The sequence below is a fragment of the Malus domestica genome, chromosome 15, assembly GCF_042453785.1.
Source record: "Malus domestica chromosome 15, GDT2T_hap1".
Lineage (NCBI taxonomy): Eukaryota > Viridiplantae > Streptophyta > Magnoliopsida > Rosales > Rosaceae > Malus > Malus domestica.
This window is the reverse complement of record NC_091675.1, coordinates 19493567-19562757: the sequence shown is the minus strand read 5'-3', so window position 1 is coordinate 19562757 and position 69191 is coordinate 19493567. Positions and strand designations below refer to the sequence as shown.

The 69191-nt window shown below is 38.5% G+C and overlaps 8 protein-coding genes and 2 long non-coding RNA genes across 17 annotated transcripts; 4 read left to right on the top strand and 6 right to left on the bottom strand.

Moving 5' to 3' along the window:
• The first annotated feature begins 280 nt into the window (after positions 1 to 280).
• On the top strand, positions 281 to 2799 carry LOC139192451 (uncharacterized). Its single transcript, XR_011576617.1, has 4 exons — positions 281 to 529; positions 707 to 844; positions 1464 to 1521; positions 2428 to 2799. It is a non-coding gene; the product is annotated as an uncharacterized lncRNA (long non-coding RNA).
• A 15845-nt stretch (positions 2800 to 18644) lies between these two features.
• On the bottom strand, positions 18645 to 19663 carry LOC103401050 (uncharacterized). Its single transcript, XR_011576793.1, has 3 exons — positions 19205 to 19663; positions 19053 to 19110; positions 18645 to 18892 (listed from the first exon to the last, which is right to left on the bottom strand). It is a non-coding gene; the product is annotated as an uncharacterized lncRNA (long non-coding RNA).
• Positions 19664 to 19909: 246 nt separating this feature from the next.
• Positions 19910 to 21779, top strand: LOC103401052 (uncharacterized). Of its 2 annotated transcripts, XM_008339758.4 has the most exons (6): positions 19910 to 20275; positions 20343 to 20429; positions 20893 to 20943; positions 21033 to 21126; positions 21251 to 21335; positions 21467 to 21779. In XM_008339758.4, exons 1-6 carry the CDS (start codon positions 20075 to 20077, stop codon positions 21636 to 21638), a joined length of 690 nt encoding a protein of 229 aa, XP_008337980.1. In that variant the 5' UTR covers positions 19910 to 20074; the 3' UTR covers positions 21639 to 21779. The 2 variants fall into 2 exon arrangements, with proteins under 2 accessions (XP_008337980.1, XP_070670937.1); XM_070814836.1 differs by lacking the exon at positions 20893 to 20943 and having other exon boundaries at positions 19963 to 20275.
• Positions 21780 to 21815: 36 nt separating this feature from the next.
• Positions 21816 to 23703, bottom strand: LOC103401051 (peroxidase 64-like). The gene is made up of 4 exons (XM_008339757.4): positions 23390 to 23703; positions 23105 to 23293; positions 22516 to 22678; positions 21816 to 22443 (listed from the first exon to the last, which is right to left on the bottom strand). The coding sequence occupies exons 1-4, from the start codon at positions 23597 to 23599 to the stop codon at positions 22049 to 22051; spliced, it is 957 nt and encodes a 318-aa protein (XP_008337979.1). The 5' UTR covers positions 23600 to 23703; the 3' UTR covers positions 21816 to 22048.
• An 8872-nt stretch (positions 23704 to 32575) lies between these two features.
• On the top strand, positions 32576 to 36992 carry LOC103401049 (pre-rRNA-processing protein esf1-like). Of its 4 annotated transcripts, none has more exons than XM_070814833.1 (8): positions 32576 to 33273; positions 33379 to 33453; positions 33749 to 33984; positions 34078 to 34240; positions 34444 to 34569; positions 34852 to 35513; positions 35629 to 36050; positions 36535 to 36992. In XM_070814833.1, exons 1-5 carry the CDS (start codon positions 32773 to 32775, stop codon positions 34480 to 34482), a joined length of 1014 nt encoding a protein of 337 aa, XP_070670934.1. In that variant the 5' UTR covers positions 32576 to 32772; the 3' UTR covers positions 34483 to 34569; positions 34852 to 35513; positions 35629 to 36050; positions 36535 to 36992. The 4 variants fall into 4 exon arrangements, with proteins under 4 accessions (XP_070670934.1, XP_070670933.1, XP_070670936.1 ...); XM_070814832.1 differs by having other exon boundaries at positions 34795 to 35513; XM_070814835.1 differs by having other exon boundaries at positions 34413 to 34569.
• LOC139187595 (uncharacterized) lies at positions 34675 to 35902 on the top strand. The gene is made up of 3 exons (XM_070812759.1): positions 34675 to 34680; positions 34795 to 35513; positions 35629 to 35902. The coding sequence occupies exons 1-3, from the start codon at positions 34675 to 34677 to the stop codon at positions 35900 to 35902; spliced, it is 999 nt and encodes a 332-aa protein (XP_070668860.1).
• On the bottom strand, positions 36416 to 40417 carry LOC103401048 (aspartyl protease family protein 1-like). The gene is made up of 10 exons (XM_008339752.4): positions 39822 to 40417; positions 39109 to 39244; positions 38343 to 38581; positions 37996 to 38223; positions 37737 to 37872; positions 37577 to 37650; positions 37412 to 37496; positions 37268 to 37331; positions 36991 to 37062; positions 36416 to 36897 (listed from the first exon to the last, which is right to left on the bottom strand). The coding sequence occupies exons 1-10, from the start codon at positions 40142 to 40144 to the stop codon at positions 36677 to 36679; spliced, it is 1578 nt and encodes a 525-aa protein (XP_008337974.3). The 5' UTR covers positions 40145 to 40417; the 3' UTR covers positions 36416 to 36676.
• A 3919-nt stretch (positions 40418 to 44336) lies between these two features.
• LOC103401044 (aspartyl protease family protein 1) lies at positions 44337 to 47627 on the bottom strand. 4 transcript variants are annotated; one of them, XR_011576111.1, is made up of 10 exons: positions 47022 to 47580; positions 46805 to 46916; positions 46357 to 46592; positions 46040 to 46264; positions 45807 to 45942; positions 45632 to 45705; positions 45428 to 45527; positions 45264 to 45341; positions 44959 to 45030; positions 44337 to 44880 (listed from the first exon to the last, which is right to left on the bottom strand). XR_011576111.1 is itself a non-coding variant. In XM_008339749.4 (10 exons), exons 1-10 carry the CDS (start codon positions 47342 to 47344, stop codon positions 44675 to 44677), a joined length of 1542 nt encoding a protein of 513 aa, XP_008337971.3. In that variant the 5' UTR covers positions 47345 to 47627; the 3' UTR covers positions 44337 to 44674. The 4 variants fall into 4 exon arrangements, 2 of the variants coding, with proteins under 2 accessions (XP_008337971.3, XP_070669819.1); XR_011576110.1 differs by having other exon boundaries at positions 44959 to 45162; positions 45284 to 45341; XM_008339749.4 differs by having other exon boundaries at positions 45284 to 45341; positions 47022 to 47627.
• Positions 47628 to 53678: 6051 nt separating this feature from the next.
• LOC103401045 (uncharacterized) lies at positions 53679 to 55196 on the bottom strand. Its single transcript, XM_008339750.4, has 3 exons — positions 54766 to 55196; positions 54465 to 54516; positions 53679 to 54074 (listed from the first exon to the last, which is right to left on the bottom strand). Exons 1-3 carry the CDS (start codon positions 54927 to 54929, stop codon positions 53877 to 53879), a joined length of 414 nt encoding a protein of 137 aa, XP_008337972.1. The 5' UTR covers positions 54930 to 55196; the 3' UTR covers positions 53679 to 53876.
• A 542-nt stretch (positions 55197 to 55738) lies between these two features.
• Positions 55739 to 58524, bottom strand: LOC103401046 (CSC1-like protein At4g35870). The gene has a single exon (XM_008339751.4). The coding sequence runs from the start codon at positions 58232 to 58234 to the stop codon at positions 55823 to 55825; it is 2412 nt and encodes an 803-aa protein (XP_008337973.4). The 5' UTR covers positions 58235 to 58524; the 3' UTR covers positions 55739 to 55822.
• Between the last annotated feature and the right edge of the window lie 10667 nt (positions 58525 to 69191).

The following is a 69191-nucleotide window of genomic DNA, read 5'->3' as shown; positions in this document are numbered from 1 at the left end:
GAGGTTAATCGTTGTGTCGTGCCATCTAAGATTTGTTTTCTTGACATATCCTCGTAGTACTCGTCGTTACGGACGCGTGGGCGCAGACGGTTCGTGATTTGGAGTTATATCGAAGAAGTTATTAACGTTTGAAATTTGGAATTTTAAGGAATTATAATTTTAGTAAAATATAGAAATTCTTTTATTAAAATTTGGATGGCCCAGATTAAAGGATTTTGAAATGGATGGCTGGGATGAGAAAAATGAAAGTTTTGTGTGGGTGTGTGCGTGGGAAGAACCAGAAAACAGAAAAGAGGAAGAGAGATTGGGCAAAAACTGCCCAATCGGAGAAGAAGGAGAGAGAGCGAATCAGAGGCAGAGAGGGGAAGAAACTGACCAATCGGAACAGGGAAAGGAGGAAGGGAGAGAGGGTGAGAAGCGGAGGAAAAGAGGAAATGGGTTGGGGAGAACCCGTGGGTCGTTTCGACCCGGCGGTGCCCACGCCCAAATTCGATGGATTTCGTCCAAATTTCCGACGAATTGAGTCAAGGTACCACTCCTAATCATCATCTAGGCCTTCCCTCTTTACGTTTCACCCCAAGAATCATTGAATTTCGTTGTGATTTCGCGAAGAACACCCCTACGGGTGCCGCGACCCTTTTTGTTTAAATTCTCCAAATTTTGAAATGTTTTCTTTCAATTACTAACACCTTTAGCATTCCTTTAGGACCTAGAACAAAGCCCAAGAGGTAATTGAGGCGTTGGAACACGTTTGAAGGTCGAATTGGAAACACCCAAATTCTAGGGTTCTTCACGGTTTTGGTGAAATTGAAGCACTTCCAGGCCAAATTGGCCTTGGTCTCAGGTATGAAAGTTGTTCTACTCATTGAGATCTTCAAATCTGCAAATTTTGGTAATTTTTGGAAATAGTTGAATTTTCCGGCGAGCCTGGGGCGGCCAACCGCCACCCGCGGCGGCCCGCGCGGCGGCGCGTGGCCAATGGCCCGCCAATGTCATTATTAGCTTGTGATTAAGGTTCTAGGTTCTGTTTTGATAATTGATGGACGTAAATTGAATAATTGAACCTAAGTTGGTTACGATTCGTGGTTAGATGAAAATGTGAATTGACGATCCGACCGTTGGATCGTCATCAAACTTTGATACGTTGTAATACGTAATATTTGAGGATTATAGGAACTTACGGATTGGGAATCCGATTTACGGATCTTCTGGAATTGAAGTTGTAAGTTCATAAAATAGAATGTTAACCGTCACTTAGTTTTGGAAATTGACGAAGATCCGACCGTTGGATGGTAATGAAATTTTAGGATGTTGTCCTAGAGGTATATTGTGGACCTCTGGAAGTTACGGATTTGAAATCTGAATTGCAGATCATCCGGATCGAACTACGTAGTGACGTGTCTTATATAAGTTATGTATTCTATCGGCAGAATTTCTGAGGTTGGATTTGATTGTTGTTCTAGGCGCTAATCGTCATGACGCCTTGATGTACGGTGCTAGGGAGTTGTGGGCGAACTCCAGGTGAGTGGGCAGTTTTGTTTTCGTATTACCTATATACTATTGTTTTTCCCAGAAAAAATGCTTTTATGCGAAATTATGTTTTGAAAATGCCATGCATAGAATTATTTGGAAAATGTGAATTTCATATGAGTTATATGATTGATATATGATGCATACATGTTGCATGGTGCTGTGGAGGCACAGGTAAGTCAGGTGAGTTCGTTTATTCATTGAATTGTTGTTGTTGAGATGTTTGAGCTCATAATCTGCACCCTAGGTGTTAGTGCTTATATTATTCACCACACCGCACGCTCGCCTTGGATCCAAGTAGGTGGATGTCGTACAGACCATGTGAGGGTTCCGACATGCCAGTCGTACAGACCATTAGAGGGGTTCCGACTGGTGGGTGACCTTAGATATGCGCGCTGATGATATGATGAGAGAAGCACTAGAGCGTATTTTACACCTTTCATCGTATAGACTACCTTACGTAGTTCCGAGTGATGTGCAGAGTAGGGCCGTATAGGTCACTGTGGTGACTCCGGCTTAGTGAGATATTGAGCTATTGAATTAATCGTATAGGACCAACTGCAGGGTCTCCGATTGATTCCTTATTTCACCTGATTTATATTTTGATTTATGGCATGGCATGTTTTTCTTGAAAAATGTTAAAGATTTGGGATTCAAGCTTTGAGATTTCATATGGTTATATATCTATATATATATATATATATATATATATATATATTTCTGAAAAGTGTTAAAGGTTTGAGATTTGAGCTTTTTGCTTATATATATGTTATATATATGCTATTTTCTGGGAAAGTATACAGGTTTTACGGTGAGGGGTTATAAATGTTTTAAATGAAAAGTCTTCGAAAAACTTTGTTTTACTGACCCACTCAATTTTGTTTTGCGCCCCTCCAGGTTCAAGTTAGCAGAGCTTTGGTGGCCACGAGGAATCCAACGGTGTTCTGACAGAATTCACAAAAGTAGGACTCACCCTCGGGTGTGTTATCTTAGTAATTGGAATTTTTTTTAAAGCTTCCGAACTGTGTAAATGGTTACGTCACTCTCACGTGACGGCCAGCACGCCCTCCTTCGGGACGGGGTGTGTCACTATCAAATTATCAGTTTAACCCATCTAATTAAAACAAAACATGAATAAGAAATATGGGGCAGAAATGTAATTTCACACAACCAAATTTTGTTTTCTTTGTTTTCAAAGCCTCACCTACATGTAATCCTAACATATCTCCAATAAAAAAATAAAAAATAAATAAAAACTTCCCATTCTCATATTCTCCATCACTCTCTTCTTCTCTCATTCTATTTCAAAAACAAAAATAAAAAAATTTCTCACACACTTTGTGTGTGGCTATATGCTAGTGTTTATTTAATGGAATGAAAGTAACTTAGTTTGACCAAAAAAGAAAGGGTAAATTACATAGTAGCCCCTCAGGTTTGAGGTCTATTACAACCCCATACAACAACTTTAAAACATTTCACTTTCATACATCTAGTACAATTTTATTTCAAAATAACACATCCGTTAGATTTTCCATCCATTAGTCTATTAAATGCTGATGTGACTACTACATTTGTGCTGATGTGGCTGCCACGTGGAAAAAAAATTATTTTTATTTAAAAAAAAACCTAAATCTTCTAAATATTAAAATTTAAAAAAAAAAAAACTAGAAAATCCCAAAACCCAAATCCCTTCCTTCCCCTACCCTTTATGCAACTACCAAAATCCTCTTTTCTCCCCGCAACCCCCAAACCCATATCCCCCATCTTCATCTTCTTCCCTGCAACCCAGAAATGATAACCCCCCCCCACCCCACCCGCGTCCCCCACCTCAAAACTAGAAACCCAGAACACCCCCCCACCCGCGACCCTCCCTCCATCCGCACCCACCTTCTTTCCTTCTCTACACACCCCCACTCTCCTCTACACACCCCTCATTCCACGAACCCGGTGATGGCGAGACGAGATCTGGGTTTTTTTTTATTTATTTTTATTGGGTTACGGGTATGGGGTTGGGGGAAGAAGATGAAGATGGGGGAGAAGAGACGGGAATAGAGGGGAAGATGGGGGGAAAAGACGAACCGAATGGGGTTTTTTTTTTCTTCTTTCTTTTCTTTCTGGGTTGCAAGGAAGAAGATGAAGATGAGGGATATGGGTTTGGGGGTTGCGGGGAGAAGAGAGGAGGATGAGGGAAGGTTTCAGTTTTTTTTTTAATTTTTTAATTTTAATATTTAGAAGATTAAGGTTTAAAAAAAATATTTTTTTGCCACGTGGCAACCACATCAGCACAAATGTGGCAGCCACGTCAACATTTAACAGACTAATGGATGAAAAATCTAACGGAGGTGTTATTTTGAAATAAAATGATATTGAATGTATGAAAGTGAAATGTTTTAAAGTTGTTGTATGAGGTTGTAATAGACCTCAAACCTGAGGGGCTACTATGCAATTTACCCAAAAAGAAATGTGGGCTTCAATTCCTTATGACCCAAGTGACTTATAAATTGGTGGAGTTTCGAACTCAAGACGCATGGGTAGTAGACCACATGCAAAAGGGTTGTTGAAATATCTCCACGTGTTATGCTGTCAATTCATTAATAATATGATGTGTGCTTACTCTTACTCATTAATACTGTGTTTTATATTTTTCTTATAATACATAAATGAAAAAAAGTTTACGCAAAATAACTTTCAACAAACTCTCAATGAAAATGTCACATGGTTTCAGGTTTCGTGGTATATAATACCATACTTTTTTTTGTCAACAATGTACTATACACGTTATGCCATGTATTTTAATCCACCTCAACCTTTGCTTTTAATCCTTTTAAAATCTCCATAGTTTTTCCAAGGAAATAGAAAGTTAGAAACTAGAGAGCAAGAGAGGAGAAGAAAAAAATGTCCAAGGACTAGGTGGAACCTCTACTCGTTCCTCTCTTGGACATGGAAGAGCTCAAAAGCTGGCCGTTCTACAGAGCTATGATAGTTGCCACGCTTCTCTTCCTCTCTGTCGCATTTGCCACGGTCATCGGTCACTAGAAGCATGCCGCCCAGTGCGATGTTGTCGGCCTTCTTGGCATTTCTTGGGCCTTCAGCGGCATGATCTTCGTCCTCGTTTACTGCACAGCCGGAATCTCTGGTAGAATAAAAATAGGGTTGTGATATTCACACACCCCATTTTACTTCTCACACACCTTTTTAATTTTCGGCCGTCAGATCGGATGAATTGAAGAAGATCAACGGACATGAATTATCAAGGGGTGTGTGAGAAGTAAAATGGGGTGTGTGGATAGCACACCCCTAAAAATATCACAGTCCATAATTATACATATTAACTTTGGAAATGTTCTCGTGATTGTTAGTTAGTACTTAGTAGGTAAGAACTTTCATAACATAACATTTGAAGTACTAAATAACCGTTAATCTAGTCTGGAATTTAATTAGAAATGTTAAAGTTTTAGCTCATGAACAATATATATATATATATTTTAATGTACAAGTGAAATTAGTGGTAGAGGAATTGAACCTCAAACGCAATTACAAATACTCTTAACTAATTGAATTATAAGCCGTTTGCAAAAACATTACCTCTTTATTCGACTTGTTATGGTGCCAAGTTGGCAGTATAATGATACATAAAACGATATAAATCAATGGCGATGAGTTTATAGTTTAATTGGTAAAGAGCATTCGCCTTTGCACTCAAGGTCCCAAGTTCAATTCTCCATTCTCTCAATTTCAGTTGTTTAAAATAAAATGAAAAATGTAAATTCACATCTTAGGGCTTTTGGGTAACTTGTCCCAAATCCCTCATAATATATAATAAAAAATGTTAATTCAAGTCCATAATGAGTGAGCAAACATTAGGAGTTATTTTTTTTATTGAGACGGCCACACCACTATGCGACGCTACTACTTCACATGTTATAATACGAGTGGTAACACACATGACAGTCATAGAGAAAAACTACTCTAAATTAATGTTTAAACACTTTAATATATCTTTAAAGCCACTTAGTACTACGGTCTAGTGGTATTTCTCTTTACCGGTAAGTGAGAGGTCTTATGTTCGATTTTGGTCAAACACGAATTTGAACCACATTATTGCTATCTCATTATGAGGCTAAACCCACCCCTCCCCTTAATGTAGAATATACATATATATATATATATATATTATTTTATTTTAACAATCAATATATATATATATATATATATATATATATACATACATAGAGCTTAAGGGGAGGGATCCCCATTTTTTGAAAAAAATGGGGATTAGGTGTGAGGCCCACTTCACATCAAATTTCAACGATCCGAACCGTCTATCTTGTTAGTCTCGATTCATAGATCATCCTTGCAAAAATTCAATTCAATCCGAAACCATTTGCCTATTTAATTATCAAATTTCATATTTTCTTATATAACAAAGTATTCGTTCATTTCCTTGAACCCAATTAGATGTCTTAAACATTTCCAATTTAGCTAATATTTTGCAAGGATGATCTATGAATCGAAACTAACAAAATAGACGGTTCGGATCGTTGAAATTAGATGTGAAGTGGGCCCCACACCTAATCCCCATTTCAAAAAATGGGAAACCCTCCCCTTAAGCTCTCTGTATATATATATATATTTATTTATTTATTTATATAACAGGCGGGCACATCAACCTAGCCGTGACTTTTGGGCTGCTAGTAGCAAGGAAAGTGTCGTTGGCTCGGGCGGCGGCGTACACGATTGCGCAATGCTTGGGAGGCATTTACAGCATCAGGTTAGTGAATGCTTTCATGGAACATTACTATTACACGCATGGCGGTGGCCCCAACTCAGTGGTACCTGATGACTCCTAAGGCACTCAGTGGCGAAGCCAAAATTTTGGGTTAGGAGGGGCCTCTCACAAATATTTAAAAAAAATTAAATCGATAGTAGTTACAAAACTGTTAACCAAAACATCATAGTATATATATGAAACTAACCAAAATTCAAAATAACATAGCATTGATAATATTACATATTCCTAATAATTAAAATAATTGTCCTTGATGAGTTTTCATATTTTGAAACCGTTGAATAATATATATATATATATATATATATATATATATATATGCTAATTTTACAAACTAAAAAAAATTAGGCAATAGTTAAGAGAAATTGCAAGACATCAATTTAATTATAATTTATAAACAAAAAAATTGTAAGAGGAATTGGGAGTAAAATACATACTTTGGGTTGTTGACCAATTAACAAAACTCCAATGTCTTTTATTTGATGGAATGATGGAATAATGAAATTCTTTAATCTGCAAAAAAAAATATTATTTGTTAAATTAATTTACAATTGTAGGTGACAACATATATGAATTAGCAAATTGCAAAAAAATTGAAAATGACAACTTTGAAGATTCGAAGTTCATACATTTGAGGATCATGGAACTTGAAGACTGATTGAAAAGCAATACACAAATATCAACCCTAACCCAGACTGGCAGACTGTAGTTGGCTAGAAACTTGGAGAATAATAAAATACTAATTTTTATTATTGGGAAAAGAAATATAAGTGTTGGAAGTTGGAATAGGTAGGCTTTAGGGTTAGACTAGATTACATAAATATCTTTAAAATATTTAAAAAGGACCGGATCTTTTGTCTAGGAAATTAGAATGGTTGAAAAAATCATGGAAAAGTGATAAAAAAATAAAAAAATAAGTAGTACTAATTTGTTTTTATAAACAAAAGTAGGATGGGCCTAGGACTACTGTGGTCCTATGGTCCCTCCGCCCCTGAAGGCACTGCTTTGGGAGTTGAGATCGTTAGTACTTTTCAGCTGGCTTACACTGTCTTCTCAGCCACCGACCCCAATAGTTGCACACGCCACTCCCACGTGCCTGTGAGGAATGACTTCAGTTTGCTTCACCATAAAGTTTAATGCTATTGGGATTATGAGTAATCCTCACATATGTTATGTTTATTTTTATGATCAATTACTTGTGTGTCTTAAAGTATTTTTCGATCATAGATACATGTAACTGCCATAATAGAGTCTTGCAAGCATTAATAGTCAAAAAATCAGCGGGCGTGAGTGATCCTAGTATTTTCCAAACAGGAATGCACCTTATCGATGGGGTTGTGGGGTATTTTCCAAATAAAACTTTTTAAACTTTTCTAACACTCGGACGAAGTGTTGAAAGCTAAAAGATACATGTTAAAATTAGTGATATAAAACAGTTTTTTACTTCACTATTAGTCAAGTGGCTGTTCTTGTCTAGAAAAACCTACCCATCACATGTTGTGTACACCTTTTTGTCATCGCATATCACTAATTATGTGATGAGAGAGACATTGAGAGGTGTATACTGTTGGAAATTATATATTATAGTATAAAATATTGTAATATATAATTTTAATAATTGAATGAAAAATAGTGTTAACCATATTTCTTAGAAATGTTATGTTATTTAGGTGCATTCCCTTATTAAATGATGTATACTTATAGATGAAAAGTTACATCACTTTAACAAGAAGTACTTGGGTTTTATATAAACTCATGAAACCATCATCATTAAGACAGAAAATTAGAGTTAATTTTTACTCTTGAGAAATAGGGTTTCCCCACTTTGTTTCTCAAATGTTTCGTGTGTCAAATTCTGAGTCGTGTCTTGAGAGTGCAGAATATATAAAATTCGTCGGATTCCGAAGATTGAAGTGCTTTGACTTTAGATTATGGATTATTGAATCTTGGGAGATGGACGCCTACCGAACTACAAGCACAAGAGTATGGGCGAAATTCTATCTTTGGGACATTGCATTTATGCAAGCCTCAATCTCTAAGTTTGTCAGTTATTCTAACTTCCTCTCTAGTTGTTTATATTAATCTCATATATAATTGATGTTGTGAATTTCTTTATGATTATTATTATTGAAATTCTTGTGTTATTTTTCATATTTTCTAATATTGCTCCAACATATACAACGTGTACCTATGAGAGTTCCTATCGTTTTTCTTAGGGGCATTTCAAGTAGACTACACAAATTCCAGTCAAATCCTCAAATAACAAAGACAAATTTGAGTGAAGCCAAGTCAAAAGCACTCTGCTTGGCTTATTTTGTTACGTTTTTAGGACTCCAAAATCACTTGTTCACAAGTCACAACAATGACAGATCTTGTAATGTCAAGCTCTTAAATCTAGTTCAAACAAACTTTGATCCATGGCCAATGGATAAGCATTCACGATAAACGCGACAAATAACAATGATCCCTGATACCTATATGCAAAAATTTCAATTCTCTATTGATTTCGCTATGAAGACAAAAGTAAAAGGCCAAAGAATCCAACTACAAGAAACTGGGATTGTAAAAGAGAAGGGAGCTTGAGTTCGAGGTGATTACTTCACAGTTGAAATGGGAAAATTATAATGGAAAAAGTATGACGGGGCAAGGAATGAACCCAGCAAGCAGGTTTGCATCAATATGCTTGGAGTGAATAGCTTCCATGCTTATGACAACTAAATCCAAATTCAGGTCATCAGCAACCTCGCCAATGATGGCTGTTGACTTGTTCCCTTCCACAAGTCGCTCTAACAGCTTGTATTCTTGGAACCCACATATCAGTAAATATAATGGTAAAAAATAACATTAGTGCCAAATTTGTTGTTATATGCATCCAGAAATTAGTAAGTGTTTGGGTTAAAACTTGAACTTTGGGCTTGGAAGGTAGTTAGCCTAAAAGGAGGTCCAGAAGAAAGGAAGCCCGAGGCTCAGCCAAAGCCCAGAAGGCGGAAGAGGCATTTTCCCCCACTAAGTGCAGATCACTCAAGCCACCTGCTCACCTATCTAGGGGTCAAGTGGTGTAGACTAGCTAGCTAATCAACCAAAAAGTACTTTACAATGGCAGGATAAGTAAAAAGCTAATGAGTCACTACCCTTCAGAGGCATTCGGGTAAGATCAATACTGCAGACAGCCAAGCCAAATCGTTTATAAAAGGAGAAAGAAAAATCAGAGATGAGGACACTTAATCAAACAAACAAATACATAAACTCAGCTCAAGCCAGATTTGCATACGAAACTGTAGTCAGCACCAAGCCTTCATCCTTTTCGGGATCAACCTTCACCAAAAAAACCTTTGTAAAAGCTCTGCTACCCTGTTTAAATCTTGCTGTAGTATCGATTCTCTCCTATAAACTCATCTCCCAATCTCCCATTCTAGCCTTCAAACCCTTTGTAAATCACAAAGAGAGGAAGTTGCAAGACGATCAACCTTACCCGACAAGGTGAAACCTTGCCCGACCTCCTTTGTTTTAGTCTTTTCATTCATAAATCTAGTAATATGATGTATATTTCCATCTGCATCCAAGTTATTTCTAGCCAGTTTATGATTAAAAGACTTCTAAGTTCTAACCATTCAGGCAGACAAGATTGATAAATTAAAAGTCATTGGTCTCAAGGCATAAAAAAGAACTTTATGTGGATTTAACCTATTCACGACAATCCTTGATAACAAGAAGTCTGAAGTTACTTGGGGCGCAAGTAATTAGCTTATTTTCTTAGTTTTGCTTCTGTTATATCATGATTACCACATAACGTTTGAGTATAGAATTAATTCTGATGGGAAGCCTCAATGCCTATACCTAAGGCCCAACAAAGGCACCTATCTGAATTCGTTCTGCTCTGCGGGCTCGGGCGATTAAAGTATAACGGTTGTGATACTTTCGCAACAATGAAACAACCAATATATGTTCGAGTACTTGGTTAGTTTTGGTTATCAGCCTCAAGGCCTACACCTAAGGCCCCACAAAGGCACCTGTCAGAATTAACTTGTTCTATCGGGCATATATAATCAAACAACTGAACATCGATTTTACATCTGTCATGCTAAAGATGGCAGTGACACGCCTGAATACTTAAAGTTAATTTTGATTGCGAGCCTCAAGGCCTACACCTAAGGCCTTACAAAGACACCTTTCAGAATTCACTTTGTCCTTCTCTTACAGCTCGCCAATAAGTAGAAGCCCGACAGACGATATCAACCGGCGCCAACCTCTCGGGGAGCTGTGTGCTTGTTGGCTAGGAAACGTCCCCACTGGATATTCCTCAAGACGAACAGTAAGTACATAATCAACAAAATTGTCTAACAAGTATAATGATGTAACTATAATTTCACACCCTATTTGACACGCCCGACCCTGATATTCACCAAACACCAGGGTAGGCACATGCTAGCCAACACCCGAAGGTGACGAAGCCATGTTAGGATGTATGAGAACCAAAGAATATAAATAAGAGTTATGAATTTGAATTTAAATTTAAATGTAACTAGAACACTAAAATATAAAAAAAAAAAATACAAAATTTAATGAACAAAGGAATGGGTCCTACATCGAGAGGACTTCGAGATGCCGATGCGGAAGTGCCTTGACACCGGGATGGTACGCCTCAATTTTAAGTCCTAAGGGGGCGCAAAACAAACATGAGTGGACCAAGTTATATATAAATAATACTGAAACAGTTTTTCAACGTATTAACCCCCAAAGTTTTATGAAAACTCAAAAGCATAATATGTAATAGGTTTTTCTGAAAACCCTATCATGCCATAAAACCTTTTATAAAACATATCTTGTATATAATGTGCTAACTAGTGGTATCAGCATCGCCCATATGCATAGAACAGTGCCCTACACACACCCGCCCGAAGGCAATATAAGTATCATCTCCCATACGCACAAAACAGTGCCCTACACATGCCTGTCCGAAGGTAATATAAGTATCATTACCCATAGGCAGAACAGTGACCACTAGCTAAGCACAAAACGTTGGATATAATCTTTCCAACATAAATACATATATCTCAAAAGCATCTTCATAGTATATAGTCATCCATCATATATACTACAAAGAACATAAGTTCAATAAAGTATAGTATTCCAAAATATTCTCAGTAAAGCATGATAATCATAAAGTGTAAATCTAATTTACTCATAAAACATAACCATTAAACCATATTTTTCATGTGTGCATTTCTACTATTAAAATATGCATTTTAGAAGAGGTCTACTCACAGATAATTCACTGCCAAAGAGCCACGCAAACAAGTGAAGCACAAATAATTGCCTCTAAGCACATAAGTGATCCAATTAATAGAACTCTAATCAAACAATTGAATTTGGGAAAACGGATTCAGGATGTCAAAAGTAGCCTATGAGAGGTCTCATCTGAAACCTGAAAAAGTCAACTTTGACCGTTGACCAATCAACGGTCAGACCGGGTCAACGACTGGGTCAGGTTTAATCCAGTTCAAGTCTTGGGCTTAACGGGCCAGGTTCTAAGGCCCAAAGGCCTTGGTTCCAAAGAACCATACCGCAAGGTTCACTGGGCCGAACACCTGTTTCACACGGCCCGAAGGCCTAGTTTGGGTTTGGGGTTCTAATGGATCCGGGCTTAGGGTTTTGGGTTAGTAAATTGGGCTGGTGCCAATGCTTGGTTGGGGTTGGGTTTTCAGGCCTAGCTCGTTTCTTATCGGGGAAGAAAGTCGAAGCTCACCTAGCTTTAGTCGACGGCAAACCAACTCCTTAGGGCACGATCTACGTATCAAAATGAAGAGTGAGACGAGGGGAATAGTTTTCTTACCTTCGATACACCGTGGAGTGATCGATGAGTTTGAATTGAAGTCTAGCTTATTGCAACACATTCCCAAGTACCATGGGCTGTCCATGGAAGATCCAAACAAGCATCTTAAGGAGTTTGAAGTGGCATGTTCGAGCATGACACCCATCAATGTCGATGGGAATATTATGAAGATGAAGGCCTATCCATTCTCTCTTTTGGAAAAGACTAAAGATTGGCACCCGGAATCGTCACTTCTTGGGAAAACATGAAGCGAGCATTCTTAGAAAAGTTTTTCCCAACTTCGAGAGTCATTCTCTTGAGGAAGAGAATTAGTGGCATTCAACAAAGCCAAGGAGAATCCTTTCCAGTGTATTATGAGCGTTTTAAGACTCTAGTTGCATTGTGCCCTCAATATCAAATGAAGGAGGAACTTTTGCTTCAATATTTCTACGAGGGACTCCTACCAATTAAGAGACGAATGTTAGATGCTTCAACGGGAGGTGCTTTGGTTGACAAGATTCCAGTTGCTGCAAAGATCTTAATTGCAAATCGAGCATTGAATGCACAACAATATGAAGGAGTTGGAGGAAGAGACACCCCACGACATCAACAACAAGTGAATGAGGTAAGTGCAATTTCTGAAATTCAATCTCAATTAGCTAACCTCACTATGCTTGTATCTCAGGTTGCCGAAGGATGCAAAGTGCAAGGAATTACACCAAGTGTATGTGAAGTGTGCTCTATGCAAGGACATCTCAATGATCAATGTTCTCAAGTGATAGAGAATGGAGGATGAGAAAGTGCCAATGCCATAGGTTATCAAGGCCAAAATCAGCAAAGGAATGATCCATACTCAAATACATACAATCCGGGATGGAGAGATCACCCAAATTTCAAGTGGAGGGAGCCTCAACAAGGAGGATTTCGATAGCCACCCCCTGGGATATATCAAAGGGCATTTGCACAATCTCAACCAAACTCAGGTTCATTATTTGATAATGATTAAGTTATTCAATTACTAACTTCTGTATCGTAGAGATTACAAAATCAAAATAATCGAATAGCAAATCAAAACAAGGAGATGAGTGACACGAAGAAGCAAATATGGCAGATTTCAGAGTTCCTTGGGCAGTTTAGAGAACAAGGCAAACTTCATAGTTCAATCGTTATGAATCCAAAGGGAGACTTTGAAACCGCCAAGGCCATCACGTTGAGAAGTGGCAAGCAGGTTGGAACCGACCCACAACAATCTAAATCAATTCAAAAGGAGGACGAGAAGCTGTTGCTTGAAGAGGAGGAAGAAGTCAAGCCCACGACAAGGGTAGAAAAACCCTTGCCGCAGCCCCCTAAAGCTTCTAAGCCATCACTACAGGTAAGGTTGTTCCAAATTTGACTCATTCTAACCATATTCCACCTTTCCCTTGCAAATTTATGCAACTTATGACCGAAAAGGATGAAAAATACATCTTAGAGACTTTCATGAAGGTGCAAGTCAATATTCCATTCCTTGATGCAATAAAGCAAAATTCAAAGTATGCTAAGTTTTTTAAGAAGCTTTGTACAACAAGGAAACGGATTTCGGAGAAAGAGGTGGTACATGTAAGTGACAACGTCTCTGCAATGTTGCAAAGAAAGCTGCCACCTAAATGCAAAGATCCAGGTAGTTTCATTATCCCTTGTGTAATTGGTAATACAAGGTTTGAACATGCTATGCTAGATTCAGGTGCATCAATTAATGTCATGCCATATTCTGTTTATGCATCTATGAATCTAGGAGAGCTTAAAAATGATGGTGTTATTATTCAATTAGCCAATCGATTTAATGCATACCCGAAATGAGTGTTGGAAGTTATTTTGGTGCAGGTAGATCACTTGATTTTTCCTGCAGATTTCTACGTGCTTGACATGGAGGACTCAGGCCACTCTCCACCATCGCCACTCTTACTTGGACGACCTTTCATGAAAACTGCCCACACCAAGATTGACGTGGCCAATAGAGCTTTAACTATGGAGTTTGGTGGTGATATGATCAACTTTAAAGTTTCTGAATTTATTAAGAATCCTAATGATGTTCATCCTTGTTTTATAATGTGGAGTGTTGGCAAAACAAGGATGAACATCATTAGGATTCTTAATAGATTCAGAAACTTTAAAGTTGATCATATCATCACCAAACTCCATAGTTAAGGCTCTCTTGGCCACGTCAATCTTGGTGTGGGCAGTTTTCATGAAAGGTTGTCCAAGTAAGAGTGGCGATGGTGTAGAGTGGCCTGAGTCCTCCATGTCAAGCACGTAGAAATTTGCATTAAAAATCAAGTGGTCTACCTGCACCAAAACATCTTTCAACACCCATTTCGGGTATGCATTAGATCGATCGGCTAATTAAATAATAACACCATCATTTTTAAGCTCTCTTAGATTCATAGATGCATAAACAGAATATGGCAAGACATTAATTGATGCACCTAAATCTAGCATAGCATGTTCAAACCTTGTATTACCAATTACACAATGGATAGTGAAACTACCTGGATGTTTGCATTTAGGTGGCAGCTTTCTTTGCAACATTGCAGAGACATTCTTACTTACATGTACCACCTCCATTTCCGAAATCCGTTTCCTTGTTGTACAAAGCTTCTTAAAAAACTTAGCATACTTTGAATTTTGCTTTATTGCATCAAGGAATGTGATATTGACTTGCACCTTCCTGAAAGTCTCTAAGATGTCTTTTTCATCATTTTCGATCCTAACTTGCATAAATTTGCGAGGGAAATGTGCATTGGGTGGAATAGGGTTAGAATGAGTCAAATTTGGAACAACCTTACTTGTGGTGGATGGCTTAGAAGTTTTAGGGGGCTGCGGCAAGGGTTTTTCTACCTTTGCCGTGGGCTTGACTTCTTCCTCCTCTTCGAGCAACAGCTTCTCGTCCTCATTTTGAATTGATTTGGATGGTTGTGGGTCGGTTCCAACCTACTTGCCACTTCTTAACGTGATGGCCTTGGCGGTTTCAAAGTCTCCATTTGGATTCACAACGATTGAACTATGAAGTTTGCCTTGTTCTCTAAACTGCCCAAGGAACTCTGAAATCTGCCCTATTTGCTTCTTCGTGTCACTCATCTCCCTGTCTTGATTTGCTATTTGATTATTTTGATTTTGTAATCCCTGCGATACAGAAGTTAGTAATTGAATAGCTTGATCATTATCAAATAGCGAACCTGAGTTTGGTTGAGCTGTTTGTGATTAAGGTTGAGATTGTGCAAATGGCCTTTGATATATCCCAGGGGGTGGCTGTCGAAATCCTCCTTGTTAAGGTTGTTGAGGCTCTCTCCACTTGAAATTTTGGTGATCTCTCCATCCCGGATTGTATGTATTTGAGTATGGATCATTCCTTTGCTGATTTTGGCCTTGATAACCTATGGCAATGGCACTTTCTCATCCTCCATTCTCTATCAATTGAGGACATTAATCATTGAGATGTCCTTGCATAGAGCACACTCCACATACACTTGGTGTAATTCTTTGCACTTTGCATCTTTCGGCAACCTGAGATACAAGCATAATGAGGTTAGCTAATTGAAATTGAATTTCAGAAATTGCACTTACCTCATTCACATGTTGTTGATGCCGTGGGGTGTCTCTTCCTCCAACTCATTCATATTGTTATGCATTCAAGGCTCGATTTGCAATTAAGATCTTTGTAGCAACTGGAGTCTTGTCAACCAAAGCACTTCCCACTGAAGCATCTAACATTTGTCTCTCAATTGGTAGGAGTCCCTCGTAGAAATATTGAAGCAAAAGTTCTTCCTTCATTTGATGTTGAGGGCACGATACAACTAGAGTCTTAAAACGCTATAATACGCTGGAAATGATTCTTCTTGGCTTTGTTGAATGCCACTAATTCTCTTCCTCAAGAGAATGACTCTCGAAGTTGGGAAAAACTTTTCTAAGAATGCTCGCTTCATGCTTTCCCAAGAAGTGACGGTTTCGGATGCCAATTCGTATAGCCAATCTTTAGCCTTTTCCAAAAGAGAAAATGGAAAGGCCTTCATCTTCAGAATGTTCCCATCGACATTGATGGGTGTCATGCTCGAACATGCCACTTCAAACTCCTTAAGATGCTTGTTTGGATGTTCCATGGATAACCCATGGTACTTAGGAATGTGTTGCAACAAGTTAGACTTAAATTCAAACTCATCAGTTTTTCCTTGGGCAGCCACGAAATATTGAATGCAAAGGGGCATGACATTGTCCAACCCCGAGGCTGAAAGTTCTTTGATTGTACGATTGTCCGCTGCCATGACTTGTTCTTGTTCTTCTTCTTCTTCTTCAAATTCAGATTCGGCCTCTGAACTTGAACTACGTGGATAGGTTCTGGTTACTTCCTCTTTCTTCTCAAAGTTCGTTCAAAATCATCATCGAACTCCAAGATGTTTGCACTAATAGGTTGAGAACTACGAGTCATAAACTAGTACCTAAAACAAGGAAGAAAAACAACTCAGCAACCAAGTAGGAGGCACAACAAAGATAGACACAAACACACACAAACACACGAACACACTTTGACACTAAAAGAAAACACAAAGACACACGACACAAACAAAGGAGATTAGCAAGTTTGCTAATCCTCGACAACGGCGCCAAAATTCGATGTGAAATTTAACTAACACACAAATTAAACCCTATTAAACATGTAGTTGTAGTATGAAGCAAGTAGGGATCGTTCTAGACTGTAGATTAACTAGGGATGCTAATCAACACAAATAAGACTCAAAAACACTAAATTAGACTCTATAGACTTAAAGCTGACTTAAATGACTCAAAACCAGTGTTCTAAAAATCGGCCTAGACGGCGCCTAGGCGTTGGGCGATGGCCAACCGCTGGGATTAACGCAAAATCAGAAGAAAAATCAGGACAAGGATTAGGCGGGTGCCGAGGCAGCCTGAACGACCCTTGGGTGGCCTAGGCGAGCGACTGGGTGGCCTAGGCGGTCTGGGAATTTCAATTTTTTCTGTGTTTGAACTTGAGAAAGGATGAATGCTTCTAGTTTTTCTGGGCTTTTGGTGGTCTGTGTTCGCGAAAGAGGAAGAAGATGAGGGAATTAGTTTCTCTCTCTTCTTTCCACACCCACCCACGTGATCTTGTAAACTTTTTTTTTAATTTTTTTAATTTTTTGTCCATTCAAATGTGGACAGCTAGCCTTGACTTTTCTTAAAGAAAAAAGGCTGTCAGACTATTTATTTTTGTGGCATCAAGTGCTATGGATTTTTTTGTAGATAGCGATGGAGCACTCATCTCTTCCTGGACAAAGGGCAGACTAGCTGCCATCTACAAAAAATTAATAGCCTGACAAAAAATTAATTTTTTTTCTCATTAAAAAAACATTGATTGTCAGGTTATCAGTTCATAGCATCAAGTGCTATGGATTTTTTGGACTTGTTAGATATACATTTTATTATTCTTTTACTATCTTATTCAGAGATTTCATATAAGTATAATTTTTTGTAAGTATCAGTATACATTTATTTACAAGATATATAAGAAATTTACCTAAATCCGCCTAGGCGCCTAGGCGCTAGGCGCCAGTCCGCCGCCCGACTAGCGCCTAACGTTTTTTAGAACCTTGCTCAAAACAACAACAAACAATCAAAAACTTAATTCTAGACCTAACAAGGGATTTTGAAGAAAATAAGACTTAACTTGACTCAAAAGATTAAAAGAAAACAGATTATGACTCAACTAACAAGACTTGGTTGGGTTTAGCTCGAAAGTCACGAGGGTTCGCCGGAGCATTTCCTGGGTTTCTAGGCTTCACCGAGCTTCATAGAGACGAGGGGGAAGGAAGGGAGGTTCTCGCGAGAGTGATGGTATTGGTGCCGTCGTCGGGGTGCCTCGATTTGGGTGTTAGGGTGCCTTGGGTGTCGTCGAGAAAAGGAAAGGGAGAGGGGTCATGAGAGAGAGCTAAGAGAGAGAGTGTGTTGACTCAGGGGAAGGGAAAGAGAGAAGAAGAGAAAGATGAGAGACTGCCACGTGGTAGCCAAGGAAGAGAGGGGAACCAGGGGACCAAAACAGGGATGAGCTCCTTGGGCACACCATTTATCACCAAAAAGCAATATTTTAAACAAATAAAACCCAACCAAAGTGATAAAAACGGGAATACCGTTCCGTTCCGTAAATCACAGGACGGGTTGTCACACTATTCTCTTAAGTAGTACTTGGTCAGCAATCGGCTACAATATTCTTACAACACAATCATACATGTTGGAGCCATCTACGGGGCCAACTTTCCCAGATTCTTCTATTGTACTTTCAAGCGTTTTTTGACAAAAATAACCAAATTTAACAAGATTTGATGCTTCATCCCTTTCCTATTACTTGAACCCCGTCAACCATCAGAATTACCAACTAGAAAACCATCGCTTTCCTCTTCTTTTTTTCCCTAATGAAATACGACTCCTTTTCATTGTCATTCTGCTCCGTTGTTTTGATTCAGTCAGCAACATCAACACATCAACTTATTGTGAAAAATTGCATCTTATTGCAATACACCGATGAAAACTCAATCGACATCACTGAATCGACACAATCATATAATATCTATGTTTTTGTTCTCTATTAATCAATCAGCTCTAACATTTCACATTCCCTTTACTCGTGTACGATAAATATTCAAAGTTGTAATATCCAAATTCCACATGAGACAATACACAAACCTTCAGAGAGATGCCAGCGGATAGTCGAACCTTCTGCTGTTCATCGATCACTGCAAAACAACACAAAGTTCTATATTCCTACTCTACATTTACTGAATCAATTCCGAAAACGTCTCTACAGTAACGAAAAGCTCTATATATAAAGCTTGGTTTCGACACCGTAACACACAATGTAAAAACAGAGAGAGCAATTCTCATCAGTAAACATACCCACAACCGTAATGTCAGACCCATACTTCTTCGCCAAAGCAGCAACAGTAGCTATAGCCTGTAAAAAAAAAAAAAAATCAAACTTTTTACCTGGATCATCACACAATGGCAGCCACGAAAATTACCCAGGTAGAAAATGAAGGAAAAATTACCTGTCTCGTGCCCTCGGAGAGATATGGGTTCCCATCGGTGATGGGCAGCAGAAGATGCTTTGAAGTTAGTGAAGGCGTCCGCAGCTGAACTCGCCTGATACTCCTGGGGCTCCACCTGCGCCGACGGCGGAGAACTGTAATTACCTTTATGCCCTGGAATTCGGGACCTTAACAACAAGGAGAGATTGCGAGGTTTGAGAGGAAGAGAAATGGAGGAAAAAGAAGGAGGAAGAGGAAGAGGAGATTTCAGAATCGAAGTCTTTGGGTGCTTTGAAGTTTTGAGAAGAATGGATATTGGGTGGTGAGCAAAAGCCATAGGAGGGCTGGTCGAGATCCGAGTTGTCGACCTCAGCGAGTTCACTCGGTGAAGCAGAGGAGGGAGGAAGAAGATTGGGGCTGCATGCTTTCGAGAAAGCGCCATCAAAAATTGCCTTCAAAAATTGGTTTTGCCTTTGGGTTTTTCGGATAAATTTCATTGAGCCTTTTAAGTTGGGCCTGTTAAAGGTGCTCCACTAACAGTCCAGCCTGGACAGAAGGAATATTAACATGCATAAAACATTCCTTGACAGCTAGGTTAGCACGTGAAGATGTATCATTGTTCTGGACAGCAAGGTCACTGCATGTGTATTCTGACTGCTGCATCGTGGACAGCAAGGACGCCACTTCCAATGCTTTTGTTTATTGCATGTGTGTGTAATAAAATGTATATAAACTCTGCTGCGATTGTAGCAGAACTTTAATTCAAAACATATATTGGACCCAAGTTTAATAGGGCCTGTGGGGATTTAGTAGGCCCATTTTTGACAGAGGCTTCTCCAACCCAATTCGTTCCCTTACCAGACTTTCGCTGCGGCAGCAAACTAGCGAGTTATGGAAGGAAATGACTCGCCCGATATGTCGACGGTATCGCGTCATCGTTTCGGGGACGACTTGGAAGAACCGGCCTTCTCCGTCTCCGTCATCGAGAACATGAAGGAAGAGTACGGGCTCTTCGTGTGGCCCTGCAGCTTAGTCCTGGCGGAGTATGTTTGGCAACAGAGATTGCGCTTTTCCGGAGCTAGCGTAGTCGAGGTAGTACTGTTAATCTTAATCTTGTTTTAGTAATTAATTAATTAATCATTTCTGGGTTAGTTTGCAGCTTGGCGCTGGAACTTCCTTGCCCGGTCTGGTTGCCGCCAGAGTTGGTGCTGACGTCACTCTCACTGATGATTCGAGTAGATTGGAGGTATTGAAATTCCAATCGCATTGGCTGTTTTCTTAATTTTGATTACTTGCTAATACATAATTAGTGTCTAATTTTTTTGATTTGCTTGAAAGCTCAATGTACTTTTTACGATGGTTAGAAAGTATTGGGCTCGAAGGTGTGTCTTGCGATTTAAATTGAGGGAGGATTGGATCATCAGAAAGCTTTTAATCGAACGGGAGAGAGGGAGAGGGGGGATTTGCAATTTTTAATGCGTTTAAGGTCCTATTTTTGCGAAAATAGTTTAGTGTTTTCATTTGTGCTTAAAAGTTCATCCGAAATCATTTCTGTTTTTCGTCAATTTTGATTGTTTTATTTCAGAAGTATGATTATCGTTATGAACTGCGTGTATTGATCTCGATTGAACCCTCAAATTGATAAAGAATCCTCGTTTTCTTTACTACCTTAGTGAACTAGACCAGACTTTGTTGTCTTGAATCTGCAGGTGCTGGACAACATGAGAAGAGTGCTTGACCTTAATAAACTTGAGTGCAAGGTAATCGCCATCAACAGGCTAATCGCCGATTCTTGTTTGCACATCACCTGATTAGATGATGTTAATCTTGTCTCACTTCAATTTTTCAGGTAATGGGATTGACATGGGGAGCTTGGGATGCATCAACGTTCAGCTTACACCCCAAATTCATTCTCGGGGCTGATGTATTATATGATGCTACTGGTAGGATTTTAATCGACTTTAACTTTTATGTTTCACAATTTGTTTTTTCTTTTTTTTTTTTCATTTCACATGCCCCTCTATCACTGAACTTAAGCTAAATTAGGATTTAATTCTCCTTGGTAAGCCTTTGATGACCTCTTTGCCACCGTGACATTTCTGCTCCAAAATTCTCCGGGGTCAGTCTTCATAACAACATACCATAATCGAAGGTATTTCACCTGCGTGTGCTTCTAATGCTGTTCTAACTTTATAACATGTGCGCTTGTAGTATGCAGATAGCGCTGTAAATGACTCTCTTTCACTTTTATTACTCTTTGAAAGCACTTCTTGTAACATGCAGCGGGCATCGTCTTATTGAATTCTTGATGGTCAAATGGGGATTGAAGTGCTTGAAGCTTCTTGACGCCTTTTCGTTTATGCCATCCTACAAGGCATCCGGGCTACGTGGCAACCTTCAACTGGCAGAGATCGCTCTGGATAGCGAACAGGCTGAGACAACGGTTTTGCGTTAGCATTTTTGGGAGTTTGTGGTAATTCTGCCACTCTTGCTTGCATTGTAAGTTTAGTCCAGTTGACCTGTACGACCATTCTGTAATGAGCATCGTATGTTCATCTCATTAATGAAAGGGGTTGATATACACCGATTTCATGCATTGTCCGGAGACTACTTTAAGTTTCAGACAAGAAAATGCGTTGCCCTTCAACTGAGTACTTCGTATAAATAGTACGATTTTTGTTACAATTTATAACAGAATTTTGTTGTAACAAGATCCTTTCAAACATTATGAAACGCAGCACACAAACAATTTCCTTCACAAATCTTTCAAAACTCGAAAGTTAATGATAGAGAACCACCGACTTGATGGATTTCCCAGTTCTCATGTTTATACAATCGGCTACAACTAAGCTTGGCGGCCCTCGTTTAATTTACTACCCTGCAGTCTTTCCTGATCTCTTGTCCACCATTAAGGTTGCTCATCTTTATCATAGACATCACGAAAGCATCTGAGAACGCTTGGTTTGAGGAAGCAAACTTAGTAACCAAACCTTTAGTCCGTGGAATACTGACCAGAGCTTGGTCCGAAGAAAACAAGCTCTTTCCTTGGAGGATCAACTTGAAGTATGTATTATCAAAAATTGTAGAAGAAGAATCCATTGTGGCACCGGCATTCCTCGGTCTGTTCTTGATGGGACACGTATTCCTCAAACTTGCAGCAAAGTATGGGCGCAGTGTTGGATCAACGTCGCGTGTGGCATTGAAGTTGTAAATTCTGTTTTGGAACGATGAGCAGTGGGCGAACCCTAGAGTGTGCCCTCCTGCAGATGCATCCGAAGTTACTCTCTTTCGTTTCTTCTTCGATAACAGCAAAAATGTTGAGATTAGTTTACCTGAAAGAGCCACCAGGTCATTCAAGGACAGACCTCTCTGAAAGAAGCTCTGCTGCAGTTGAGATATGTTGAAGGTTGGACCCGGCAGTTGCACGCTTTCACTAGCCCTTGATGTTCGTCCATCTTTTCTTCCTTTCGGCACGGCCCAATTCGGACCTCCGGACTGTAGCATTGATAACACAGTCAGAAAGTACAAAAAGAGTATACAGCTATGTTGTTTTACTTTCGGGAAATATGTATAAAGAGGACCGTGAATTATATACGGTATATGACTCATTTGAAAATACTTTTTAAATAATTGAAAATGCTTTTAGAGAAAATATTTTTAGGTTTCAAAAGCATTTAAGTCCTTTCAGCAAGAAGCACATAAGCACTTAAAGTGTTTTTCCAGGATTCACTTATAGTTTTATTAAGGATTATTCCAAAAATATTGTTCTAAAAAATGCTTTCAGTCATTTTAAAAACATTTCTAAATGAACTCCTATTGTCTATATAGTGTGTCTAGTAGTTTTGTTTTTGATTAAAAGCTTGTAAGCGGTTCTGTTTCTCATATTATGCAACAGAATCTCCCTAGTTTCGACAATCTTACTTGCACAACAGCATCCCTTGCTGCCAAAGCCAAGATATCAGCACATGAAACAACACCAGGGCAGGAAGCCTCCACTTGTTTCTTTGCATTGTCAATGACATAAAACGCATGCAGAGAAATATTTGGTGGCCCATCTTTCTCTGCTTTGTTGCCTCTGGTGGAGTCCAACAGCACAGATGCATCACAGCCCTGCAAACAAAAACAAATACTTTTGAGTTAACTCAATCAACTAATCAATGTGTTTACGCTTTCGAAACAGCTTGTACCAAAAAAATATGTATTTACCCTTATGAAACAGTCGTGGAAGTGCATCCGGAGCAGAGCAGCAGGGACAGTTCCGTCGTTGGCTTTCCCCTTCTTGACGGCATTAGAAACAATTTGCTCGACATTGGGACAGCTCTTGTCGTAGTAATTCAAGCTCAGCGCGTTTGTCACTGTGGAAAATACCAAAAGGACGATGAAGATTGAGCTCAATAATGCAGGATTGAAAGCCATCCTGAGAGATTAGAACAACTTTCTTGCTTAACTCTGCGTAATTTAAGTGTGGGACATAAAAATGGATTAGGGATGGTATTTATAGAGAGGGAGAGAGAGAGAGAGAGAGGGGCTGTTACTGATATGATGGTGGCCCTAAATAATGAATTAGTTAAGTAAGTATGTCTAATTAAGAAGTAATTATGGAGGCAAAGGCACCTCACTACAAGACAATTGCCATCACATCTTTCTTCTGCACCTTTAAACCTCGACTAAAATGTTCAACGACATCCCAAGTTCGAATCTCTGTTTCCCTACCGATCAAAACATATCGCAAAACATAGTTTGTCTATTTTTACGAATCAATTACCATCATCTTGTAAAGTGAATTCAATAATTTTATTGATTTCAAGGTGTTAATGATCAAACATGGCACATGATTATTGACTTTTAATGCAATGAGTTAATTATGATGTTAAATAATTTAAACACACGAAGAAAAAAAAACCAGAAGATTCTCAAGAACAAAAGCAAAGAGGAGATTCCGCAATGGAAAAATTGTTCCAATCCAACAATTAAAACAAATATTCTCCAATTTAAAAATCAAATAAACTCTTATGCATGGTTTGGTAGGTACTCCTAATCCTTTTTATTTCTTTTTTAAAACCTGCATGCATCAGCATGCTACACCAAACAGTTATTCTCAATTCATCAACTCATTATTTTTCTTCTGTAACCTCTCGAATCCGCATTCAAACACGTATCACGGGTTTTCGGGTCGATCCAGAATATCTGGTCCGTGCTTCGGTCTCGTTTTAAATAATTTTGCCTATTTAACAGGAAAAAAATAAGGAATGTGTGAAGTGGTTAGGGTTGAGACATCAAAAGTCGTCATGTCTGGGAGAGTCAATTAGCTTGCGTTCAAAGTCTCCAGCTTCATTAGTTATGTTTGAGACATGATTAACTAACTTCAGTTCAACCCAACAACCTTGTATCTCAATTCTGTCTGAAATAATTCTGGATGATTTAGGTGAGCGTTGGATCACTTAGCTAACCTAATTTTAGCAATCTGGGAAATTGAAAAAATAATGGATAAATAATTTCCCAGAAATGTTGTTGCATTGGATTGGGTTTGGATTGTAATTCTGGGACTTAATGGTCGGTAGAAATCCCAACAACTTCACCCAAACGAGAGATGGGAATATAATACCATCCAAATTGGTTAGGGTTTATCTGTTTGGTGGGTTTAGTTTAGTGCCAGTCCGACGCAATGCACGCATGTCAAAATTAAATAATAGTAAGTAAACCGGCACATTCTGTTTTTTGCGTAGCAGTCTAGCAGGTAGCAAGGCCTTTCTAAAATAGCAAACGTAATCATACAATTGACTATCGACCAGATAAAAAAAAAATCATACAACTCTTTTTTTTTTTTTTTTTTTTTTGGAACAAAGATGAAATTTTATTAGCAACTCCACAAACTTACAGTTTACAATACAAAGACCCAAAGACAAATAAGCACAAGCAAAAGTGGACCTGCCAAGCTAACAAAAAAGGAGTCCAAACCATGAACAAACCAGAAGAAACCCGAGAATTCTATTGCCAGCGGCTCCGCAAAAGTGCATCTCGACCAGCCAAGCAGCGCCACGCCTATCGTATCATCCTGCTGCGAGCAACTCTCCGATCGTAGCCACAAAGTGAAACATGCATGTGGGAGTCCACGAGCAACGCTGCCAATAAAGATAGAAAGAAAATGGTGGTGTTATGAACAACAAGCCGGTAGGAACACCGGAACTCTATACACCCCTTCGATGTGCAATAACAAATTGCGGTAATGACTGACTGCAGATCGAAGTGGATATGGTCTAGGAGAAGGGACGCCGATGGGGTGTAAAGAACAAGCCAAATCAAAATGGAGAGCAGGGGAAAAACAGCAAAAGGAAAGAAGGGAGAAAGCAAAGAGAAAAAGGAAGGCACTACCACCGACCTTGGCCATAGCTAGGGTTGGCGGCTGTAGAATTAAAAACACCCACGCAATAGGTGAAAAGAGCTCTCAGGTAAAGAGAAAGTCTCTCACAGGAAGAAAAAAATCTGAGGATGACAACTGTTTCTTTGCAAAGCTGGAAACTGTTTTTTCATAAATTTTTTAAGAAACAGTTGTTGGTTCTATCAAACTTCAACTTATATATGATATTGTCATCATCCAAATTTCAACTTGAATCACTATTCATCGGTAAAACAAAGCAAACTCATTTGACTCTTAAAACAAAGCACTTACAAAGCTTCAAAAACCCTTAATTCGTTCTGCTACAATGAAATATACTGATAGTAAATACGTATGTAGTATATCTTTTCACTGTGGTTTCGTAGATGATCAATTTATATACAATTACGTTGTGCTTCCGATCAATTTGCTAAATATGTATTATTGCTTAACAGGTTTTGACATCCTTCCAGATAATAACAACATTGGTTAATGGACACAACTAGAGGTGGGAAATTTTGCCATAAACCGATTTATCGACCGAACCATACCTGTCGGTTCATAATGGTATGATATAGTTTTGGCATTTTTTCATAATCAATTAGCATTTTACCGAACCGACAATTAATGGCATGATTTTGGTAACTGATTTTGTATGCCGGCAGTATGCCATACCTACCAATATATATATATATAGTTATTTTTGGTATTTTTTACATACTTGACTCCTCAGTTTTAGGGTTTAGAAAATAAATGACTACTTAGTTTTAGGGTTTAAAAAATATATGTATATGAATATGATTCATGCCATAATAAATATAGAAAATATTGTTAACAAAATTGATAGCATGATGATTACTAATACTATATATACACGTATATATATATGATTTTGAATGTATATGTGTTGCTTATGTTTAGGATAATCAACCGTTAGTGCACAACATGGATAAACCCAAAATGAACCATGTTTATACCATATTTAGGGCCTCCGTATTTAGATCTCGTACAAATACTTGGGGGACTTAAATGTAATTATGTAATAAAGGAATGGGCAAATATATAATAAGTGAGGAACTCTTATTCTATAAAAGGACTCCTCACCCTCACAATTGGAAGAGACCAATTCTTAGGCCTAACCCCTCATCCTCTCAGAGCTCTCACTCTCATAGTTAGAGCTATCTCTCTCCCTCAGAAATACAATATCAATGTGGACGTAGCCCAAATATTGGGGTGAACCACGATACATCTTGCGTTATTTACCTTCTTGCAGATTCACGGTCGGATTTACGTTGTTCCAAGACCTCCGATTTACCGTCTGTGGGAATCGACATGAAAAACTATGTCGATTCTCTCTCAATTTTTCACCACCGCCATGAATCTGCAGAACCCAGAACCTCCCTGGGCTTTTCCAGAAAACACCCACAAACACAAAGCCATCATGTCATCCCCTCTCGCTTTCTCATCTTTCTCTCGGTCTCTGCCCATAAAAGAGTCCCAAAGATTCCCCTTTTTCTACTTTTTACAGGTCTTCATTCTTTTTTCTGCAGCAGTTTTGCTTTCTTTTTCCCCACTTACGAGGCTGCAGAGAAGAACATAATCCGCGATTCAATGTTGAATTAATCCAATTCTGTGATTAACCTTGCGATTCAGCATTTGCGTTCGCAAATGCTGAATCGCAAGGTTAATCACAGAATTGGATTAATTCAACATTGAATCGCGGATTATGTCCTGAAGATCAAGGAGGATCTTCTTCCCATTTCAGAAAATCCCCGTAACCTACGTCTCTGTTTCTCTCTCCCTCCGTCGTTGAGAAGCAGCTGCAGCCATGGCGGAGTACAACAAGGTCCTCTGCCTACACTTAGGCCTCCTCATTTGCCTCGTCACGTCGATTTCACTCGCGCTCTTCTTCGCCTTCTTCACCAAGTCACACTGGTTCCCCATGCCGGATGTAGTCCGGACCTGAGTTGACTTTGTAGCTCCGGGACCTGGACCCGAACCGGAACCCACTAACATAACCCACATTCTCTGCAGCATCGACGCCTCCCTTACCACGTGGCGTGACCGCAGCCTGTTAGCGGAACTCTGGTGGGACTTGAACACGATTCGTGATTAATGGCGCCGTGATGGGTGTTCTGAGAAATGGGCTTTTACCATGATTAATGGATCTGAGGTTGATGTGGGTAAAGGAGCAGGCTTGAGTTCTCTATCAGCCAAGAAGAGATTCCTGCAGGAGGAGACTACTATGTTCAAACACCTCATCGAAGACATCAAATCCACACTGAACTCTCTGCAGCCACTCATCTAAGAGATTGAAAGATATAACTCGAAAGAAGGACTAGAATATTATGGAGTACAAATGGAGAAGAGAGTAGATCTTGTTCAAAAATGCAGCAAAGTTGACCCAATAGATCTGCCATGCTCAGCCTGCGGCCTCGCCACGATTCTATCTCCTATGCCATCCATGGCGTCTACGAGCTTCCTCTACAGCTCTTTGTCCTCCATCGTGCTGGAAAAGAAGATGTTATACGCCAGTCCTAACGACGACTTCACGCCGACTGCCATCGTTGAATGAGTCTCCACCAGGAAGGACCTCGTCAAATGCCGCTGCAGCTGCATCTCCGCAGTTCTCCGTCGAAACCAGCCCGAAATTTCAGATCAGGAGACCAGTAACTCAGTAGAAAATACTAATTATTCCGACGGAGCTCGACGGGGCCCGCTCCATAATGAGCGCAGAGGACGCGCCGTCTACATAATCGACGCCATCACTGTCGCAGACAATACTGGTGCCAAGAGCAGAAAACAGGAAAAAGAAGGAGGGGGACAAATGGCGATCGTACTTGCCGTATCAGACGGCCTCTGCTGTTCAACAATGGAACGCATCCCCTCTCTCCTCGTCACCTTCTCTCTCCTGATCATCTCGCATGCCCAATTGGACGGTGTAGATCCTCTAATCAGGCAAATGGTGGACGTCTGTGGGAACAGTTTGAGAAAGGAATATTGCCTTTAATCAGGAATATTGCCTTTAATCAAGTCACCATAAATAAAGGCAAGTCCCCAATCGAGGCTGTCCAAGCAGCTTTCATTTTAGAGAAAGAGTATTGCCCTTAATCATGTCGTCAAGCGACATATCCAAAGCAGAAAGTAAAAAGAAAAAAAAAAGAAAAAGAAAAAGAAAAAGAAAAAGGAAGAGTGATGGGCACGACCAGGCTGTCCAAGAAAAGCAAGTGGAGTTAGCCCGCCAAGAGACAGAGACAGAGACGTAGTGGAAAGCAAAATGAAAAGAGAAAAAGAGAAAGAAATAGAGTGGGAAAAGCAAAAGCAAAGCAGAAAAACAAAAGCAAGGAATAAACATCCCACCAGAATGATGTGATTTACTTTATTTATTTTTTAACGATGTAATTTATTTTTCGTATATTTCGGAGATATCTGTATAACCCCATCAGAGGGTAATAATAAAAAAAAAACGGCAAGCCCAAAATAATGGGCTGCAATGTCATGTGGAGGGCGAATGCCCATATGCCCAAAAGAGCCAAGCCCTCTATTAATCGCCAACCAGGTGACCAAAAGTACGCCCAGTACTCCAAAATTATTCGGCAACCTGCCGCTATTAGCACCAACCAGGTGATCAAAAGTACGCCCAGTACTCCAAAATTATTCGGCAACCTGCCGCTATTAGCACCAACCTAGTGATCAAAAGTACTCCCAGTACTCCAAAATTATTCGGCAACCTGCCGCTATTACCACCAACCAAGTGATGAAATGTACAACCCGTACTCTAATATCATTTGGCAACTAGCCATTCATGCCACCAACCAGGTGATGAAATGTACAACCCGTACTCTCCTTCATGCCACCAACCAAGTGATCAAAAGTTACTCCAAATTATACATAAGCATTACTCATGTCATTCATACATAAACATTCATGAGCATCACTCAATCATACATAAACATTCATGACCATCATTCATGTCAACATTTATGAGCATCACTCATGTTAACATTCATGAGCATCACTCATGTTAACATTCATGAGCATCACTCATGACAACATCCATGAGCATCACTCATGTCAATCAACATAAACATTCATGAGCATCACTCATGTCAATCAACATAAACATTCATGAGCATCACTCATGTCAATCAGCTTCAAAAGTTTCATTTACAAAGCTTTAGCTTCAAAAGCTTTATTTACAGAGCTCTAGCTTCAAAAGCTTCATTTACAAAAGCTCCAGCTTCAAAAGTTTTATTTACAAAAGCTCCAGCTTTGAAAGCTTCATTTACAGAGCTCTAGCTTCAAAGCTTCACTTGCAAAGCTTCACCTACAAAGCTTTAGTGCAGGGTATACAAATACCACCTCCGAACAACCGCCATTTCGGCCCATACATGGATTCAATTTGAAGTCTCCAACCAACAGATTTTATTGACCGAAGACTTGGGGGACTACATTATGTACCATATATTGGGCCTCAACTAGACCTCATGAAAATACTTGGAGGACTTAGCCCATTATCTATGTACTGAGGAGCGAGCCCTTATTCTATAAAAGGGACTCCCTCACTTTCATTAGAGAGCACTCATGAAAAATACTTGGGGGACTTAGCCCATCACTTATGTATTGAGGAGCGAGCCTTTATTTTATAAAAGGGACTTCCTCACCTTCGTTAGAGAGTATCGTTGCCAGCTGAGCAACCGCATCACCACAAATATCACTCCTAACCCATTATTTATGTACTGAGGAGTGAACCCTTATTCTGTAAAAAGGACTCCCTCACCATCATTAGAGAGTATCAACTCTAGCCCATCATTCATGTATTGAGGAGCGAGCCCTTATTCTATAAAAGGGACTCCCTCACCTTCAAACGCCACAAGCCGAGCCAACCAAGGCAACATAAGCCACAAGTCGAGCAGCTTCACAACATGTGATAGTTGAGCATCATTTCGCTTTGAGCACCGCCTCATATCAAGTATCAGTTCAAGACGACATCTAGTTACTTCGGCCCACACATTGACTGAATTTCAAGTCTCCAGCCAAAAGACTCTCTTGACTGAAGACTTGGGGGACTACTGTTTATACCATACTTAGGGCCTCTGTATTTAGATCTCGTAAAAATACTCGGGGGACTTAAATGTAATTATGTAATAAAGGAAGAGGCAAATATGTAATAAGTGAGGAGCCCTTATTCTATAAAAGGACTCATCACCCTCACAATTGGAAGAGGCCAATTCTTAGGCCTAACCCTTCATCCTTTCAGAGCTCTCACTCTCATATTCAGAGCTCTATCTCTCCCTCAGAAATACAATATCAATGTGGACGTAGCCCAAACCTTGGGGTGAACCACGATACATCTTGTGTTATTTACTTTCTTGCAGATTCACGGTCGGATTTACGTTGTTCCAAGACCTCCGGTTTTGTGCATCAACAAACCACACAATGCAACCGAACAAGCACCCCAATCTGAAAATCAAATTGAGCCATTGGAACTGGAAGATAGCAAGGAAGAAGTGGAAACCACCGGTTATGCTATTTACCAACCAAACCAGCCAATAATTTTGGCTGAACCGATTTTTTGCAACCGTAAAAAGATGGTTGCCTAGCGGTAACTGATTTTTGGTAATTATGTATATGTGGCAGGCAAGTGGCACAAGGAATTTGACACGGTTTGCCACAACGAGTACATAACACCCTCGAACTTGCCTCAATTTGACAATTTTTAAAAAGGAAAACTAATGAAAAGAGCTTGAAAACTTTGAGTTTTAACGATAAAGACAAAATAAAGGGAAAAGTGAATAGTACCATGATTGACTTTTTAGTGTACAAATGTGATTTTTCGTTACAGTAAACAGTATCAGGAACTTTTCGTTAAAAAAGTTCCCTTTTTAAAACTCAACACTGTCGCATGACATAGGTATGGTTTGGGATTGATGTGATTTTAAAAAAAGCTGGTATGAAAAAAAACTGGGAGAGTTTTTGGTGTTTGGTAAACTTCCAACTTCAGTTTTTTTTCACAGTTTTAGGTGAAAAAAGCCAAAAAAACAGAAGCAGCAAAATGTAGCTTTGAAAAACTGGCTTTTCAGCTTCTATGCAAACCTCTAAAACACGGGTGAACAGTGACCCTTTAATGAAAGTTTCTGGCAATCCTACCCTTTATCTCATAGCCTGCTTCGTATAAGAACTCATCAATCAATGCACGTATCGACATACAACACCAACCAAATATCTTCTTTCTGTTACCTAAGGCATAATTTAGCTTGCTTGAAAGTGGAAAAAAGTATAAGCAACTAACTGAAAATTTTCTGGGTCAGAAATTTTCTCAGGAAACAAACAGAACCCAAGTGAGGAAACAAACCTCGAAGCGAGTTCTGGACTTCCTTGAAATCAGAATCGTAGGAGGAGCGAAGGGCCTTGCGGTGCTGGAGACACTGCGCCAAGTTGTTGATGTCATTCTGGTTCTTCAACACCTTCACCAGATTGTCGCTGTACGAAATCAGCTTCGAAATTCCAAAAGCTTCTCCCATTTCTCAGATTAAGCTTCTCCCTTCATCTCTATCATCCCCTTTTTGCTCCTCCCAACTTCATCTCTACTAAAGATCTTTGATGATGAGGGAGAAAGTGCGAAACGAATGGAATTTGGTGATGAGAGAAAAAGTGAAGAAAGAGAGACAGAGAAGCATTTGGACGAGATGGAGAAAAAAATGGAGATGATTCTAGAGAGAGAGCGTTTTAGAAAAGTAAAAGAAAAGAGAAAGGGAAAAAAATGTAATAGATAGATAAGCTTGGTTTTGGTCATTTCACATTATCACAGCTGTTTTGCATAAAATTTTACCAAACACTATCATACCGTTTTTTTTCTTTCCAAAAGTACTTATACAAAAAAATTTACCAAATACTCTGCTGCTTTATTTCACAGCTGTTTATTCTCACAGCACATTAATATTAAACCAGCCCATAATAACTCCCTGAAGTTGGACTCTTTAAAGTAGAATCTCAAGTTGGGCTTGCAATTTCCAGTGGCCCTCATCATAGTCCACCGCAATTCAGCCGAAAATTTCTTTTTGTTTTTTACTTTTTTTCTTTTAAACTTTAAACCTAGGACGAGGACGACCGTTAAATCTTAAGCCTCTCATAAGACCGCCACTGAAATCCCACACCCGCCGTTACCCGCGCCACCTTCAACCGCCCAACAACAACCGTCTACGCCGCCACCATGGGGAAGAACAAGAAGAAGCTCAAAGAATCCAAAGGCGACGATGAGAACATCATCGCCGATCCTCGGTTTTCTTCCGTGCACTGGGACCCGAGGTTCCAGAACGTTCCCAAGCACAAGGCGAAGGTTGAGATTGACTCGCGGTTCAACCGGATGTTCACGGACAAGCGGTTCAGCTCATCATCGGCGCCGCTGGACAAGCGAGGCAAGCCGAAGAAGCTCGATGAGGGAAACTCGCTGCAGCAGTACTACCGGATGGAGGACGACGACGACGGAGATAAGGTCAAGTCCGAAGAGGAAGACGAAGATAAGGCAAAATTGAAAGAGGAAAAGGAAGAGGAAGAGGAGGAGGAAGAGAGTGAGGAAGTGGAGAGGCTCGGCGGAGAGGAATCGGAGGATGACGTGGCCAGTGGTGGCTCGAATACTACGACGGATACCGACGCCGATGATGGATACGAAGATGAGGAGGTGGTTTTTGAGGACGGAGCGCCTGGAATTGAGGTAGTTATTGTTAATTGTTTTTGTGAGTATAATTAGGCCTTAATTAATTGTAATTTGGAAGAAAATGTTGCTACATTTTGGTTAATTGATTTAATTTACGAGCAGGCGGAAGATATACCAGAAATTGAGAAGGAGACTCACAGACTTGCTATTGTTAACCTGGATTGGAGGCATGTGAAGGTATGTATTTTGGATTGATTGTTTTTAGTTGTTGGATGCTGTAGGTTGAATTCGTTATATAATTATTAAGTGACATTGAAAAAGCAACATAATTTGTTATTTTTGAGCCATTGGGTCTGGAGATTGTGTAATTTTTCGACGAAATTTGCGTACTAAATGAATTTTCATGATAAGTTGTAATTTTGGAATGCACACTTTATATGAGATGTTCGAGTAAGAACTTTTTGAGCTGAGTACTGTTACTTTGTCTTTAAGGTTCTTTCAGCAACTGAAAAATTTATTGTGTTTCATGTAGGCTGTTGACTTGTATGCAGTGTTGAGGTCATTTCTTCCCAAAGGTGGACAAATGAAATCTGTGACTGTCTATCCGTCTGAGTTTGGACTCCAGCGTATGAAAGATGAAGAACTTCGTGGTCCTGTTAGCCTATTTGATGATGAAAATGAGAAAAGTGATGAAGATGACGACACTGACGATGATGATGAGGAGCTTATTGCTCAGAAAATGCATGCTTATGAGAAAAGCAGGCTAAGGTGGTTAATTGTTGTTATTTTGTGATAATGATTTATGTTTTGTCTCTAAAGTATATGTTCATTTATCGATTGTGGGAATAACTTTATTTCCAGGGATTATTTTGCTGTTGTGGAATGTGATTCAATTACCACAGCAGATTACCTCTACAAGAGTTGTGATGGAGTTGAGTTTGAAAGATCATCGAATAAACTTGATTTAAGGTTCATCCCTGACTCGATGGAATTTAAACACCCACCCCGTGATGTTGCGACAGAGGTATATGTTTCAACCAGTCATTTATAAGTGTATAGAGAGCAATAAGTCTAGTCTGTCTGTAATAAAAGAAGTAGAGGTTATGTGGAAATCGTGTAATTTCATGTTTTTTTTTTTGGAATGTAAATTTCTTTTAAACAAAAAGGAAATGAATTGAATTTTCTCGTAAATGTAGGAGTGATTGTGAAGTCTTTGGCTTTCGTCAGGTGCCTGCGAGCTACGGAGGTTTGGATTTCCAGACTTAAGCTCTGCAACATAGTAAAATTGATATTTCTTGGGATGAGGATGAGCCTGGACGCAAGACCTTGAAACGGAAATTCACTGATGATCAGGTTAGGATAATTTATCTAAGTGAACATTGCTTGCAATTTACGTCATTTGTTAATAGAGTTCATATCTAGCTCCATGCATTCTTATCTTTCATTATTGAGGACTGAATGGGCGTTCTGTCGCACTGATCTGACTGAACAATGGAAATCAACTATAAACTTATGTTAAAAAAACCTAACTTCTTGTACTGTTTGCTTCTAGCTATTTTGACGTTGGTTTACCTGTAGCTTTCTGAATTGGAACTGAAGGAGTATTTGGCTTCTAATGAGAGTGAAAGTGTTCAGGAGGAGAATGATGATGCTGCAGAGGAAAAGACCGATAAAAAGAGTAAAAAACGAGATATGTACCGTGCGTTACTCCTGTCTGGAGAAGGGGAAGGAGATGGAGATGCATCAGAAGGAGACGGTGAAGACAATGATCAGGATATGGAGATCACTTTTAATACTGGCTTAGAAGATATAAGCAAGCGCATCCTAGAAAAGAAAGATAAGGGATCAGAAACAGTTTGGGAGTCCTATCTCAGAAAAAGACGTGAGAAAAGGAAGAATAGGAAAAATAAATCGGGGGACTCATCAGAGGATGAGGGTAGTGACACTGATCAAGAGGCAGCGGAGGGACCAGATGATTTCTTTATGGAAGAGCCTTCAGTCAAAAAAACTAAAAACGCATCTCAAGGTAAAAGTAAAAAAGATGAAAAGCAACAGCAAGATGATAGGGAAGCAGAAGCAAGCAGAAATGAGCTCGAGCTATTACTTGCTGATGACAATGGAGCAGATGCAGGGCCAAAGGGCTACAATTTGAAACATAAAAAGACCAAGGGAAAGAAGGGTAAAGAGGTTCTAGAAGAGGATAAATTACCAACCGTTGATTTTGAAGATCCACGGTTTTCAGCACTCTTCACCTCACCACGCTTTGCTCTGGATCCGACAGATCCACAGTTCAAGAGGTATCTCCCTCGAGTTTTTACTTGCTATCAAAAGTATTTTCCTTAACATGTGCTACTTAATTAATAGGCTGCAACTGTTTAGTTATATGTATTTGTTGTGGTTTGGTGTTTGCAGGAGTGCAGCTTATGCTCGGCAGGTAGCACTGAGACAGTCAGAGGGTGGCCGAGAAGAAGTGCCAGAAAAGGAAATGAAATCCGATGTTTCACCATCAAAGATAGAGAAATCATCATTAATTAAATCGATCATGATGAAGTCCCAGACCTTCCGAGGTAAGACGCCAAAGAAAGAAGAAAATTTGCAGTCCAAAGGGAAAAAGGAAAGGAGAGATGAGCAGGAGGCCCCAAGGTTGGCTCAACCGGCGAAGAAACAGAAAAAGACCAAAGTTTAACAAAGACTGAAAGCATTGTTAACTTGAGATAAGTCTGTTCGACATCATCATCAACTCCGTGATAGTTAAGCTGCACTTGGTTCAAGTGTTATCGAAGATTTTGTCATTCGGAAGAGAAAAAGAGGAATTATGAAGAATTGAAGATAACGTAAGTTTTGGCTCGTATTCTGTTGTTATAAGATTATAATTGCTTGGGAAATTTGCTTTTCTTATATTTATCCATATTTTCATATATGATAAATGATTCGGTGCTAATCGGTTAGTAACTTAAATACAATATGACTTACTTTTTTGAGCTTGTTTTACATTACTTTATGATTTATTATTGAAACTTGAAAGAGCATTTTTTTTAAAATTTTCTCAATTCGGAATGCTTTTAGTTATGACACTCAATTTAGATGAATTTTTAATGTGACGGTTGTGAGATGGACCAACTGAATGGTTAACGCCTTATTAAATTACTAATCAACGCTCAAAAGAACTCTTGGAAATGATTAGTGTAAAGAGAAACCAAAAACAAAAACCATGTATTATTGCAACCAAAAAATAATATATTTAGTATCTGTGGTCATTTTTAAAATCATACGTACAACCCATGTTGCTAATAATATATTGATGACGTTTTATTGCAGTGGCAGAAATCAAGATGCCCATGCACCGCCTCCCAATTTAACCCACAAATAGAACGTCAACAACTTCGAATTGCTGTGTATATTCCACTTCCAAAACAAATGCCTATCAATTATAGATATGCTACAGAAAGGCAAAGAATGATCAAACGAGGGCGAAAAGGACGAAAAGAACGACAGTGATTGCAGAAGCGAAGGAGTTCTTCAATTTGGGTGAATAATTTGACGCCGGTATGCGAGAAGTTTCGCCACTCCCTGCTGTGGCTTCCGGGTTGAAGTTTGTTGGGGATGCAGTCGGAGACATGGATGTGGCCGGAGATTTCGATGGGCTGATAGGAAGAGTGACGGTTTCCTCATCTTTGTAACCTGAAAAGAAAAATGTTTCGTTATTGTCACTGAAAAAGATAATGAGGAAAACGCTGTCCATATTTGATTTGAAATGGTGGAATTAAGACTCACAATTGGATTCCTTCCAACCCAATACCATCTTCTCACGGTCAAAAATTACGCGATAACCCGTCATGAAGTTTTCTGCAGGAATAAATCAACGTTGTAAGCAACGGTTGAAGCAAACATGTACAAGTTCATTTGAATGCCAGTGATGGTTAAGGGGGGTGTAAGGGCTTTAACCATTCGTTACGAAGGTTTTATGAAATCTGATTCGAAAATCAACTATTACATGATCTTGAATGCCAGTTTGCAAGATAATGAAAGATATTTAGAAAGAGATACTCACGTCCAATGATGTTAACATCTCCACTTTTGACGAGACCCAGGCAATAGAACAATGTCGATTCATCCTGGAGATTGGAATGGTAAAGTTTAGCATGACATGATGAAGGAGCTGGACATATAAGAAATACGAAAAGTGGCAACTCACCGAAGAAGTGGATACAGTTACTAGTGGATCGAGGAGAGAATACTGCTTTCCACCTTTCATTGTCAAGTTCACCGTTATATTTGGACTGCCCACAAAGTCAAGTCAGTGCCTGAAGACTCAGAAAGAGGAAGTTGCTACAAAGTTTTATGTTCTGAAAGAAATTACCTTATGTCATAACAATATTCAAAAGGAATATCTGAATCATTTGGACGCCGACTATTTTTTAGCAGAGAGTTAAACTGAAAAATGACACAGTTACAAAGACCATACAATAAAGAAGATACAAAAAGATAATATTATGAAAAACTGAATTTGAACTACTTACGCTCTCAGTAATCTGCGTGTAAGCTGGATCATTTAGGTATGTAAATGAGGTACCAGAGTCAAAAATTGCATAGAATTCGAGATCAGTAACACTTTTTCCGATGGCTATTTGAGTGATAGTAATGTTGTAAGTTGGACTGGCAACAAGTTCGAATGGGAAAAGATTAGTACAACTGGGATGATATCAAAGACCGAAGTAGTTAACTTGCGAAACTTGTAAATTTGTCATCAGTACATGGATATTTTGAGGGAGCTCTTACTATGAATGGCTATGACGATTGAATGGTGTTTCTGCTAGGCCTTGGCTTCCATTATCACCAAATCTGATTCTCCCAACTCCGTCCAGTCCAAAACACATGGAAAAAGAATTCAAGGCAAGCCCCTGTCCAGCTAAAATGCTAGGAATGGATACGTTATCCATACCAAGACCTAACAGACCATTGGGAGCTGCACCGTCCAAAAATATACCAGTCTGCACCTTACCACAACTGCAATAGAGTAGCACACAAACATCACAAGTGTGCTAACCAATTAAAATTGGCATGTTTAGACTTCGAATAACTACCCCATATTTTTTTTGTGGCAAAGCAGTGAAAAAATTACCCACCCAAAGGCAATCCGTGCAGGTACATCTTTTTGTTGAGCATCATCAGTAGATAGGTGCAAAACATCCTCTACCAAGACCCCAGTAGATGAGGTGCCATTAGACAGATACTCAATCCTGTAACGACAATTACTACTTGGTGAAGCACAGTGTTGCGATTGTGAACAAAACGTTTTGTTGTTGCAAGAAATCATTTTGCTTGTAGATGACGTATTAGGGCTGTAGATTTCAAATTCTACTACCTGGTTGATAGAAGAGCTCAAGAGTTAATTGTCAATAAAATGAATACAATAAGACCATCTTCCCTATCCATCCACATAGGGACCAAAAGCACTAGCAATGTTAGTCCATCCTTCTAAAATTATGCCTGGTAGATAGTTTTAGGAACCGCAAGATGCAAATCAGTATTTTGATGAATAACACTACCAAGTTACGATGCCAACCTGAAGCGTTCGAGAAAACAATGCTATTTTGTTGCCCAAGAAACACTCACCCTAAAGACACTCCAGTACTCAATCAACTCAACACTGATGATGGTAAACCGGTGAAGTTACATGCTTGAATCGAGTTTTAGTACATATTCCCAGAGCAAAATTCACAAACTAATGGAAATTATAACAAACCAACATAACCGCGAAGTCAACTCGAAGCGATGACCAGTCAAAGTACTCCAACCAACAAAATTTTGAAGTAAAAATGCATCAAATTCACAAATCGTGTAAAATTCAAGAAAAGGCAAACAAAAATAATTGTAATTCAGCTCACATACATCTCCATTCGAAAGCTTGATGCCGTGGACGCAGCTGCTGCAATCACATGGCAACCAAAGCAAATCGCTGCCCGTGTCCAACGCCACAAGGTATGATGTGCTCGGCGTCCCAACAGATACATTTGCATAATGCAGACTGAAATTTCAACCCAAAAAACAAAAATTCAAACACTTTATGTACAATTTTCTTCTGATGAATCAAGTATAGGGGTTTTGTGCAAAGAAGAAAACAAATTTGTGGGGTTTTTTTTTTTTTTTTGTAAAATATTCAGAACCGCAGGAAAAATTCAACAATTTAAAAAAAAAAGAAAAAACCCATATTAATTTAAACACCAAAAAATATGAACCTTAACACTATGTTTGGATAAAGAAATTAAGATTACTAAGAAATTTTAAAATGACACTAATTAAAATTAGGGATTTTATTTTATAGAATTTGTGAATTTTTTTGTTTGGTTAACCTAAAAGAATATGGAATTGAATATGAAATTTGTTATTTTTAAACTCTCAATCATAGAAATTGAGAAATGACACCTATTTATATAGAATTTAAACTTGGAAATTGGAGGTTCCAAATTTCAAGTTTTTTTCCATGTGAAAATTTTAAATTTTTATGTTTATGAATCCAAACAAAGAAATTGGTGCATGAAATTTATAAATACTGACTCCGTCCAAACATAGTATTAGGGAAATAAAGGGTGAAAGGTGCTTACTGTCCAAAAACACCAATCCGATAAGTGATGTTTCCGTATTCAAAAGCAAGCGGCGTCGTTTGATTGTCGGCGGTGGATAGATGGCGGCCGCGAACCAATCGGTCTCGGTGGGCCATAGCAGCGTAGTACTCTGAGCTCCCCTTCTCCGGCAGCTCATCGGAACCCAGAATTGCCTTGACGGGATCTGAGAACCGGTGGTGGATATCGAACCCGTACGACCCGAGTCCGAAACAGGTCCGACAAGCAAAACCCGATACGAAGAAAACCAATAAGAGACGAGCTGCGGAGAAGCTGGAAGAAGCTGTGCAAGTCCAGGCCGCCATGGCTGAGACGATTCTAGAGAGAGAAACAGAGGTTTTGGTGAATTGGGTTGGGAGGCATGAGTGGGAAACAGAGAAATGTGATGAAATGGGTTTATACTGGGTGGGCGGCGACGTGTTCACACACCCAATGACCCAAGCCGGCAGCTGACAGGGGAGAGGTAGGGAGAGAGACAGAGACAGAGAAATAAGTTTGTTCAGTGATAAACGAAAGCGCTGGTTAGTGGGGTCCGTTGGAAACTTTGGGAGGTTGGGATGAGAATATACGCCATGAATGTCCATTTGATTTTCTTAATTATGGATCATGATCCACGGTAAATCTCAATTTAATATATATTTTTTTAACAAACAAAATTATTTACAATAAAATGGTTGATGGTGAACTAAGTCTCAAAATGAGTTAGAAACAACGTGTTTCAAATTTGTCTTTGGCGAAAATTGAATCTAAGACATCTAATTTACAAGTAAAAAATAATATCATTAGACTGTAATACTAAGTAGTTTTATTTGATATATTTAGCACATTTTTATAATGTTAGCAAGAAAATTGGGCAAAAAACACGAGTTATCAGATAGTCCACGAAGAATCTTATTTTTCAAAGAGTCTCCTTAGCATTTTCTCTAATTGCGTAGAGCCCTCCCTCCCAACGATTCTACCTATCCAAAGTTTGGTATTTTCTACTGTGTATTTAGGACGTTTAACCAAGTTAGCTATAAAAATATTTCTCTATTTTGTGTATTAAAATTTAAGTTATTTTTCAGTAATTTAGATTAAATTAGCATACCATCCGATAAAAAAGAAGTTTAGATTTTTTGCATATATTTATTGAATGGACCTTGGGTTTATGCATAAAAATACGTCTGCGTGTATTTTCATTTATTTATGTGTCTCTTTGAAAGTTGTTATCAATATTTTAAAAAAATATGATTGTTTCTACCATAAAAATATTAGGAGAAATTGCATGTCTTTAGTCTAAAAATATTAGGAGAAATGCAAATTGTTTGACTAAAATACATTGACATAACGTATCAAATAAACAAAAGTATGATGGAATATCATAGAATCATTTCGCACTTCGTTTTCTCGCTCTATACATCTTTTTAATTTTTACTTTTGAATTGAATAAGTTCAAAAGTTCAAGGATTTAAATTGATGGCCTTTCATTGAGTCCTAATTGCATTGATTTATCATAAAGAAAATAAAATGAAGGAATCTAAGTGCTCGTTTGGACGTGATTTTAAAATGATTGAAAACGCTTTTGGTGAAAATATTTTTAGAACCAATTCTTAATAAAATATAAGTAAATTTTGAAAAAGCATTTAAAGTACTTTATGAAAGAATAACATAACTGGTGCTTTTGAAATAAAAAAATATTTTATCTAAAAGCGCTTTTAATTATTTTGAAAGTACATTCAAACGAGTCCTAAATTAACAGGTGTGAAAAAAAAATGAGTTGGGGAGTTATTGAATAACATGAAAGTTGAGGGGCGATTAGACAAGAAGAGAGAAATTTGAGGGTGTGAATGGGAAGGTAAACTGATTAAGAGGTCGGTTGGGTAAAGAGGCATCACATTACCAAAAAGATTAATAATAATAATAATAGTATAAAAAATTATAAGCAAAAAGATATTGGAAAAGGATTCTCGTCGGATCATTTTCTTGGGAATCTAAGGAATTCCGTAATCATGATCGTTCATCGTATATCGTATGATCAAAAATTATTTTAAATTTTAACTTTTAAATTAAATATAAATAATATATAACAAAAACTGACCACATGATATAAGATGAACGGTCATAATTATGGGATCCTTCGAATTCTCAAGAAAATGATCTTCGTGCGATCCTTTTTGGAATTGGATCCTCTCCGAGGCAATTGATCGAGATCCTCCTGATCGGTGTCTGTGGGTCGTTGGATTTTTATCCAATGACTACAATTATTATAACTTTTAGAGAGCCTCCATGCTTATAACCGTTGGATAAAAATTCAACGGCCCACTAACACCGGTCAGGAGGATCTCGACCAATTGCCTTGGAGAGGATCCAAATCCATCATTTTCCAAAGATATTGACTTTGAAGTCATAATTTGAAAGCTGATTTAATCACACGCCATTTCGAAGCCACGTGGCGAAAATCAAGCTTTGAAACATTGAACAAACCATTTATAGGTTGCCTTAATTCCTACTTCATTTTAAATTATAATGTCTTATTGGATCAATGACTCAAACCAAACATTTGTCCAAGCTAATATATTGCTAGTTTTATAGAAAATATTGGAATTAATGATTTTATATCAACCACTTTGGATATTTAACTATCACTAACACAATTTCTTTTTCTTATTATTGCAAAATTTAGTATATAGTCAAGTCGGACAAAATAATGTGTTTCCTGTTTTTGTGCAAAATTCAAAGCTTGTAAGACAAATGCGCAACAATATTGTCAAACCTTGCGACAGAGCCCTCAAAAGGAAGAAAATCTGACGAAGAAAAAAAATTGCACACTATGTGACAAAACTACAAGCAAAAACCAACATAAAGCAAAATTAACCATTCCCCACATCATCGATGGGATTAACCAAACTAGCTCCTCCTCAATCCAAGCAGGAAACTCATTCGATGTAAGTGCAAATGTCACAATCAAATGTGTCGGTATATTGGAAACTCGATGCCTCCGTTGACATGTAAAAAAACCACGAAACTTCTACATAAGATCATCTTTCACAATGATCTCATTTTCCCCATTTCACTAATCTAACATGAAGATAAATTGTTTCTTTAGCATCTAATTCAAGAAGAACATTTTTGAAAAGCATAGTTTAACTGTATTTCTCCCCACTTGTAAGTACGAGATTTTAAGTTCGACTTTCCGTCGTTAGGAGGTAAGTTTTGTAAAGACTCCTTTGCATGGAGCTTTCATATGAATGCCATGAAAAACGGGGGCAATTAAGCCGCAGAAGGTGCTTGGAACTTTCCTCCTCTAGAATTCTAGCATGCAAGTCGCCAATAAAAAATGACCACATTGACAATTTCACACCAATCTAACAAAGCCAAGAGGAGATTCGAGAAAGTAGGAAAAGCATAGCATTGCAAATTTGACCTAGCAAGTGGTTTTGGACCGACCCTTCACCATCTCCTCAAACGAAATTTCAATTTCATCTGTGTCCAATTGACACCTTCAATTGACACCTCAACCAAAACATATGGATGACACAAAAAGGAATCGGGTGCATTTTTGCTCATCAGCTTCAAGTGATGTAATGCTTACAATCTTATTTATTATCATTGAATGAGTTTAAATTTGAAATTTGTGTCTATCTACTACACATATTTAGAAATTTGCACAACAACTGTCCAAATCATTTGATGCTTCTTCTCACGAATTGGATTTGAACTCATCTAACGGTAATAAATAGGGTAGTGAGCACCACCAATCACTTGAGGGTATTGAGCAAAAATATTATCAAGGGAACAAGATTGAAAGATCAAAAGTTATGACTTGCTTTTTCTCAAAAGCTTGAATGGAGACATATGACTCAAGTCTTTTACCATCAATCACTCTCCTAATCTTTCTTTATTCATCCACCCCACTCAAAAATAAAGTTTAAACCAATCATCCATGTGCTAAAAGTAACAATGGAAGCTTGCTGCCAAAATCAATTAAAATTAAGATTTTCATTCAAAAGTTGCCCGTAACGTGCACACGCACAATAAAAGAAAAAGAGACCTCTTTTTCTTGGTCAAATTTATATGACTCAAATTTTTCACCACCAATCACTCCTATTATTTGCCCTCGGCCAATTCTTATTCAAAGATAAAGTTTTTATGTGACCAAGTCAACCTACATAGCGTTATGAAGGTCTATGAGTTGTGCCTCAGTCCACTTATTTTTTATTTATTTTATTAATTACAACCTCTGATTCTCTGCCCTGGCAATCGGAACTAATTACTATTTTTTAATGGCACAAACATGCCCGAACAAGATTTTTTCGCGGTCTAATATCATGCGAGTTATAGCAGTCCTAGGGAATTTGTTCGGTGTCTCGGATTACACAACAACTGCATCTAAAATAGAGCTTTTCCAATCCACTAGCGCGTGATAGAGTACGGTGGGACTTCATCGAAGTAGTTCCTGAGTTCAAATTTCATAAACGACAATTGTTGATAAAATAAGCCGGAGATCCCGCCCTGGGATTTTGGGAACTCTAAATTCACATTCCATCTACAATATTGCAACTTTACAAGGTGACTGAAACACGTGCAGTATAACCGTGTATTCAACGAACTGGATCTCTTGAACCCTGTAAAATATTCAGCTACAACAATAATGTGCAAATGCCTATGCTACATGAGGAAGGGCTAAACAATATGGGGGGAATCGATCTTGGCATGCTCACGATTATTCCAATCGTAGCGTAAAGTGGGACGGATTAGAGAGGATTTAAATCTAATTTGTGGCAAGAGGACATTATCTAAATCGGTTTACCATATGGAAGTGTGACTAACCAGAAAAAAAGACGGCCGCATACCAGCTACAGTAGTAGGAAAAGGAGGATGACAAAATATATCAGAGAAGAATGGCTACGGTAAGGCAGAGATGCAACTGAAGCCTGTCTATTCCTGGTCTTTTTCGTTGATTCTGGATTAGAATGGTTACCAAGCCCAGCAGCAACAGCTGGAGGCACAGTGCTAGAGTGCGGTTCAGAAGGTAAGTTAGTATGGTCCTCGACGTCGTAACCTGCATTAAGGTCCAAAAATTCGGTTATGCAATAAGGCATTGCGAAAAGCTGAGTGCATAAACGGGATTAACACCTACAGTCAAACTTCTTCCAGCCCAAAACGAATTTTTCTCGGTCAAACACAACATGGTAGCCAGTCATGAAGTTTTCTGCACAAAGAGCAACAACTTAAGCATAAGCCAACATGTAACAGCAAAACAAAAGCCACTAGGACACTTATATTAGAGTGGACTGTTGATCCGAGAGATAGAAAATCGCAGTAGCTGATTTGTGCCCAATAACTGAGAAATGGTCAACTAGGAATGAGCTTTCATAGCCAAAAGAGTTTAAATGACCTGTAAATTCAAAGACTTGCTTTCATAGCCAAAAGAATTCAAATGACCTGTAAATTCAAAGACTTACGCCCAATTATATTTAGTTCCGCACTCTTGACAACAGCCAGGCAATATAACAGCTCACTCTGCAAATCATTTGCAAGGAAGATAATAACCATTCTCAGGAAACAACAAATAACACCAGGGAAAAAAAATAAGAACAAAGCAATACCTGAGTGGATATGACAATGATCGGATCATAGACTGCAAACTGGCTTCCACCTTTCATGGTTAAACTGAGACTAGGTATCAAACTAGTATTTGCATCAGGACTGCACAATGAAAGAAAGAACTTCTTGTGAATAATAGAAAAAGAATTTGAAGTTGGAAGTACGGCTAAAAGAAAATACAGAAAAGAAAAAAAAATTATGTAAACCTCATATCATAACAATATTCAAATGGGATCCTCGAATCAGGTGGGCGACGCTTATCTCGAGCCTGTGAATTGAACTGCAAAAGTCATAGAGCATCAATTACTTAGTTGCGTTTAAGTACAAATTGATGTTCTATTGTTCAACATACTGATATTAACTAGAAGGCTTAATGCTTACACTCTCTGAAAGATTTGAATAAGATGGGTCCCCCAAGTATGTGAAAGATGTTCCAGAATCAAAAATAGCTGTGAATTCGATGTCTACAAGATCTGTCCCCAATCGAATTTGAGTTACGGTGATGTTATATGTTGGACTGTGATATGCATCAGAGCATATAAATATTAAAACCTCTTTTCAGGAAAATATCTCATAAAAAATCAATTTAAAGAATCTGAGAAGTTACCACTTACTGTGACGGGTTGTAATTAAAAGGGGTCTCTTCCTGTCCTGGACTCCCCCTGTCACCGAAATTAATTCTCCCAACCCCATCATGTCCGAAACACATGGAAAAGGAATCTGATGTAAAGCCTTCCCGGGATAAAATACTAGGAACAGATATGTTTTGCATACCGAGCCCAAGCAACCCATTAGGAGCAGCAACATCCAGGAAAGAGCCGCTTTGCACCTGCCCACAACTGCACATTCACAATGCATTTTCAGCTGCATACATGAGACTTACAAGAAAAGGAACAGAAAGAAGTCCAAAGATCTCGATGACAGAACTAACCCAAAGGTAATGTATGCATCAACCAGTTTCCGATGATTATCTTCCGTTGTTAAGTGCAGAACATCCTCTACCAGTACCCCAGAGCTAGAAGTTTCAGCTGAGATATAAGAGACCGTGTAAGGGCAATCGTTGAATCTTCCTAGACAGCTATTACGGTGTGCACACAAAGTGCTGTTACAACTGACTGTTTTGCTTGTCGACGACCCTTCAGGGTCATATTTGCTAACCTCAAAATCCTGCCATGGTAAATGAAACCTAATTAGTAAAGTGCTAAAAGTAGAAGTAATAACACATGAACTCATCAGAAAATTGATATCACAATTCTTGTCCCTCAAACCCTACATAACAACATCTTAGTACTTGAAATCGATATTACCGCCTACGCCTTTTTGCATTGATTAATTACAAAGTTTCGCATAATCTGCTAAACCTATAATTTGATACATACAGGAACGTAAGCTGTGCCCTCGCAAGGCACCCAAAGCAGATCACTCCCAGTGTCGAGCGCCACCAAAAACTTCACTCCCGGCGTTCCCAATTGCACTGTCGTGTAATGCAGACTGCACAAGTTAAATAATTAAATTTAAAATGAAAATCAGCAATTTAATTTAAACTCCAATTCAAGAATTTAATAAAAAATCGAAACTTGAGAGAAAGAAACGTACAATCCCAAGGAGCTGATTTTGAAAGTGGAGTTGCCGCCAGAGAAAGCCAGCGGAGTGGTGCCGCCGCCCCTCTGTGCGAGGTTGCGGCCGCGGAGGACGCGATCGCGGTGGGCCAATTCAGCGTAGTACTCGAAGCTTCCCTTCGCCGGGAGATTTTCGGCCGGCGCGAGTTTTCCGGCGGCGGCGGACCACTTCTTCACGGGGTCGGAGAAGCGGTGGTGCATCTTGAAGCTGAAGATGCGGCCGTGGCAGCTCCCGAGGCCCAAGATCGAGAGAAGAAAGACGAGGAGGACAACGAACTTACAGTGATCGGAAAAAAGCATTTCCGTTCGATGATCTTTTCTGAAACCCTAGACAGATTTGCATTGGGGAAGGAGACGATGAAATTCGATTGAATCCGAATACAATGGAAGAAGAAGCGTGTGGATTTTGCAGGCGGGACCCACTGGAAGTCTTGATCATTACAGTGTGACTCACTGGGTTGCGCGCACTTTTCCTTTCACCTGAGGAGCTTTTCAACGGTCACGCGGTTTCTTGGAGGGAGCAATACCATAACTATGTTTTTGGGGGACGGCAAGCGGGTTAAATTTTTAGATAAAATTAAATGATATGAAAGTTCACATTTATATTATTACTTAATTGTTGATAAAGTGCTCATTTAAAATTATATTAATAAAACTCTCTTTATCAATCAAAATAAGGTAAAAAGATAATTTTATCTTCTATCACAAAACAAAATCATGAACAATAAAGTAAATTCATACAAACTAAATTTTACAGTTTTTTTTCAAAGTCTCACTCAAGAGTGATCCTAACATCCTATAATTTAAAAAAATAATATATATAAAAAAAATTTAAAAAAAAACTTCTCTTTCTAATCTACATTCCTTTTTTCTCCCCTTCCCCTTCCCATTTTAAAATAAAAATAAAAACCATTTGGGTTGTTTTATTGGCACCCCACAATCTTATAAATACACCCACACTTAAAATTGTTCTTTTAAATTTCAATTTTAACCCTACTTTTACTGAAGCCATCACACCTGTTCAAAACAACAATAACATTTCACCTAACTGACATCTTGCTCACCCTCCGCCACTTCGTCGATCCATGCTAGCATTCCATTCCCTCATCTTCCCATCCTCTTTCCCTCCCTGTCATTCTGTGAGGCCTTTAGCAGTTTGCAAAACTTACAATTTCAGACGCCATACTCAAGGATGTCTACTTGATGGCTATGGGTAGGAAAACATATGGAAAGTGCTTCTGTAATATAAGGTCGGCATATGTTTGGGTAAATAAAGTTATCAAGACCATCTTCTTGTAACAATTGAATTATTGAGATCAATGGAATTCATTAATGGTAGTGCATGTTGTTTGACTGTTTTTGTAAGATCCCACATTGCCCAGGGGAGTGATTCTTAAATGTATATTCTCATCTCTACCTAGCACGAGGCCTTTTGGGAGCTCACTGGCTTCGGGTTCCGTCCGAACTCCAAAGTTAAGCGAGTAGTGCATGAGAGCACTCCTATGATGGGTGACCCATTGTGAAGTTCTTGTGTGAATTCCCAGAAACAAAACCGTGAGGGCGTAGTCGGGGCCCAAAACGGACAATATCGTGCTACGGTGGTGAAGCGGGCTCGGGATGTGGTGGACCCCGGGCCGGGATGTGACAATTTGGTATCAGAGCCTAACCCTGGTCGTGGTGTGCCGACGTAGACGTCGGGGCCCTAAGGGGGGTGGATTGTAAGATCCCACATCGCCTATGGGAGTGATCCTTAAATGTATATTCTCATCACTACCTAGCACGAGGCCTTTTAGGAGCTCACAAGCTTCGAGTTCCGTCGGAACTCCGAAGTTAAGCGAGTAGCGCACGAGAGCACTTCCATGATGGGTGATCCACTGGGAAGTTTTTGTGTGAGTAATAAAACTCTCTTTATCAATTAAAATAAGGTAAAAAGACAATTTTATCTTCTATCACAAAACAAAATCATGAACAATAAAGTAAATTCATACAAACTAAATTTTACAGTTTTTTTTTCAAAGTCTCACTCAAGAGTGATCCTAACATCCTCTAATTTAAAAAAATAATATATATAAAAAAAATTTAAAAAAAAAACTTCTCTTTCTAATCCACATTCCTTTTTTCTCCCCTTCTCCTTCCCATTTTAAAATAAAAATAAAAATCATTTGGGTTGTTTTATTGGCACCCCACAATCTTATAAATACACCCACACTTAAAATTGTTCTTTTAAATTTCAATTTTAACCCTACTTTTACTGAAGCCATCCCACCTGTTCAAAACAACAATAACATTTCACCTAACTGACATCTTGCTCACCCTCCGCCACTTCGTCGATCCATGCTAGCACTCCATTCCCTCATCTTCCCATCCCCTTTCCCTCCCTGTCATTCTGTGAGGCCTTTAGCAGTTTGCAAAACTTACAATTTCAGACGCCATACTCAAGGATGTCTACTTGATGGCTATGGGTAGGAAAACATATGGAAAGTGCTTCTGTAATATAAGGTCGGCATATGTTTGGGTAACTAAAGTTATCAAGACCATCTTCTTGTAACAATTGAATTATTGAGATCAATGGAATTCATTAATGGTAGTGCATGTTGTTTGGCTGTTTTTGTAAGATCCCACATTGCCCAGGGGAGTGATCCTTAAATGTATATTCTCATCTCTACCTAGCACGAGGCCTTTTGGGAGCTTACTGGCTTCGGGTTCCGTCCGAACTCCGAAGTTAAGCGAGTAGTGCATGAGAGCACTCCTATGATGGATGACCCATTGTGAAGTTCTTGTGTGAATTCCCAGAAACAAAACCGTGAGGGCGTAGTCGGGGCCCAAAGTGGACAATATCATGTTACGGTGGTGAAGCGGGCTCGGGATGTGGTGGACCCCGGGCCGGGATGTGACAATTTGGTATCAGAGCCTAACCCTGGTCGTGGTGTGCCGACGTAGACGTCGGGGCCCTAAGGGGGATGGATTGTAAGATCCCACATCGCCCAGGGGAGTGATCCTTAAATGTATATTCTCATCCCTACTTAGCACGAGGCCTTTTAGGAGCTCACTGGCTTCGAGTTCCGTCGGAACTCCGAAGTTAAGCGAGTAGCGCACGAGAGCACTTCCATGATGGGTGACCCACTGGGAAGTTTTTGTGTGAGTTCCCAGAAACAAAATCATGAGGGCGTAGTCGGGGCCCAAAGCGGACAATATCGTGCTACGGTGGTGGAGCAGGCCCGGGATGTGGTGGACCCCGGGCGGGGATGTGACAGTTTTGAAAGGAATACGTGATGCATTTGTGGGTGCTGGTTTTTTTTTTCTTTTTTCAAATTTAAATTAGGGTAAATGACACACCCTGACCTGGAACGTCCACTAGGACTCCGAATCGAGCTGTACTGGCCGACACCTGGAAGGTGACGAAGCCATAAAGTGTGATGGTGTGGAAAAATGTGAATAAATTTAAACCTAAGCGTGTCTAAATACCAGAGTGCCCTGATGAGCGGGAATGAACCCACTTCACACGTGACATTAGAGCATAAGTAAGTACAGTATGGTGGATAAAGATTATACCCTCAGAAGTAGCCACCTATCCTGAGATTTGTCAAAAATCCTCGTCGATACGAACTTTTAGCAATTAAAACCTGGATGAGCGCAAAACAGAAAGTGTGAGTGGGCAAAAACAAAGTTTTTCAAAAACCATTTCAATTATCAAAGGTAGTAACCCCTCATCGTAAAACCTGTATAATTTTCCAGACAAATAGAATATATACATAACTCAAAACCATGCTCATAAAAGCGATACTCATAAGTATGTCATGCTAAATATCTCAAAATAACATAATAAGTTACTCAGGTGAAATAAACTCATAAGAAATCACATATCAGCTGGATCCACCTAAAGTGGCATGTACGGCTGACCATATAGCTTAACAAGTATACATGCACACGAGTCGGAACCACCCATAGTGGTTTGTACAACAAGACTGGGTGTAAATAAATACGATCACGTGAAGACTGTGCGAATAATCGCGGGTCACCCACGCGTCGGAACCACTTATAGTGATCTGTACAACATGACTGTGTACCTAACTTGGATCTAAGGTGAGCATATGGTGCGGGAAGTGAATATCACGTGAAAGACTGTACCCTCACTAGTATATACTGAAAACCAAAAGCCCACTTACTGGTATATAGTTAGGTCGTAGTCCCCGAGTCTTGTCTGGCTACGCTCGTCCTCTGGAAACGTCTCACCTATATATGTGAAACAACTAATTTAACGTTAATTCAATAGCACATATACAAAACCTGGGATCAATTTCTCATACTTCGCTTAATTAGGGTGTTTGAATATACCATCGTGGCCTACTCAACCTCACGAGCATCCTCATATTTTTAAAATAATTTTTTGACTTAATCTAGTTTAAGTGTAAAACCCAACTTAAAACAAAATGGACTTAATCCATTTTGAATATAAGGCCTAAACCAATTAAATGGCTTAGGTCCAATTTGAAATGGTTTAAAGGTTGGGCTTGCCCAACATATTCTATTTTTTTTTTTCCTTCTTCTTCCTCATTGCGAAAATCTGCACTTTTGCAGTTTGGAACGCAAGACTTCTAGAACTCATTTCGAGCTCGATTCTCAACCAAAATCCATGATTCAAAAGCCTAAGTAAATTTAGGAATGCATGGAATAGATATATACCCATTTGGGGTCGTGAAATAGACAAGGTTCGTCAGAAAAGTGGTCTAAAAGTGGCCAAATGGTCACGGGTCCAAGAATCCCAGAAAACTGGAATTTTTTTTACCGAACTTTCCTAGCTGGTTTCTAGTTCGATACTAAACCAAACTTGATGATTTAAAAGCCATTTTTAAGTTAGAAATGTAGAGAAGAGAATCATACCCTTAAGAGACCCAACGGAGAACCGGAGTTGGTTGGAAATTTGGTCTGAAAATGGTCAAACGACCACTGTTCACTTTCCACAAATCTGGGGAAATTCTTCCCCGAGATGAAATTTGTATTAAATCACCCACAAACCTTCTATTTAAGATTAAAAACATCACTAGGAGTTCAACGTGAGAAGGATTTGAGGTTGGAAATTCCAAACTTACCTTGGTCGAAAGGTTCGAGATTCCGACGAAGTTACCATACGAAAACTACACAATTCCAAAGGATGAGTATGGGGTGTGAGGAAGAAAGGGAGAAATTTTGATAGTTGCAATAGGTGTAAATATGTATGTGCGTGTGTGTGATGTCGGGGACAAGATCACTGAGAGGAGGAGAGGTGCGGGAGAGTGTGAGGGAGAAAAGGAATTTTTTGGAATGAGGGGGGAAAAGGCACGGGGGGAGGGAGTAATAAGGCCCTTAATTCGGCCATTGAGTTAAGATCCTAAAAATGGGTCCAAAGAAGAAATAACCAACCCGAAATATAGAATCACACCCATACTCGTTATTAATTCATGTCGACGTGCTCGTGATGTCGAGCACCATTTAATTTTGCGAACAAGGGAATAATTTAAAACTATATATGTCCATCCACGTCACTAAATCACGAGGGCATTATTGTCAATTTACATGCTCGGTGATAAAATATATACCTTGATTTAGGACGAGCTGTAACAGTAAAAGAGGTAGTTCAACAAGAATTAAAAAAAATGGGGTGTTAATAAAAAAAACTCAATCATTTTCACACACAAAATGTGGTGCATATGCTAGTTTTCTATTGGTGACATATCACTTGATTTACAAATTTTATTTATAAATTTAATCTTTATAGCATTACTCTTATTTTTATAGCTACTCTTGGTATCCCAATTTATCTTTTACACTCTAATACTCAATATTGTCTCACTTTGATAATCGAACCCTTTCTTAGTGTTGCACTTTATTTTATTTCGTCAATAAGTTAAGAGAGCTATTAATTTTACTGACATAGCATAGATAATTTAGTCTTTTCAACTATATTAGTGGATTAAATCTTTGTAAAAGATGGGAAAACTTTGAAATTGACACACGAATCTTAATATTCAACCTTCCATTCTTCCTTTTTGCTCTTGGTCGTGAGAAACCAAACTCTAATTTGAGTCCAACCTACGTCCCATTACACATGGTACCACTAACATAACATATCATATGTCACATAGCCAACTTAGTTTTAAAATTACTAAATTATTCATATCACGTCAGCACAATTAACTAGTCTTTAACTTATTTGATGGAATATGTTAAAGCAAGAAATGGAGGAATAGTGCAAGTGTTAAAAGTGTGATAATATAGAGTCTAAGGGTTAAGTGGACACGGTGGACGAGTACATGTGGTAAAGTGAGACTATATAAAATGTAGAGGGTAAAATAAGATTTAGGGAAGAGTCATGTGTCATAGTTAAAAGTAAGCCTTAAAAAAATATATTGAAATTGTTTGTGAAAGAAGCATCTAGCATGTGCTTCTCCATAAAACGTTTTTTATAATTTGGAAACACTTCGATTTGTTGTGTGAAACGTAATTAAAAGTGTTGTTAGTTATAAAAAATCGCTTTTACTTTGAAACACCGTATAAAATCATTTTTTTAACACCAAAAGATGGTACATTCAAACATATATATATAACTTAAATATTTTGGGAACCATGTACATCCTCAACTAACATGAAGAAAAGATTGAAAGAAGATGCCTTTTTATTATCAAAATCATATATACAAAACAAATTTGGGGTAATCATCTCATAATATATACAATTTGATACTCACAAATTAAACTCAACAAATTACAAGCTTATACAAAATTAACACACTACAAAAAAGGAACCCTGAAAGATTCTTCCAAGAAGTTGGGGACACAATTTTTCTGAGGATATATCACACTGGAGAGGCAGAGGTCGTACTTAAACCAAATTTATCTGAGAGCTTTGTTCTTGTAAATGGAGAGAGAAGCTCCATCTGATGGAGGAACTGCACATCATGAACCAAAGGGTTGTGTGTTCTTCCTGGTGGAGAGCCTGAGTAGCACGCCGGTGAGCATTTCGTGCACACATATTCCCTTCCGTCAAATATTTCCTGCACAATTTCAATTCGAAAAACACGAGATGATACTCATTTGGTCACAAACGAAATTATGGGTTCAAATTTAGGGCTTGTTTGGGGTTGGCTATTTAAGAAGTACCTTTGTTATAAGAGTTTTTTTTTTTTTTAAAGATGTGCTTTTATTAAAAATACGTTGAATTTTTTATTAAAATTTTGTGTTTTTTGAAAAAAAACACCTGAAAGTGCTTTCTAATAATGGTTTTTTTTCATAAAATGTTTTTGAAGTTCCAAAATACTTTTAAATTTTTCGGTCCAGCACTAACAAAAACATTTTTAGCCTTTTGAAAAGCATTCTCAAATAAACAAAGTATGACCGACAACGGTTGAAAAGCAAAATTAAAATAAAAGCGCATGAATGCTAACCTTTTCACTGATCATATTCAGAACCCCACTTCTCTCATCGGAAATTTTTTGGCTGGTCACAAAAAATAAGCACAAGAGCTGCATAAGTTGGTATTTACATCTTCAAAACACATGAATTTAAGTAGGTAGTGATTTTCGAACTATCATGTTTTCTCTATCTGAACTCCTCTCTTTGTTTTCGCCCTTAATTTATTAAATCTAAAAGCTAAAACAAAAGGAGTGCACGGGAAAAAAAGAGAGTGCGAAAATCACTATCATTTAAAATTGGCCCAAAAGAAAAAGAAGAAAACCCTAATGAAACCTGTGATTGTTACATCTTATAGGGTTGAGGAATTCAGGCATGGCAGGGCCAACTCTTCGAGGCTTAGGGCAAAGAGGCTGGGCATTGCCGGCAGAGTTTGCCTGTGCAGCAGAACCAGAACCCAGAAGAAGATTGCTGCTTTTCTTCACACCTAATTGGTGCATAGTTTTTTTCAACAAAAAACAAAACAAACAAGAAGAAGGAAGAAAGAAAATCAAAGTCACAAGTAGAAGAAAAAGAAACGATTAACTTGTGACTGCAAAACTTTCAACTGTTGCCTTATTTACTTACGCTCATTGAAATGGTAATTAATATATAAGAACCTGCCCCTTTTATTTAAATATTAGCCACACATTTAAGAAACAGAGGAGAGAGAGAGAGGAGAGAGAAAGAGAGGGAGAGAGAGATGAGTGAGAAACTAGTGAGAAGTGGAACCACATTTTGGTTGGAGACTTTGTTCAACTGTGCAAGTATAGGAGGAGTAGAGGCTTGGCCAAGAGTGGAGTTAGGGTAAGTCTTGGCTTTTGATCTCCTAATATTCCTCAATCTCCCTTCTTTCTCTACGGTTTTCTTGCTGCTCTATCCCCATGATACTGAACCATTCTTTTTCTCATCCAATTTTTATCATCATATCAATATTATCTGGAACCCTTTCTGGCAAAACTCCATGAAGTTTTGGTGTCCATCTTATCCCTATGGTCGTTTCCCCGACTTTCAGCTTTGGTGGGCTAAAATTAGATTATCGTCGTGAGTTTGTTTTGAAGTTCTTTTTCTCATTAAAAAATAATAATAAAATAAATTGTGGCAAAATCACAATGACAATCGACTAAATTATGACAACATCTTAAATCAATTATACAATGTCACGTGTTTTAATTTTCTCAAGTAGTACTACGTTATTGATTTGTAATATCTACGATAGCGTACCGAGCGTAGGTAAGTCCTCACTCAAAAGATCAATGGGACATGAATATCAGAGAGAATCCATTTTTTCTTCATAGAAGTGGCAATATGGACAATAATTACTGTGCAAAGTTACATGTCAACCGAAGGTGAATCATGAATAATATGTATCCCAGTCAAATCTGGGCTGTGAATACACCTCATAGTCAATAGGCCCATCAACAACAGTGTCTACAGTTTGTATGCCTTCCAAGAGAGCTGGATGAAGACTATCATTCTGGGAAGGCAGCAATTTATACATTACTAGTACCCCAAGTGTAAATATAGCTTGCAGCTTCGTTGAGTCTCCATGGACCGAAAAGAACAGCAGCATTGCAAGAAGGAACAGATCGACACAAAAACGCATGATGCACAATACTGTATCCATCAACTTCCCATCATTCCCAGCAGGAAAGCCACGGACCCTATAGACAAAGAGGAAGTTGTACTTATCGACCACGTACCTATACCCAAAATAAATAGCACCGACGGGAACCACAAGCGGAGAGAAGGAAGAATATATAAAGGTTAGGGCGAATATCGTCAAATTAAAGGCATAATATTGGGCAAAATCGAATGTCTGTTTTGGGGCTGTTGATGTTCTGTTGATTGGGTAATCAGAAAGATCATTTCCCTGCAGATCAATTCCATACGATCTGGGAGAATCGTTAGTGGTGTCCACAATCAAGGGCCTTTCTAGACTATCGGTTTCCTGAGTTTCCAATGCATATTCTTCACTTTGTTCCGGGACCAGCTGTAGCATGTCATTCTTTCGAAACTTCTGAATCTTCCTTTTTATCCAAGGGATTGGAGCCAATAGATCATAAGATATACCCAGGAATGTACTCGTTATCAAGAATGCAAGAGAGGAAAGACATGATCTTGACAAAAACGAGGCACTCATGTACTGCTCAATTCTCTTGCAATCTTCTCCATCCAAATAGCACCTTCCCATTTTTAAGATGGCACTCTCTAAAGATGATTCAACCAGTCCCTTAAGAAGTATAAGATTCACCAGGAAGAAACAAACCATCTTAAGAAGAGCAGCTCTTTGCTCCCCTGACACTGTAAGGTGTCGCTCGAACTTGGAGAGATATGAAAGTGCTGATGGAATAACTATATACATGCTGACAAAAATAAACACATTGGGTAGAAACTGAAAGATAAGACTCCCGAGCCAGCTTGAGCTCTGCACCCAAGCAAACCACAACTGGGCATTATCCATAGCTTCTGCATTTATAATCCGCCAGGCATTTTTTAGAGCACTGATAATTGCCAGAGGAGAGCTAAAGAACAGAAGAATCAACAGCAAGCACGTGTTCACCAACACTCTTCGTAATTTCAGTGAGAGCTTTGAAGACCCCAAATGATTCCAATAAATATCTGTGGCCAAGGGTGCCTGCTCTACTTTCCATTGGTTTCTCTGTAAACGCAATTCCACAAGAGAAAAAAACTTCCCTATCCGCTTCTTCTTCTCATGTTGAAAGTCCTGAACAGCTTTATTTGCAGTGTATACATCCTTAAACACCACAAACGCAACTCCAGCACCCAGTGCATGACCTTCTTTGTAAGCAGCTAGTTCAGTCTCCAATTCAGCTCTCAATCCCTGCAACTCTCCTAACTTCCTTTCATCAGTGTATCCCAACCTAGCCAGAGTATTATACCAGAAATCTTCCACCTTATGCCATAAATTACAAGCACAGCCCCATACCCCCTCTGAAGAAGTCCTTACATATCCATCCTCTTCACTTTCAAACGGCAAGAGCCGGGAGTCAATTCGTGCAACCAACCAAGAAATTTCATGCCTAACCCTCACTAATTCCGAGGCTAATTCATCCAACGCACACAAATCCATCGGCATTATAACCCTATAGACCTTGCCTGGATACCTATGTTGAAAATACTCATGCAACACAGTCCTATCATTACCTATAGTTTTCGGTATCCCCTGCACCATTATAGTAAAAATAGCCGTGGAATTCACAGTTGGGTCACTCAAATTGCCATTTCCATCCCTAATCCTAGTGATTCTCAATCTCCCTTCAATGGCAGAAATACTAAAATGCACCAAAACAACAACAACAACCACGAAAACGAAATGCACCCAAAGCAAAGCCGAACCTCTCTCGATGTGAATGATGGTCGTCTTTGAAAACTGATCCCCGAGCACAGCACTCCCGGCGTAGAGATTCAGCGGAAGCATCACAAGCACAGCCAAAACCGCCATCGACAACAGCAACCCGCAGCTTCCACCCTCGATCAAGAGAAATTGGGCGGCGTCAGCGCCGCAGTGGCGCGCAATCTCTCGACAGGTAGCGTGCCACACAGCGAGGAGCTTGGCGACGAGTGCGGACGGGCCGGGCATGCGGCGGTGGTCGCTGCGGAGCTTGACGAAGATGAAGAAGAAGACACAGAAGAAGGAGCCGATGGCGGAGATGTTGAGAAGGTACTGTATGTTCCCGTACCAGGCCTCGTAGGTATCGGCGCCGTCGCCGGGCGACGGCGGAGGAGAGAGAGTGTCGTTCATGGAGGGGATGGGGGAGAAGGCTAAAGATTGATAAGGTGTGGGCAACGGAGGCGTGGGAAATCTAGGGATTGAAGAACCAGAATTTGGGGTTTCTCTGGTGGGATTTGAGGTAATTGGGATTGAATTGGACTGGGATTTTCTTCATGTGGCGGAGGAATTAGGGTTTGGGTTGAGGGGTTTTGGGGGGGGGGGGGTGCAGGGAGGGAATTTGGGGTTGTGGGGAATAAAAGGAAGATGCTGGGATTTTTCGGAGCAGTGTACACTGATGGAAGGGGAATAAATGCCCAAAAATAAATAAATTATAACAAGTAGTATAGTTTTCTTCTTCCAAATATGAATAGGAGAGGATTATAAAACAATTTAGTTTTAATGCATAGTTAAGTTAAATTAGGCTAAGCTTTCTTAACCAACAAGAAACTAAGGGCATGTTTGGTATCATATTGAAATTTTGTATCATTTCTCAAAACATTTCTTAAAAACATTTCTTGAAAACAATTTTCTTTAAAACTCAAAAACTTAATTGGCTTGCGATTTAAAATTTTTAAATCTTACGACTTAAACTAGACAAAGAGATCTAAAAAGAGGGGTCGCAGGATATAGAGAAAGAGGAGAGAGAAAGAAAGAAAGTAAGAGATAATTAAATAAAATAGAAAGAAGAGAGAGGATCGGACGAGATAGAGAGATAGAGGAGTAAGAGAAATAGCCGAAAGAATAATGAGAGCGGATTGGAGAAGAGACAAAAAGGGTAAAAAACAAAAGAGGGGAGAGAAAAAAGAAGAGAGATATTTAGAGTGAAAGGGGAGGGAAAGAAAAGAAAGGAGTGGTTTAAGTTTAAAGAGTAAATTGTAGCAATGGTCCCTTAACTTTAATCAAATTGGAGCAATGGTCCATCAACTAAAAATTCATTACCTTGGTCCCTCAACTTATCAAAATGTGTAGTTATAGTCCTTTTCATCAATTTCGTAAAAATTTTGTCAAAAATAAGTTGTGTTGGAATGACCATTTATACAATTAGGGTCCCTCAACTTATCAAAGTGTGTAATTATGATCATTTTCGTCAACTACATCAAAAAATTTGACAAAACGAGTTATGTTGGAAGGACCATTGCTACAATTGGGTTAAAGTTAAGAGATCATTTCTCTAGTTGAATTAAAGTTGAGGGACCAATGGTAATGGATTTTTAGTTGAGGAACCATAGCTGCACGTTTTGATGAGTTGAGGGACCAATGGTAAGGCCATCTCCAACCGAGGGCTGGCCAGAGGGCTCGTTTAAGCCCTCTGGCCCTCCAAGATTCCTCAAGATATTAATATTTTAATGAACAGTACAGGGCCATATTTGCCTCCGTCTCCAACCGAGGGCCAGAGGGCCAAATGGCTCGTTTTAGCCCTGTCACAAAAAACCGTCTCCAACCGAGGGCCAAAGGGCCATAGGTCCAAACATAATTTATTATTTAAAAACTACAATTTAAATTCAAATCTAACGGCTAGGTGACGTCAACATGATGTCAGCTAGCCGTTGGTAGCTGACGTCAGCTAGCTGTTGGATTTAAATTTTTTTTGCTATAAATAGGGTGGATATTGGGCTATAATTCACACAACTTTAAATTCAATCTATTTCAATTCAATCTCTTTCAATTCAAGTTTGCAATGAATTCCAACTTTGGATCTTCATCCAATTCCAATTGGGGGTCCTCATCCAATTCCAAATTGGAAGCAAAATGGGCGCAAATGAGACGAGAAGATGAGGAGTCAGATGAAGAAGTTCAAGTAAGGCGCAACACACAAAACATGGCAGCAGCCATGGCTGCGGCCATGGTGTGTCAGCCAACTGAGGAACAACCTCAATGGGGTAGCTCTGTTGCTGGTCGCTCTTACAAACCACGAAACAGAGCGATGACGCATGCCAATCTGATGAACAACTACTTCAACCCCGACTCGGTGTACACAGAAGAGGATTTCAGACGTTGCTTCCGGATGAGGCGTCATGTCTTCGAGCGTTTACTTCGTGATGTCCAGCAGGTCAATCCATACTTTCGACAGAAGCGGGACAGAGCAGGCCGCCCTGGTTTCTCACCTCATCAGAAGGTTACTGTTGCACTCTGAATGATGGCATATGGCTCTTCAGCTGATTCGATGGATGAAACCCATGGTATGTCTGAGTCTACATGCCTTGATACTCTTGAAGAATTTTGTAACACAATTGTTCAGGTTTACAAAGACGAGTACCTCCGAGAGCCAAATCAAGAAGATCTGAATCGGCTCCTTCACAAAGCTAAAGACCGTGGGTTTCCGGGCATGATAGGGTCATTAGACTGCATGCATTGGGATTGGAAGAACTGTCCCACTGGATGGCAAGGAAGCTTTAGCGGAAGGTCGAGAAAGCCAACTGTTGTGTTAGAGGCAGTTGCCTCATATGACACATGGATCTAGCATGCTTTCTTTGGAGTCCCTGGATCCCAAAATGACATTACAGTTCTTGGGCGTTCACCCCTCTTCAATAACTTGACGGAAGGTAAAGCACCTCAACTTGACTACTACATCAACGGCCGTGAATACAATATGGGGTATTACTTGGCAGATGTCATCTACCCAAAGTGGGCGACACTTGTCCAAGCAATTTCAAACCCTAGGAATGATGCAGAAAAGTTGTTTACCTTACACCAAGAGGCATACCGGAAAGATGTTGAGAGAACTTTCGGTATTCTACAAGCACGGTGGAAGATTATCAGCGAACCGGCAAGAGGGTGGAGTCGAGAAAATTTGAACTCCATCATGATGTCTTGCATCATATTACACAATATGATAGTGGAGGATGAGCGAGATAAGTATATTGATGGAGAGTCCGATGATGACCAAGAAGATCCAAATAGGTCAAGAAGGGCTCTAGCAAAAATATATGATGGGCCTAATTTGCCTTTCAATCCAAGAACTGGTAGTATCTCTATAAATGAGTATATGAGGCGTTATAGAATGATACGTTCTCGTGCCACAAATACGTACCTACAACAGGATCTTGTTGCACATCTTTGGGCCAAAAGAAGCATGGAGTAGGCTTTTAAGTTTTATGTTGTTAAATGTTTTTAAAAATGTTGTTTAAGTTTCATGTTGTTAAATGTTTTTTTATGTTGTATAATTTGTATGTTGGTTAATGTTATTTAATGTTATTTCATATTGTTTAATGTTGTTTCATGTTACTTAATTTAATTTAATGTTGTATAAATGGCCTAGGAAAAAAATAGAATTGAAAAAAATTATGAAACAAATTTTGTGAAATAGAAGTTATAGGAAAAAAAATATGAATCAAATTTTGTAAAATAGAAGTTATAAGGAAAAAATAGAATTTAAAAAAAAATATGAAACAAAATTTTGTAAAGTAGAATTGAAAAAAAATATGAAACAAAATTTGATTCATATGAAAAGGAAAAAAAAAGGGAAAAAAAAAAGTTTAAATTCATTAAAAAAAAAAAAGGCCTAATAATACAACGGCTACTAGCCGTTATATTAAAAAACATTCAAACTATTAGTGTCGGTTATAACCGACACTAATAGTAGAACTATTAAAAAAAAAACTCTTTAATGCTGTCGGTTATAACCGACAGCAATAGGAAAACATTAAAAAAAAAAAATAGCCAGCCCGGAGCTGGCTGGCTGGCCGAAAGCAGCCAGCCCTCTCCAATCCCGTGGGGCCCTCCCAGATTCCAGAGCCCTCTGGCCTAGCCCTCGGTTGGAGACGGTTTTAGGGCTATTTTCGGCCCTCTGGCCCTCTGGACCCTTCGATTGGAGATGGCCTAATGGATTTTTAGTTGAGGGACCACTGCTCCAATTGAGTTAAAGTTAAGGATCATAGCTACAATTTACTTAAGTTTAAAAACTCTAAAAACTCTTTTTTTTTTTTAATGTTTTTAGAGAATAGACTATATTTTTTAGTTAGTCTTGAGTTCAGTTTTTTAAAATAGTCCTACTAAACAAGTTTTTAAGGCCTAAAACTTGAAAATTGTTTTTTAGTTTAAAAGTTGGATTCAAGTAAAGTATCAAATAGGCCTTAACTTTCTTGTGGTTCTTGAAGGAAACATAGCTTAATTTGGAACACACAAATATGATACTTGTTTTCAATGAAAACCAAAGTTGTTGTGATGGAACTAGCTATGAACGAGAAACCTTGGGTTGAGATACACTGATGTGAAATAATCCAACACGCAAATTAAACCCTATTGATGACAATTGTAGCAAAGATGTAAGTATGGATTGTTCTAAACCGGAGATTAACTAGGGCTGCTAATCTACTCAAATTAAACTCTAAAACACTAAACTAGACTTAAAAACACAAGAATAGACTCTATAGACTCTAAACTGACCTAAAACACTCAAATCTGCAAAACTAAATGGAATTGACTCAATTCTAAACCTAACAAGTGATTTAGACGAAAATAAAACTCAAATTGACTCAAAATACTAAAAGAAAACAGATTATGACTTAACAAACTCAAAACACACTTAAAAGACTCAAAACAGCACAATACTAACAATTAGACTCAAAACAGATACTAGGGATTAAATTGGACGAATTTAAGACTAAACTAAGACTCAACCAATGTTTATGGACTAATTCTAACCTATATTGACTCAAAACACTCTAAAGAATCTAATTAGGGTAGATTCTGACCTAAAAACACAAAATAGAAAAGGGAGTTTGGTTTCTGATGAAATTGAATTAAAACTAAACAAATTGCAAAACAAAGTAAACTAAAACGAAATTGAGATGAATTCAAGGGTGAAAGGCTAGTTAGAGGATCATTCTCCACACATGAACATATGCAACATAAATCGATTTCCAGTATTGTTTCTTTAAACCATGAATGACAATGCCCCAAATTAATCGTGAATGTACTAATTAACTATTAGATTTCCCTAGATTAATTGAATTGGATGAATGCATATAACAACCCAAATCATTCTTCTCAAGTTTCCTATATGAACAGCATGATAGAGATACATTCAAAGATCATTAAGTTCCATAGAAATCATAAGCATTGACAAGACAATTATAACTATGAACTGCATGATACTCTTGCCAAGAATCTACTTAACACGATTGTGACTAACAATCTTCACTACTTTTAATTATAAGTTCCTAACGATTAGGTGAAAGTCCCTTATAATTTAGCATCAGATTCATGCATGCAAACTAAGTAGGCCTCCTTAATCAACACACAAGAATAAGTTATCAATCAAATAGATAAGTAAATCACATTCATGTTTTACGAAACAATAACTGAAAAAATCAATTCATATTAACATATGTTCATGGCTTTGAATTCACCACTAACTAATAAGAATTTAGTTACACATGTTCATAGCAATTGAAAAGCAAATTGAAATAAACATTGAAACTAAAACGAGGGAAGAAAAAACTCTTAGAATTCCCAAGGATGCAGATGACTTGTGCACAAGGTCCTCATTCATCAATGGAATGCACGGCCCCTTCTTCTCCAAAAGGTGCGGCAGAGATGTATCTTGATGTAGAATGATGTTTTGTGATGTAAAATGGTGTTTAGGGTTGCGGCAAAGGTGTTTCTGAATGGTATGAAGGGTGGTGACGAATTTAGGCTTAAAACACATATATATAGGCAAGGCAAAACCCTAGGGTTAATCAGATTAGGGTTATGAATCAGCACATTAAGAGAATTAAGGCCCTAGGGTGAGGCACAGGGGTTTAAATCCACTAAGGAAAGGGTTTGGCCTAATTAATTTCAGAAAAGAATTTGTATAACCCAAATCCACAAGGAATAAGACCTAATAAAACAGAATCCACAAAGGAAAAGGGATAGAGGGGTGCGGCACTGATTTGGAGGGAATGGGAATTGCTTGCAAGGCAAGGCAAGGCAAAAGCCTTCTAGAAGGGAAATAAGCACCACTTTTGTAGGGATTCTAGAAACAATGCGTTTTGTGGCTGATTTGGGATTTCTAGAAGAGAATGCTTCTAGAAATATATATTTAGGTCCCCTTACAGCTAGGATGAAGGCATGATAAGATTAGGATATGATAAGATAAGATAAGGTTAGTTTGGATAAGATAAGGTTGGATAAGGTTGGATAAGGTTTTGGATAATCTTTCCTCTTTTGAGCTTATTCCTTATCTTCTATGTCTTGAATTTAATTTCATCATCTTCTTATCAGATTCCTAGCCTTTTGAACTCCAAATTCGTCTATCCATCTTGGCCCATACATGTGCTATCCATTTAGTGCCCAAAACCGCTCCAAAATGCTCCAAAATGCTCCAAAATGCATTTTCTTGTCATTTGGACCTACAAATACACGAAAATAGCTTAAAACACTATAATAACCACAAACTAACTATAAAAGTGCTAGAAAACAAGCTGACTAAGTCGCATAAATATGCTCCTATCATACACATTTTAGGTAGTGCTAATAGCATTTGCGTTTTATAATATGAGTTAATTTTATCATCATAAAGTATTAACAAGAAATTCACATGTTATAATATGAATGGATTAGTAATATTGTCTGATAGTATAACAGTTTGAAAAACTTCCCTATGCATATAGTTAATTAACGCTATTAACCTTGTGTTTGTCTCTCTCTCTCTCTCTCTCTCTCTCTCTCTCTCTCTCTCTCTCTCTCTCTCTCTCCTAATAAGAGAACATATTTTCTCACGCAATATCTCTTAGTTTTCTCTTTTGCGTTCCTAAAACAATTAAGAGAATTGGTATTGGGAAGGTATTAACTCTATGAGTTAGTGAGATTGTCAATTGAGAGTTGTTATTGGCAATGTAAAAAGGATAATCCTAGGAAGTTCAAATTTGTAAATCAAATTATATGTCATTAATAAGAAAGAATCACGTTAATCGATACTTTATTAATAATCCAGGCATCTACAACCACATCATTTGGTTTGCAAATTTAGTCTCCTAAACATTACCTCTATAAAAAAAAAGTTATCATGTACTCATTTGCGTGTATTTTGTTTATTGTGTTTTTAGAGATGAAGATTACATAATCACTTTTTTGGAGCCTTGATAACAACTGTTAGTTAAGAGTAACACACTTCACAATTGGAAGTTAACTTATGGATAATGGTTGTATCCCCTTGACGAGTGCCCACTTGCAAATAATGCATCTTCATTGTAAAAGTTTCATAATAGAAACCATTCAATCTCTATCTTCATTTGAAGGCCATCCCTATTTAAAAATCATTTGAACTAATGATTGTTAGTTATCCAAATGTATTAAATAAATTAACGATTCATCATAAATATGTTACTTGGTATCTATACCGCTGGTTTATTTGATACATTTGAATGATTAAACAATCACCAATTCAAATTATTTTTGTACTGATGATATTCAAAGAAAGACTAATAGATTGAACAGTTACAACTACGAAATTTCTAACTTTAAGATACATTATTTGTAAGTGAAAAAATGAGTTCATCCCGAAAAAGAAATGCAAGTACTATTACTGTACAACAATAAAAAGTCTCGTGGCAAAAGAAGGAATTGAATCCCCTCCTGAGCAAATGGTGGGGATCCTCATGACTCACTAACACGGGCCGTTAAATTTTGATTCGACAACTACAATTATTATAACTTTTAGAAGAACTCTCTGTTTGTAGCCGTTTAATCAAAATCTAACAGCCCTTATTAATGGGTCATGAGGATCCTTACCATTTGCTTAGGAGGGGATCCAATTCTGCAAAAGAAAGCCATCTTTTTAACAGGTTCATTAATGATATTGTTTCTGGCGATGCCTAACTTTTGGGCCTTTTTTGGCTGATCGAGGTCCCCAGCTTGGTCACGAATAATGATAATAATAATGCAGGGCCACTTCTCCTCTTTATTGCCTTTGGGCTTGATAATGCAAAAGCAATATGTCCATCATCCTTTGGGCTTGATAATGCAAAAGCAATATGTCCATCATCTCATTTCTTTTTCTTTCTTTTTCTTTCTTTTTCTTAATACTATTTTAAATTGTGGCCAAAATGTAATATGCTTACTTATCTAGAGTAACTTATATGAAACAAATTCATTACTATTCTAACATATCGTTTTATAAAGTAATGTCAGGTGAAAAAAAAACATATATAATATATTATATTATTGAATCGAAACGTCACATGATAGTGAACTCGTTTTATATAAATCTTTTTCTATTTAAAGAGTTATACATCAATCATTTCTTACGGTGAAACTTTCACCAAATACGCGTTTTAGCTTTTCCTATTAGCTTTTGGACTTTGGAGCGTTGCACTTGTTTTGTTCCCTCTATAATTTGACCTATACCATACCAAAGTATATGATCGCCTATATCTACCAACCCTACGAGGCTATCTACCTATATATGACCTAATATTAACTTGTTCTTATTATTGTGCTTGAAATCGATGAACCGTATTGCACTTTTGAAGAGTCCAAGCGCTGGTTTGGTATTGCTGTGCTTTGAAAAAAAGCTGCTATGAGAATAAGCGGCTGTGCTGTGAGAATAAGCAGCTGTGAAATAAATCAGCAGAGCGTTTGGTAAACTTTTTTGTAAAAAAGCTTTTGGAAAAAAAAGTAGTCTGATAGTGGGTCCTTTCATTAAAGGAGCACTGTAGCTCCATGTGCTTTGAAAAAAATCCAGTTTTCCAAAGCTACAAATAGCAGCTTCAGCTTTTTCCTTTGATTTCAGCTTATTCTCACAGCAGCTTCCAAAATAAGCCCTTTTTTTTTCAGTTTACCAAACACCTAAAACCCTCACAGCTTTTTTTCATAGGTTTTTTTTTTTTAAGCACCTCACTCCCAAACTAGGTCCAAATCGATCCGGTTATTGGTTCCCACTTCCCACCAAACGAATTTTCCGTTTTCCAATCATTCTCGACCGTTTAAAATTTAACTTTTATTATATATGTGGGTTGTCATATACAACAACTGCATAAAAAATTTCGTAAACTTTAGACTAACTAACCTCTAGCCAAATCAAACCAAACCAACCTACCTAACGAATTAATAGTGTGAATCAACAACGACATTTGTTTTAAAATTTATGATAAAAAAAATTGAGGAAATGTGAGCCTACTTATTGATAATTGATAAGTTGATTATCATTGTTGCAAGGGAATATTTTAATTTTGGCATGAAACATGCCATGCCAGCAGACCTAGGGACTCCGTGCTACTGGTAGGGCTAGTGCCTTCTCAGCTGCAAGCGAGAAGATATTCTTTCTAGATTTCTTCCACCGAAGTTACCAGATCAAGTGATCCGAGCTTTTGAAATTTTATCCAACGGCCTACCTGTTTTGATTCCTTAAAAGCTATAATAATTTTTTACCGTTGGATGAAATTTCAAAAATCCGTATCACTTGATATGGTAGCTTTGGTAGAAGAGATCCGACGCTGCAAGCATACCTCTCTCTCTTCCTCTAATTATGGAACCTTAATTAATCTTTGATCAGCAATTGCACTAAACACTAATTAATTAAGTAACCAAAGTTTAAATTCTTTCAAACTACCTTAGAAAAATTTGAACTCAGGTTCAGATAAGAAAACATATTGTGTACAGTGTACCTAATTTAGTTACGGTGCATACTTTTTCGAGTTAATTACACCCACAAATTTGTTTACTTCTCATTCTTATATTCCCTAATTACAACACCGCGTAATAGCATATCTAATGCATGCAAACTAGCTTAGGCAAACATGTTATTTAGCCTCCACATTCGATTTTTAATGAGACATATCTAACTTAGGTTAAAATAGTCAGGGTTTTTCAAGAGGCCAATTTAACATGAGATGTATGATGTATCATATACAATGTTGAAGGGAAAATAGTGATACCTTTTACGTTAACAATAACATGTGAAAATATCGGCTTGATTTATAGAGTCACACATTATTGTCCCACACAAGAATCGAAGATGTTTGTACCATACTTGATCAATCCCGAAACTATTGAGCACCGGTCAACGTTATACCGTCAAGGACCCAGAAGAGTTTCCCTCCAACTAAGAGGACAATTACAGCGCGACACGTGTCGACATCAGAAGCCAATCATAGCACGACACGTGTCAACATTAGAAGCCAATCACAACACGACACGTGTCAATGTCAGAATGAAACTAGAAACTCTCTTCTATAAATAGAAATCATTCTCTCACAATATTTCCTAATGTCACTTGTACTAAATCATTCACTAGTACTCACTAAAGGAGAGCTTGAACCTATGTACTTGTGTAAACCCTTCACAATTAATGAGAACTCCTCTACTCCGTGGACGTAGCCAATCTAGGTGAACCACGTACATCTTGTGTTTGCTTCCATGTCCCTATCAATTTACTTACTTATCCACACTAGTGACCGGAGCAATCTAGCGAAGGTCACAAACTTAACACTTTCTGTTGTACCAAAGTCCTCGCTGATTTTGTGCATCAACATTTGGTGCCGTATGTGGGAACGACACTTATTCCCACTCTCTTCAGCTTTTCCAAGCTAGTTTCCACCATTCGTACACTCTCTTTTGACCAGGCATCCCTCTCCAACATGGGGAGCGAAGAAAGCTACAACACACAGAATGACACTCCTCCTGCACCTAGTGCAAAGCAATGAAAGAAATAAGGAAAGAGGGTTGCTTTTCAAGCTAAAGTCGATGAGCTAGAAGCTCAGAACAACAAGATAGCAATGAAGAATGAGGTCCTCTAGGAGCAGTATGAGAAGCTCTTTGAGACGCTCCACGAAACTAGGCGTACTCAAACACGCGAGCTCGTTGCCTCTGTGGACATCAACCATCATCTGGGTGTCCCCAAACATGGATGGTCACCTCCATTCGACATGGGTATCCCTGATGAAGAGCGAGTTAATCATCAAAACATTGATCAACATAAGACTTTTCTCATCCTAGATGCTTCGACTCGAAGTAGAAGAAGTGGAGGAAGACACTTCCTTGCAAAAGGGTTGGAAGGATCGAA

Excerpts from the sequence above, each read along its gene's own strand:
- LOC103401052 (XM_008339758.4), top strand. The coding sequence starts at position 20,075 with ATGGAAGGAAATGACTCGCCCGATATGTCGACGGTATCGCGTCATCGT. Across the intron at positions 20,276-20,342 it reads CCGGAGCTAGCGTAGTCGAG|CTTGGCGCTGGAACTTCCTT; the intron begins GTAGTACTGTTA and ends GTTAGTTTGCAG. Across the intron at positions 20,430-20,892 it reads ATGATTCGAGTAGATTGGAG|GTGCTGGACAACATGAGAAG; the intron begins GTATTGAAATTC and ends TTGAATCTGCAG.
- LOC103401051 (XM_008339757.4), bottom strand. The coding sequence starts at position 23,599 with ATGGCTTTCAATCCTGCATTATTGAGCTCAATCTTCATCGTCCTTTTG. Across the intron at positions 22,679-23,104 it reads CAAGGGATGCTGTTGTGCAA|TCCGGAGGTCCGAATTGGGC; the intron begins GTAAGATTGTCG and ends TCAATGCTACAG. Across the intron at positions 22,444-22,515 it reads TGACCTGGTGGCTCTTTCAG|GAGGGCACACTCTAGGGTTC; the intron begins GTAAACTAATCT and ends ATGCATCTGCAG.
- LOC103401049 (XM_070814833.1), top strand. The coding sequence starts at position 32,773 with ATGGGGAAGAACAAGAAGAAGCTCAAAGAATCCAAAGGCGACGATGAG. Across the intron at positions 33,454-33,748 it reads TGGATTGGAGGCATGTGAAG|GCTGTTGACTTGTATGCAGT; the intron begins GTATGTATTTTG and ends TGTTTCATGTAG. Across the intron at positions 33,985-34,077 it reads TATGAGAAAAGCAGGCTAAG|GGATTATTTTGCTGTTGTGG; the intron begins GTGGTTAATTGT and ends CTTTATTTCCAG.
- LOC139187595 (XM_070812759.1), top strand. Across the intron at positions 35,514-35,628 it reads ACAGATCCACAGTTCAAGAG|GAGTGCAGCTTATGCTCGGC; the intron begins GTATCTCCCTCG and ends TGGTGTTTGCAG.
- LOC103401048 (XM_008339752.4), bottom strand. The coding sequence starts at position 40,144 with ATGGCGGCCTGGACTTGCACAGCTTCTTCCAGCTTCTCCGCAGCTCGT. Across the intron at positions 37,651-37,736 it reads ACACGCAGATTACTGAGAGC|TTTAACTCTCTGCTAAAAAA; the intron begins GTAAGTAGTTCA and ends GTCATTTTTCAG. Across the intron at positions 37,332-37,411 it reads TAACTGTATCCACTTCTTCG|GATGAATCGACATTGTTCTA; the intron begins GTGAGTTGCCAC and ends TCCAATCTCCAG.
- LOC103401044 (XM_008339749.4), bottom strand. The coding sequence starts at position 47,344 with ATGCTTTTTTCCGATCACTGTAAGTTCGTTGTCCTCCTCGTCTTTCTT. Across the intron at positions 46,593-46,804 it reads AGGGCACAGCTTACGTTCCT|GATTTTGAGGTTAGCAAATA; the intron begins GTATGTATCAAA and ends TTACCATGGCAG. Across the intron at positions 45,943-46,039 it reads TTTAATTACAACCCGTCACA|TCCAACATATAACATCACCG; the intron begins GTAAGTGGTAAC and ends TGCATATCACAG.
- LOC103401045 (XM_008339750.4), bottom strand. The coding sequence starts at position 54,929 with ATGCACCAATTAGGTGTGAAGAAAAGCAGCAATCTTCTTCTGGGTTCT. Across the intron at positions 54,517-54,765 it reads ATAAGATGTAACAATCACAG|CCAAAAAATTTCCGATGAGA; the intron begins GTTTCATTAGGG and ends TTTTGTGACCAG. Across the intron at positions 54,075-54,464 it reads TGAATATGATCAGTGAAAAG|GAAATATTTGACGGAAGGGA; the intron begins GTTAGCATTCAT and ends GAAATTGTGCAG.
- LOC103401046 (XM_008339751.4), bottom strand. The coding sequence starts at position 58,234 with ATGAACGACACTCTCTCTCCTCCGCCGTCGCCCGGCGACGGCGCCGAT.